This window comes from Siphateles boraxobius, unplaced genomic scaffold, assembly GCF_051911475.1.
Source record: "Siphateles boraxobius isolate OS27281-9 unplaced genomic scaffold, OSU_SipBor_1 183, whole genome shotgun sequence".
Lineage (NCBI taxonomy): Eukaryota > Metazoa > Chordata > Actinopteri > Cypriniformes > Leuciscidae > Siphateles > Siphateles boraxobius.
The window spans coordinates 230,458-302,546 of record NW_027508792.1 but is presented as its reverse complement, the minus strand read 5'-3'; the positions used below and the strand labels follow the sequence as shown (position 1 = coordinate 302,546).

At 43.0% G+C, this 72,089-nt stretch overlaps 1 protein-coding gene and 1 pseudogene across 3 annotated transcripts; both read left to right on the top strand.

Moving 5' to 3' along the window:
• The first annotated feature begins 2,753 nt into the window (after positions 1 to 2,753).
• LOC143741274 (GDP-L-fucose synthase-like) lies at positions 2,754 to 17,494 on the top strand (annotated as a pseudogene). The gene is made up of 9 exons (XR_013204986.1): positions 2,754 to 3,050; positions 5,644 to 5,758; positions 5,849 to 5,977; positions 6,308 to 6,381; positions 16,325 to 16,455; positions 16,554 to 16,685; positions 16,804 to 16,883; positions 17,075 to 17,175; positions 17,282 to 17,494. The product of XR_013204986.1 is annotated as a GDP-L-fucose synthase-like (transcript).
• A 1,082-nt stretch (positions 17,495 to 18,576) lies between these two features.
• On the top strand, positions 18,577 to 63,052 carry LOC143741266 (GDP-L-fucose synthase-like). 2 transcript variants are annotated; one of them, XM_077233687.1, is made up of 10 exons: positions 18,577 to 18,609; positions 46,959 to 47,095; positions 48,794 to 48,908; positions 49,026 to 49,154; positions 56,086 to 56,159; positions 56,425 to 56,558; positions 59,158 to 59,289; positions 62,168 to 62,247; positions 62,475 to 62,574; positions 62,662 to 63,052. In XM_077233687.1, exons 2-10 carry the CDS (start codon positions 46,959 to 46,961, stop codon positions 62,715 to 62,717), a joined length of 957 nt encoding a protein of 318 aa, XP_077089802.1. In that variant the 5' UTR covers positions 18,577 to 18,609; the 3' UTR covers positions 62,718 to 63,052. The 2 variants fall into 2 exon arrangements, with proteins under 2 accessions (XP_077089802.1, XP_077089801.1); XM_077233686.1 differs by lacking the exon at positions 18,577 to 18,609 and adding an exon at positions 45,530 to 45,571.
• The last annotated feature ends 9,037 nt before the right edge of the window (positions 63,053 to 72,089 follow it).

Sequence of the window (72,089 nt, the reverse complement as noted above, 5' to 3'; positions counted from 1 at the left end):
CCATGACAACATTGTAATATAATTATAACTTTGTAATTTCTTGTGCTCGCTCTGTTAAAAGTAACTGCAATTTTTGTTTGTTTTAGATGTGATTTTATTATTAATCAATGTAAAAAAATTAAAACATGAGACAAAATAGTTAAAATCAGTGGTAATTTACTACAACTTTGTTTTATCTTGTAATGCATGTTTTCTTGATCTACAACAAATACAAGTGCTCCACTTTACATGCAGTTACGCATAAAAGTGTTAATTATTTTATTTATAAAATGTTATTTATTTAGTTTAGTAAAAAATGTATTTAGTAAAATACAAGAAAGTATTGTTAGTAAAATTATTTAAGAGTTAAAAACACAGCAGAACAAAAACATTTTAGATGCGCCAAATAAAGGCATAATCATAAGCAGTTTATGACTGAGTGAATAGAGAAGAGCTCCTTCAATGTAATGTTAATAACAACTTGATAATGAAAACTCGGCATTTAAAGTTGCTGTTTTTAAATGATTTTTTGCACATTTGGGAACTCACGGCCCAAAGACACTAAATCCGAATAGTGCACATAGTACAAGGAACTTCATAAGTACGTAGATATTGGTAGGATTATTATTTTAGTATTTTATTTTATTTATTTATTTTTTATCTGCATGTAATACTATTCAACAGGCCTGCAACTAAAGATTATTTCGTAATCGATTAATTAGGCTAGATGAAAAATCCAAAATTTATAATAGCTTACATTAAAAATTCTTTTTAATCCATTATTTTAAACAATGGAAAAGTCAGCTGGTTATAGCCTATATTACCATGTTAATTATGTTAATAAATAATAGTTTACATATTCTTTATTGATAAACTGTTACTTTATACCTTGAACAAAACTGAAAATCATTAACAAGACCTTTGTCTCAAAATATAGTCAATAATTTAAGCCAGGGGTTTTGAATAGGTGAGGCGCGCCCCCCGGGGGAAGACAGGGCTGCCTATGTCCAACCGCTCATCACTGCGCATTTCAATGGTTGCGTGACCAGTTTGGCGAGTATTTTGGAGAGGCGGCAATGGGAAATCAGTGAGTGAGAAATCTGTTCTCTTTCCCCGACACACCCCGTGATGGACTGAGCCTGCGGGAGGAGGAGGTCCTGGTCGAGCTCAGCTCGAATGTGGACTTGAAGCAGAGACTGGGAGAAATGCTGATCACGTGTTTCTGGTTGTCTGTGGAGAGCGAGTTCCCCCAGATCTTCACTAAGGCTATGAAAGTCCTAATCCCCTTTACCTCCACCTATTTGTGTGAGTGTGTGTTTTCCGCACTGACAGTAATTAAAAACAAATACAGATCAAGGCTGCAGGTGGAGGACGACTTGCGTTTATATCTCTCGGCGGTGCAGCCCTGCATCTAACACTTCTGCGGTGTTTTCTCTTTTCACATAAATGAAGAAAATTCCCAGGAGCTTTATCCTTCAGTGGGTTGTTCTGGTTGTATTGTTTCACCTTTATTATTTATTATATACAATGATAGGTGCAAAAGACAATATCAGGCAGACATAATTAAAGACATTATTAAATAATGATACAGTTGTGCTAAGTCTATTAAAACAATACAATACTGTACTATAACTATACTTTTTTGTTTTCTTACGTGTATCTTCTTGCAATTATTATTAAAGAACTGTCTATTCTGTACTCCTCCTTTGTGTAATCAATACAGCCATATATGTGACAAAAATATGATTGCATCTGATATTGTCATCTCACCTAAATTATTTTTTGCTGGTAAAGAAGTTAGGAATGTTACCTCATATAAGTACCACAGTAATAGATGAGAGGTTAAACAGTTTCAAAAGAACAATTGCTATTATATTTTACTTGATGTGGATAAATGGTACTCGCAACGTTTTATCTGTTTGAACTTTTTCTGTGGTTTAAATGTTAAAAGCAGATCACAGGTGTAGTAAGTTAACCTGGGTTCAAAGTAATGGCACTTCAAAGCACATCTAAAACGGGAAAGAGCTTTGAAATTGACCTAAATATAAAAGTAAAAAAGATAAAAGTAAGAAATTGAATATAAATATATTTGACAAGAAATCTGACATATATTTTTACAGACTGCCGAAAGCTACAGAAAAGAGAAGCAAATGTATCGCTGCAGAAACAACTTGTTTACACACATGCTTTCCTTTGGGTGGTAGTATTTCCGAAGGCCGTAGCCTGTCGTTCTCACTAACTACAGAAGTCAAGAGAAGTTGCTGCTCCCAATGAGCCTCTCAGGCTAGAATATGTCCTTCTTGGGACACTGTACGTCACATACTGTAGGATGTGCTTTAGGTGTTGACATGCTTTTAGACTCTGTCTAGTTCTGCAGAGTCACTTACTGTAATGTTATGCTCACTCTGTTTGGGCACATTTTACAACCTAGTGGGGAGGCATTTGCACGGCAAAGTGGGTATTGTGTTCCCTCTAGCGTCAACAACACCAACACACAGCATCGAAGTTACACTTCGCAAGGGAACATCTTGCAACCCGGTTCCCTGAGAAGGAGAACGAGATGCATTTCACTTACCACTTGCCATGCATTTCTTGTTGACATACTTCAGGGCATGCCTGCACGTCTCCTTCAGACAAAAGATTTGATTACATGTAAATTGGTGCCTTTTTATGTGCACAGGTATCATCATGCCCTGCCGTCTGCCAATAGATTGGCATGTTTACATGTGCTCAGACATAAGCAACCAAGGGCGTTTTCTCTGCATGTAGTTCATTGTGAGCTGAAGAGGAAGAGAAAAAAGATGTGATGGTACTGAGATCATATAAACCCATATACAAAGACTGTGCTACTATAGTACATCAATGGATATCTGATGTATTTACATATTTGTTACCCCTGAAGTGTTCATCAAACCTCATCTCTCTCTCTTTCAGATGGACGGGCCGATGCGTGTGTTGGTGACGGGTGGCAGTGGGCTGGTGGGACGAGCGATAGAGCGAGTGGTGAAAGAGGGCGAAAGGAGAGAAGGAGAAGAGTGGATATTCCTCTCATCCAAAGATGCCAATCTTGTGTAAGAAAACCCTTATCAGACATCACAACATAATCCAGGCAGATGAGCAATGATTATGTCAGAGATCAAATTTTGAATAAGGAATAACAAATTTTATTAAATAAAATGTCAAATTATATAGACAACAAATAAATCAAGTCAATATGAAATTGTAATTGTTAACATAACTCTTATAGATCAATAGATTATAATAAAATTCAAAGTAGTGTATCTAACATATGAAGTTTGTGAAGATCAGAGTGTAGAGAAAGAAAGGCCCAAAAAAAAGTAAGAAATCTGCAGAATGCAAGGAGAGGAAAAAGAGAAGAAGCATTTTTAGAGAGTATTTTAAAACTAAACATGCTGTGCATATGTAACAGTAAGGGACTAGGGAAAGTAAAGAAGGGAAAGTATTAAAATTATTTGTACTTCTCGTGCAACCATTTAAAGGTAGGCAATTTTTTATTCTGGTTGAAACTCTCTTCACACTTTACATCCTGACAGTAATCAATAATAGAAGTGGTCTATATATATATATAAAAATGTACATATATCTTCTGTGGAAGTCTCAGGACCAAAACATTTTCTTCCAATCATTGCATTCAGTAATGGCAAGCCCTGACGTTCTAGATGTGACATACTCAAGAGATGTTCATGTCCTCAGACTCAGATTTATTGGTTTCTAGGTCAACACTATCAACACCAAAATTAATCTGCAGCAGTCAGGTGGCACAAGGAAGAGCTCTGTATGTTGTGTTTGAGACATGAGGTAATTTAACGCCATCTCTTGTGATGCTTTGAAGAATCTACTGACTGTATGTGTTTCTGAGTTTTGAACTTAAGGACGCATGGCTTTAGAGACACTCTGAAGGGAGGGTGGGATCTAATGCTTTCAAAGCTAGCTTGCTCTATTGCTAGCCTCTCCGAAATGGCCTACTCTACTATTAAGGATGTACTCAAGACAAAATGTACCTTAGCAGGTCTTATTAGGTCATCATGTCCATGTAAGGCACGAATGAGAAGGGTCTTGCTGCAGACTTGCACTTGTATTCTCAGACTGGCAATTGGAATTGCCACTTGCATTCTCTGCTGCCTACGACGTCACTTACACTTGACACAAAATAAATCTAAGAAGTATTGACAACGGGGCCAAGAAGATGGAATGGTTTAATTATTAAATGTACTTTAGTGTTGTAAATATTTTTGTTGCTGCTTATGTCTTTATCGCGGGAATATAATAAATGCAGCATTCATAACGGCTAGAGAATAAAAGACAAAGGCTGTAATACTAATGTTGTCCACCAGAGGAAGCCACAGGGTAACAAATCCTTCTAGCTTTCAAAGTTTAAAATCTGTGTAAAATAGTTATATTATGGGAGCCTGTTTCTGCCACAGTTGAGTAAAAAATAGAATCCTTTAAGTCATAATAAGGATAAACATTCTCAATTATGACTTAGTATCTCATTATATTGAGAAAATTTCTCATAATAATTACTTGGTATGTTATTCTTAGTATTCTTTCGTAATAATGAGAAACTTTCTCAAAAAAGATTTTTTTTTTTTACAATAATGAAAAACTTTCATACAACCATTGCAAGTATGCGTTTTCCCCAGTAAACCTGCCCACATAGACACTGTGCAAAGTCAGGGAGGATGGGAAGCAGGTCTTGATGGTTGTGACTTACTGGCCCACACGGATCTGGTTCCCAGAACTCATGCTTCTCATGACAGACTTTCCCTGGTGGATTCCTGAAAAATTCCTATAATTCTCAGACTCCAGAATCTGAACATGGACTGAGCGCGTCCCCAGACACCAAGCAGGGCAGACCTGAATGTCCCTGGGCCCCATCATAGCCTACACCCGGCACAGTACAGCGCCTATCACGACGCAAGTGTTTTTTGCTAGTTTCAGCCATACGCAGTTTTCATTTTCACGTCCTGAACCACGTTGTTTAAATAGCAAATGCATTTGCGCCAATTTATGTGCCCATGAGCTGCTGGTCTGAAAACAGGTGGCGATTGCAGGTGATGTCAAGAGTGCAAGTGCAAGTCTGCCGCTAGACCCTATTGGAGAAATTATGGTTTTTGGAGAATATAGCAGATCTTGTAGTATCTCATGTCTGCAGAGATGAAAACAGATGCACTTTGATACCAAGGCACATCATGCAATCAATTCTGAAGGAAAATACACCCAGAGAAATCAATAACATGTACAGGAAAAATCATGTAACAGAATTCTTAAAGAAAAGATTAATAAGGAAAAATTAATAAAAGACATCAATAAAAATAATAAAATTGAATAGATTCAAATAAGAAATATTTCGCATACACCAATAATCAATGCAATCATCACATTTATCATGTACTTTATATTCTAAGCGCAAGTTATAGAAAACTGCAATATTCCCCAATCACTTAACCGAATTAGCTTCTATTTAATTGTTCTATTTTATTTTATTCTTTCTTAGTGTTTACTAACATCATATTAGTTGATGAATGGAATCTATACAAAGAATAAACTCAAATATAAGAGTTTTCATTTGTGTCAAATGCACGATAACTGTATTTTATTGTGCATATTTAACAGCACATATAAAATCATGTGCTGTTTCAGGAGCGCTGAAGAGACGAGATCAGTTTTCCAGAAACATCGTCCGACACACGTCATTCATTTGGCCGCCATGGTGGGCGGACTCTACAGAAATATGAGACAGAATCTGGTCTTCTGGGTAATTATTAACATTAAGTAGTATAAGGTTGGAAATATCACTGTTGGATCATTGAACTGTACGTTGACTGTATTGTTTTGTTGTTTTCAGAGAGATAATGTGCACATCAATGACAATGTGCTGTGCATGTCTCAGGAGTTTGGGGTGGTGAAGGTCGTTTCTTGTCTGTCTACGTGTGTTTTTCCAGATAAAACCACCTATCCGATAGATGAGACCATGGTAAATTCACACACACACACACACACACACACACACACACACACACACACACACACACACACACACACACACACACACACACACACACACACACACACTTGTAACTAGGGGTTGAACCAGGGGGGTGTTCCTTCCACACTCCACACACACACGTTATATACGCCCAATAATAGCACACATTTATCTACGTTAAGTTTAAAGCAAGCCATGTAAAGCATGAATATGAGTTATTTAAGCCAGTGTCTGATTGGTTTCATGAGTCTGTTTGCATTATGTAATTGTTTTTCTGTAACTTCTACAGACATGTTTCTCTCTTTCTGTCTCTGTCAGATGCACAACGGTGCCCCACATAAGTCTAATTACAGTTATGCCTACGCCAAACGCATGATTGATGTCCACAACAGGTGAGATTTTATCTCTAATTGGTTCTTGAATGGGTGTATCTCAGATCACATGTCTATTATAAAATTTTGTTGGGGGGGGGGGGGGGGGGGGGGGTCCATGCTGTACATGCTCATACTTTTCATGTTCATACTTTTCAGTTGGCCAACATTTCTAAAAATCCTTTTTTTGTATTGGTCTTAAGTAATATTCAAATTTTCGGATATACTGAATTTGGGATTTTCATAGTTGTCAGTTTTAACCATCACTATTAAATGAAATAAACATTTGAAATATATCAGTCTGTTTGTAATGAATGCATATAATATCCAAATATCACTTTTTGAATGGAATTACTGAAATAAATCAACTTTTTGATGATATTCTAATTATATGACCAGCACCTGTGTATATATATACACTCACCTAAAGGATTATTAGGAACACCTGTTCAATTTCTCATTAATGCAATTATCTAAACCAATCACATGGCAGTTGCTTCAATGCATTTAGGGGTGTGGTCCTGGTCAAGACAATCTCCTGAACTCCAAACTGAATGTCAGAATGGGAAAGAAAGGTGATTTAAGCAATTTTGAGCGTGGCATGGTTGTTGGTGCCAGACGGGCCGGTCTGAGTATTTCACAATCATCTCAGTTACTGGGATTTTCACGCACAACCATTTCTAGGGTTTACAAAGCATGGTGTGAAAAGGGAAAAACATCCAGTATGCGGCAGTCCTGTGGGCGAAAATGCCTTGTTGATGCTAGAGGTCAGAGGAGAATGGGCCGACTGATTCAAGCTGATAGAAGAGCAACTTTGACTGAAATAACCACTCGTTACAACCGAGGTATGCAGCAAAGCATTTGTGAAGCCACAACACGCACAACCTTGAGGCGGATGGGCTACAACAGCAGAAGACCCCACCGGGTACCACTCATCTCCACTTCAATAGGAAAAAGAGGCTACAATTTGCAAGAGCTCACCAAAATTGGACAGTTGAAGACTGGAAAAATGTTGCCTGGTCTATTGAGTCTCGATTTCTGTTGAGACATTCAGATGGTAGAGTCAGAATTTGGTGTAAACAGAATGAGAACATGGATCCATCATACCTGGTTATCACTGTGCAGGCTGGTGGTGGTGGTGTAATTGTGTGGGGGATGTTTTCTCGGCACACTTTAGGCCCCTTAGTGCCAATTGGGCATCGTTTACATGCCACGGCCTACCTGAGCATTGTTTCTGACCATGTCCATCCCTTTATGGCCACCATGTACCCATCCTCTGATGGCTACTTCCAGCAGGATAATGCACCATGTCACAAAGCTCGAATCATTTCAAATTGGTTTCTTGAACATGACAATGAGTTCACTGTACTAAAATGGCCCCCACAGTCACCAGATCTCAACCCAATAGAGCATCTTTGGGATGTGGTGTAACGGGAGCTTCGTGCCCTGGATGTGCATCCCACAAATCTCCATCAACTGCAAGATGCTATCCTATCAATATGGGCCAACATTTCTAAAGAATGCTTTCAGCACCTTGTTGAATCAATGCCACATAGAATTAAGGCAGTTCTTTGCGTATGGTGTTCCTAATAATCCTTTAGGTGAGTGTAAATATATATATATATATATATATATATATATATATATATATATATATATATATATATATATATATATATTATAAAATTTGGATTTCATACATTTATTTCTTATTCAAACAAAATCCTGTCATCCAGCTCCTCCCTTCCTCTTTAATCCTCATCGTATTTACTAAAAATGGGTTTTAGGTGTACAGATCAATACAGAACAAAAAACAATTAAAAAAATGTAGGATGGAGGAAAATAACAATGTCTTTTCTGTTAACCAAATGCTTTTTAATCTTCGCTATTTCTTCAATGCAAATGAACAAGCCTGGCGTTATTTGCTGCCTTTAGCAGATTCTGAAGAAGCCATTAAAGTGTACAACACATTTCAGTTCATAGAGTGAGAAGTGAACAAAATTAATTAACCTAAAAAGAAGGGGGGGGGGGGGGGGGGGGGTTACACGCGCTTCAAGAGGCACACACGCACATTTGCACACACACGCAAGGTCTCTCGCTCTCTCCCTCTATGCCATGCGCGCGCTACACGGTTTGGAGCTCGCGAGCTCTAGATTCCAGGAGATTTGAACTAATTTGCGGGCATCAGGGAGCCGCTATCAATATGCGGGAGACTCCAGGAACTTCTGGGAGACTTGGGATGTCTGAAATAGCATGCAATGGAAAGTCACCACAAAGCAAACGTGAAATGTTCAAGATGTTTACCAACATGAATGCAAAAAGTGCCCAGCTTATGGTCAAACTTGCAAAGCATGCAACAAAATAAACCACTTTGCGAAAATGTGCAGAACGCAAGTTTCTACTAAGAAAATACAGGCATCAGAACTAGGGTGACCAGACGTCCCGTTTTTCCCGGGACAGCCCCGTATTTCCACTCTAATTTTAGTGTCCCGACTTATTCTGAATAAATCATGTTTTGTCCCTTATTTCATCGTTAATATATATATATATATTTTTTTTATATATAATAGGTTTCGTTTCCGAAAGGCTAAGTGAATATATATGTTACGTTCAAACCGTGTAGCGCGCGCATGACAGAGAGGGAGAGACCTTGTGTGTGTTTGCTAGTGTGCCTAATGAAGCGCATGTAAGACGCATTAATAGAGGGAATGCATTAACGTCACTTTCCCGCCGGAACACGCCCCCTCAGCCGGACTGAGTGGCAGAAGAGCTGCGTGACTGGATTTAATAGGGGAAACTGCGAAAACGCAAGTAAAACAAACGATTATCAGTTTAAACTAAAGATTGGACTCAATATAGTGTTCCTTACAACTTACTAAAGATCCAGTGATCCATGGATATTAACATGCAGCCAGGAATCGTGTTTCCTGACATTTATATGTGCCTGATTTCGACACCAGGGAAATACATACAGCAAATTTGCCTGTGAATGCTTTATATAAATACAAAATAGGCAGGTCTAAATCCAGGTGATCACTTATCAATGTTATATATATCATCATATCGTCTAGAGACTTAAAACTTGTATAGTTTTTTGTCAGTGTTTATTTAAAAATGTCAAATTATACAGAATATACAGTGGTAAATATTTGATTGATGAGTTGTCACTGCAATATATAACAATACAATATATAGAGTATGATTTTACCACTAAATTCAGCATATTGACACAAAAAGGATAACTGCAAATCCAATGCTGCCGCTCAGTCTTTTTGCCACTTGTGGGCGTAACTGCAGTCACTCCGGCCAACGGTGACGTCACGTGCATTCCCTCTATACGCATGCGTTCTGTATCTGTCCCATATTCCACTCCGAGAAATCTGGTCACCCTAAACAGAACAAGATGAGCAAAGTGATAAACAAGATTATTTCTTTGTTGGAACCACTGATGTGCAAACAAGACAGACAATTAAAAATGTGCACACGGTCATCACTGAAACACAGAGGGAAAAAGACAAATGGACTGAAAGCCTGAAAATGAACAACAACAACGTTACATTTAAATTAGACACTGGAGCAGCATGTAATGTAATAAAGTCACTGGAAACTCAAAGAAAACTCAAAAAATCTTACTTGATTACATATTCTGGCCACAAGATGTCGCCTGTGGGACAAGTTTACCTGGCCTTCACCGACAGAAACCAGAAGCACAATATTCAATTTTAAGTCTTGCATTGTCACTAAAGTTCAAATGTTAAAAAATATAATGCATATATCAAAGATGCTGCTCTTAGATACTGATTAATCACACGTCTTAGGCCAAATCATCAATTGGAATTTTTCGGGATTCAATCAAACAAAAGTGCTCATGTAGCCTAAGTGAAATAAGCATCTCACGCCATACATTCTAGACAGCCCCTGTCGAGCCCCCTCATATTAAAGGGATAGTTCACCCAAAAATGAAAATTCTGTCAGTATTTACTCACCCTCATGTTGTTCAACCCCGTAAGACCTTCGTTCATCTTCGGAACACCAATTAAGATTTTTTTGATTAAATCAGAGAGCTGGATCACTCCTCCATAGGCTTCTAAGGGATTGAAACTTGTTCCCCGAAAAGTTATTAAAGACATCGTTAAAATAGTCCAAGTGACTACAGTGGCTCAATCTTAAATTTATCAAACGACGAGAATACTTTTTGTGCACAAAAAAACACAAACTAACGACTTTATTTCAACTATTAATTTCCTTCTCTGTGGGCCTCGAGTCAGTTCGCTAGTGTAATAGCGCAGCGCTTCTGTTGTTGTACGCCACACGCATCACACACATGACCAGCGTCGTCCAATAGTGAGCCTACGTGTGACGTAGCTCTACGCTATCACACTAAGTTAACTGACTCGAGGCCCATAGAGAAGGAAATGAATAGTTGAAATAAAGTCGTTATTTTTGTTTGTTTTTGCGCACAAAAAGTATTCTCTTCGCTTGATAAACTTAAGATTGAGCCACTGTAGTCACATGGACTATTTTAACTTTGTCTTTAATAACTTTTCGGGGCTGGCAAGTTTCAGTCCCTTAAGAAGCCAATGGAGGAGTGATCCAGCTCTCAGATTTCATCAAAAATATCTTAATTCATGTTCCGAAGATGAACAAAGGTGTTACGGGGTTGAACAACATGAGGGTGAGTAAATACTGACAGAATTTTCATTTTTGGATGAACTATCCCTTTAATAGAATTTCATAGCATATTCATAGAACCGCGTCAGGGACGGCGCCAGATAATTTTTAAGGCAGGTGCTGAGGGGGTGCTAGATCATTGACAGGGGGACCTGCGCAATTATATATTGAACATATTAAATTGAACATTCAGCATTCAATCAAATATTCTTAAAGATTTTTTATTATTAATAATGTTATTTCAACATAATATCTCGTTATTTCGACATAATATGTGTGCGTGAAACAAGCAAGATGTGCATTTGTAAGTCCGGTGACACGCGATTTTGATTTGTATTAATAAACAAGTGTTTTCTGTGTCTGTGTCAGCTGCAAAGATGAAGTTGACGATCGCCCTCTCCGTAGTGAACGTGCCTATAGAGAGAAATGCACATAATGGATTACACATTCAGAGAGTGTGTATAATTGTATATAAAATATAATATAAAATGATTAATTGGATAAAATTAAGATACAATTTATACAAAACGAAATTCACTTTAAAGAAAGGCTTTCTACATAACAAAACTAAATGAAGTGGTCAAAATCATGTCTGACCCACTCCATGTCTATTGTGCATCCTATCTTACTCATGCTGTTCACTTTCATTATCAACATAGATGGGAAAAAATAACATTATAATATTTTAACAAATATGAAACTAAATGTGCTTATTTAATGGCTACAACACCTATAGTATAAATTAGACAAGGGTGTAGAGTTACATTCAAGTTATTTTAAAGCATGAAGAAAGTTTTTTCAAGGAAAAAACGTTTACATGTATAATTTTGGTGATCAAAGATGAGTTTTAAGGGATAAAATTATTGACTACAGGGGGCCTTTAAATTGAAATCAATAAATTCAATTATAAGGATGATAATGCACTATAGGGCTGTTACCAGTCAAATAAAATCAGTATCAACAAAAGCCATCTTTGCACTGTAGATGTGGGACGTAGGCTACAGAAGCTGACTGAAGTGCATTAGGTATATTTACACAGACTGTTTAATGCAGAGGAGGCAGGAATGCATTTACACTGTAATTACAAGTGCATAAATAATGTAATGAGATTAATGTTAGAAATATAAAATTTTGAATGTAGAAATATGAAACGATGGAAACAATGAAATTATACTTTTAAATATTAAACTAAAACAGCCAGTAGATGGCGGCAAGTCACTGTTTTAATGAGTGACTGAGTTTATTCAGTCATTCAGTGGATTGTTTAAATACGCAAAAAAAGACATATATACTCTTCTTTTTTCACATTTCTTTGTATATTTATTTTATGTATTTATTTGTTGTTGTTGTTGTTTTTACATTTCTTTGTATATTTATTTATGTATTATTGTGTCAGCTTTGGAATTCCAAAATATATTAGTACTATGAAGAAAGAAAGAAAAAAGAATGTTCAGCAAAAAAAGATTTGGGATTCCCATTTGCTTCAATAGCTAAAGAAAAATGAATGATAGCATTTCCACGTCTTTCCAAAAACAGAGAAATATATTTAGGTCATCCGGGTACTTTTTGCCTACTCTTTTATGAGTACCGTGTATTCAGACATACTACTTTAGTATTCTGTTTTTCATCTACTATATAGTTTGGAAGTATGCGATTGCGGATTCAGCCATGGTCTTATTATTGGGAGATACAAGAATCCGTGGCTCTACCATTGGAGAAATCGTAGTGGCTAACTTGGATCACGTGTGCCTAACCAATCATGTGATAATCAAACACATTACAACCTTGACGTCATTGAATTTCCTTCAGAGTTGTACGACAGTCAATCACTGTTTACAGATACCATAGAAATGAATGAGAAGTGCCGTAAACTGAAAGGAGCATGCAACAGAATGGGTCTCACAATGCTTCATCATTCTTGCATGCTTTTTACTGTGGGCCCCATCCACTCAGCGCAAACTTCAGTTAAGACAGCCATACTATTTGAAGGATTGTGAGGTCAGTGCAGTGCAACCGAAGATACGTGGATCATCTAGGGTGATCACCCGTCCCACTTTGCGTTGTACCGCGCAGCATTTTCACCCCTTGTCCCGCCTGCGCATATTGAGAAAATGTCCCGCATTTACATCAGTCTGTTGGTTTTTAATGATCATATTAAGAAAACGTGCATGCGTGCCCGACTTCTAGGAGGAGCCATTCTCTCTGGCTTGATAGGGGTAATTAGATGGGGTTTTGCTTTGCTTTTCCATCTAGCCGCGGTTGAGCTTTGACCCTCTTGTCTGGTTGCTCGGTTCAGCGTATAGCTCTCTGCTCCGTGTAGCACCATACCTGCTGGCTTTCTGATATTGTTTCTCGGCTTGGTAGCCTGACAGCTTAATAGGAAAAGGATCTACACCTGCAGTTGATTTTGATATTCTAAGTATTATTATCAACTGGCCAGAATTTTGAGATCGCAATAGACGTGAAAGACTATAATTCGTTAAGAGCTCGCACAAGTACTAGGGAGTTAAACCATTTAGTGATTTGTAAGTAATCAGCAAGATTTTAAAATGTATACAATGCTTAATAGGGAGCCAATGCAGTGTTAACAGAACCGGACTAATATGGTCATACTTCCTGGTTCTAGTAAGAACTCTAGCTGCTAAGTTTTGGACCAGCTGGAGTTTGTTTATTAAGCGTGCAGGTCAATAACCCAGTAGAGAATTACAATAATATAGCCTTGAGGTCATGAACGCATGAACTAACTGTTCCGAATTTGGAATTGAGAGCAAAGTAGGAAATTACTAGTCATCTAATTTTTTTTTGTCATCAATGCATTCCGTTAATTTTGTGAATTGGTAAGTTTCGTCAGGGCACGAAGAAATATAGAACCGAGTATCATCAGCATGTAAGTCGCGCTCGATCAGGCCAATGGGAGTCGTCTGATCAGCACGGAAGGGCTCTGCGTGTTACTGTCTTTTCTCGCAGCAAAGTATTTTTGGTTAAATTCAATACATTTTGTCATATGTATTTACTCGTTATTTGATCTGACTCCATAAATGAAAAGGCTTTAATGATATATGTGCATCATTAAATGTGAGCGAATGTTTTACTATTCTTTTTAAACTCTTGAATGAAAATAATGTCAAAGTCAATTAGAATAATCATTATAACAATTTATAATGTCAGGTAAATGTATTATTACAATTTCATAATCAGTTCAAAGATAATCAATGCAAAATGAAAAATGTTTACCCGACAAGAAATACGTGAGGCCGAGAGACTCGGCTCTCGACCTCACTGGCTGATCTGGATATAGAAAAGAGCCATGAGCTCTCGCTGCATTTCATTATATACCCAGACCTCATTTCAAATCTATACCTGGTTCACAGTGGAAATTTACCTGCAAGCCACCATTTGCTAGCAGTGGAAATTTGCATTCAGACAGATGGTCGGAAGGTGTTAACTCAAAGACACACCCTCCAGTGTGGAAGATATTTCTAAACTTCTTAAGAACTTTATTACCTTTTGGTTTACTTCTTTGGGAATGAGAGATTTGTACCAGTCGCACTGAGACATTTCAAATAATACCAAACATGTATAAAACTCGATGATAATCATTCACATTAAACCATTTAGATTTTTGTGTGAGTTTGGGAGATCTCACCATGAGTGGGGGTCGAGGGAACGAGATGTAAATTAGAATGATTCTGAAGTGAGACTTGCGTCTCGAATGGTGGACATGAGGGGGTCCAAATGGTAATTTCCTTTGTTCTCTGAGAGAGGAGGCTTTTCCTACATTCTTACCATTTTTACAGGCATAACAGTGAAATCTCCCGCCATGCTTCCTAATGATATCTCCCAAGGGTAGCATGTACAGGGTGAAAATAAAAGGTCCTAGTACTGAGCCTTGCGGTACTCCATACTGAACTTGTGATCAGTATGACATCTCTTCATTTACTGCTACAAACTGATAACGGTCAGATAAGTATGACTTAAATCATGCCAATGCAATGCCACTAATGCCAACATCATTTTCGAATTTCAAACATGTCTATTCAAAAGAATGTTGTGGTCGATAGTATCAAATGCAGCACTAAGATCCAGTAACAAGTATGCTCGTTATGAGTATGCAATGTTATAATTAAGTCAATTAGTAAGTCCTAAAATTACCAAAAAGTACCAATAAATGCACCTCTTGATATCAATAACATCACAACATCTAGGCTATTTCCATCAAGAGGTGCATTACTTTTTGATCAAGAGCTTGTATTGACTATGCAAGAGTCCAGCACTCTATAAAGTCTACTCCAGCACATCCCAAAGACTTTCAATGACTTTAAGGTCTGGACTCAGAGGTGAAAATGATTATTTATGCTCCTCCCAACCATTCTTTCACAATTTGAGCCTGATGAATCTTGACATTATCATCCTGAAATATGGTCATGATGTGTCTTCCTACATGTATTGTTTAAGAAATGAAAAGCTAATGTATACACTCCATCAGTTGGGCTTAGAAGAACTGTTGCCAAACATATTATGCTAAAAACATAATAATCACAGCAATAATGATGCAATCATAGACTCTTAAGAATTTGCCTTTTTAAATCCAAACAGCGACTTTGTTTTTGGCCGGGCAGTGTATATACACTGAATAATGAATAATTTTGAGACTGCAGAAGTCATTCCAAGTTGCATTTTCAGTTGAATTTGGGGAAATCACTTGAAACATTTGTCGTGTTCAAATACTTTTGTTTGATTTGTTCATTGCAAACAGCTGATAGTCTGTAAATCTTGCAATAGGGGTTGAACAATAACTGAATATCATTAGAAGGTTTGTATAAAAAAAAAAATTGCTTATGCGCAATTTAAACGATTGTATACAACAAAGTTATTTTAGTGTGGGTTATTATATCTGAAAATATATAGAAGTTGATTTTAATAGTTGTGGTTCTACTGTTAATTTTAACATTATATAATGTACAGTAGGCCTACCCAAGAGAGAGGGTTTCGTGTAATTTACCAAGTTCCTGGAGGGCCACACAGCCCGGCAGTGTTTAGCTTCAACCCTAATTAAACACGTGATCCAGCTAATCAAGTTCTTCACGATTACTAGAAACTCCAGGCAGATGTTTTGGAGCTGGTCGGAGCTAAACTCTGCAGGACTGGAGTTTTACATGTGCTAATGATAATTGATTAATAATAATTTTTTTCCCTAAGAAAAACTGACATGTACCTGAAATGTTTCCAAATACAGTATTTTAAGTGTGTGTGTGTGTGTGTGTGTGTGTGTGTGTGTGTGTTTGTCCATTAGAGCGTGTTTTCAGCAGTACGGTCTGCGATACACAGCCGTCATCCCTACTAACATATTTGGACCACATGACTTCAACATTGAGGACTGCACCGTGATGCTGGGATTGGTACACAAGACGTACCTGGCAAAGAGTGAGACATGTTTAACTTTCTGGAATGATCGGAAGCCACAGTCACATTCAGAGCGACATACATGTTGGTAAATTTGTGTGTGTTTGTGTGTTTTGTAGAGGAAGGTAAACCTCTGCAGGTCTGGGGTTCAGGTCGTGCCCTGCGTCAGTTCATATATTCTGTGGATCTGGCTCGTCTGTTTGTGTGGGTTTTGAGGGAGTATGAAGAGGTGGAGCCCATCATTGCGTCAGGTACTCGATGAGTGTTTGACATCAAACATTAGATCTGTTTCATCAGAGCTCAATGGCTGATCAAATATCAAGATCATATCTCTCTTGATTTTCTTTGCCTTTGTTTCTTTCTCTCTAGTCGGAGAGGAGGATGAGTTGACCATAAAGGATGCTGTGGACGCTGTGGTTGAAGGGTTTGGGTTTAAAGGTGAAGTGATTGTATCCTTTCAAATATAAACATTGTCTGCAGTTATTCTTTTTTTTTCAGCTGACAGAACTGCAATCTTTGTTCTGTGGAACTCAAGATAAGATATTTTGCAGAATGTCCCGATTGTTCTTGAGCTGTTAAGCTTAAAAAAAGCACCACCTGAATGACAGAAACCCTTTAACCCTTAACTAACCGCTCTCAGTATGACACTAGTAAATCAGACGGCCAGATCAAGAAAACCGCCAGTAACGGCAAACTACGCAAATACCTGCCAGACTTCCAAGTTCACACCATTCAAAGCAGGTGATCAATCTTCACTTCTCGCTTCAGCAATTACTAAATGTTTTTTCAATAGTAGTAAAAAGTGGAGACCAAAACAAGACCCTTTATAAGTGCTTTCCTTTTACAGCCATCAAGGAGACGTGCGATTGGTTAGCGGCCAATTACGACATCATCCGTAAATGAAGGTCTTCACATCTCATTGGTGGTGGGAGGAGCATCTTAATGCTTGAAACCAATGATTTCTTCAGTTTTTTTTACTAATCTGTCAATCAGGGTATGTTCTGGGTTTGTCTAATGATCTGTACTGTGAATTACTATAATACACTCATATTTTAAATAATGTTGTTTAATGTCTTTTTTATATACAGAATTTTTTGAATATTTTAAGGTTCCCAAATTCACACGTCTAGAAAATCAGTTTTCATTTCATTCCCAGCAGCATTATAAGTTATTCTTGTGGGAAAAAGAGACTTTCATCCAAGTCATCAAGAAAAGTTAGATTTAAAAATATAAATAAAGAAAAAGCAGGACACTAAAATACATTAAAAAATTATTTTAAATCGTAGCGACCACACTTTTGTGTCGTTTCATTTTCTTTGTTTTTGTTATTAATTGATAGCCATTTAGAGAATAGGGTTTGTATCATTAGAATTTTAGCTATTCTAATTCTTACTGATTCCCAGTTTCGATTCCAATAAGGTAAAGTGAGTAATTTTCCTTTTCTTTTGTTCTTTGGTTAACATTAATGACACAGATTGCAGCAGGATTATTAGGCTGCTGTCACTTTAAGACTGTCAAAATATGAGGTAAATCCAGCCCTGGTACTGTAACACACGCATTGTCTTTCTCAACTGTTCTCAAGATTGACTTAAAAACCTATACTGTGTTTATGAGGATAACTTGATGTAATTGTGTGTATATTTGTCCTTTCAAGTACAGGATGACGCGAAAGAAAACTAAATTCATTATTTGCCCACTATCTGAGAGTTTTATGGTTTCTATAATAACAAAAACATTAAAGTAATATTAAGAATAGATCTAAACTATAGTATTTGTAATGAAAAAACTTAAACACGTGGACCCCCCCCCCCCAAAAAAAACATCTAAAATTGACTTATATTGCCTTCATATTACCTAATGTTTCATTAAAAGCTAATTGTAAGATTAATAAAATACCATAATGCAACATTTCTACAGTGTTAGTGCATGGTAAATTTTGATAGGGTGGTGCTGTGTGGATTGAAAAGCTTGTAATTACCCATTTGTAGTTTACAGTTTACCCAAAGACTATAGGTATATCTCAATGGTCTTAGCCATTTAGTCTGGTTCATTCAGTCACGCTCGGGCCCTGGGGCTCGCCAAAGTGATTTTTTTCTCTTGCATTTGTCGCTTAGTGGGTGTTAATAAGAAATTGACTTCTACGATGGATCAGGATTCACAGAGGCTTGAAAAAAGGTAAACAAATCATGTTTACATCTTCGTAGAGAATACGGCTTAGAGAATACACATATTACCCGAAGGAACATATGGAGACACTGGGGTGTCCAGCCGCAGGTGGAATATTTCAACCCCAGGGGTGGCAAGGTGGCTTGCCAAGGGAAAGACACACGCTCAGAGAGGCTTACAGTGGAAATACACATGTGGGGGTCGCTCAGGGGAGGGACCATGCACACCGGAGGCTCCTAGCCGACGCGCAGGCAATAGACTCTGGCGCCAACGTCAGGAGTGCTGGAGGAACTCAGGGCTTTCGGGGAAGCTCACCTGAGGAGAATATCGCACGTATCCAGTCCGTGGAGTGGAATGGCGAGCATGCGAAGACACCTGAGCGGGTCCGGTACTAGCTGGTTGAAGCGAGTACACGAGAGGACACAGGCTCCACTCGGAGATTATAGAATCTGGCGAATGTGTTGTGTCGCCGAGCCTGCAGCTCTGCAGATGTCTGTTAGCGAGGCGCCATGCGCTAGAGCCCAAGAGGACGCCACGCTCCGGGTGGAGTGGGCAGTCACACCAAGGGGGCACGGTCGACCCTGCTACTGGTATGCCAAAGCAATGGCGTCCACTATCCAGTGAGACAACCTTTGCTTGGAGAGAGCCTTTCCCTTCAGCTTCCCACCATAACAGACAAAGAGCTGGTCTGAGGTCCTGAAACACTGCGTTCTGTCTACATAGGCGCGGAGAGCGCGTACTGGACAGAGCAGTGCCAAGGCTGGGTCTGCCTCCTCCGGGGGCAGCGCTTGCAGGTTCACCACCTGGTCCCGGAAGGGAGTGGTGGGAACCTTGGGGACGTATCCAGGCCGGGGTCTCAGGATCACGTGAGAGTAACCCGGCCCGAATTTCAGGCACGCTTCGTCAACGGAGAATGCGTGCAGGTCCCCTACCCTCTTGATGGAGGCCAGTGCAACCGGGACCGCTGTCTTCATTGACAGGAATTTAAGCTCGACTGATTGCAGGGGCTCAAAGGGAGCACTCTTCAGGGCAGTTAGAACCACTGAGAGGTCCCAATAGGGAACGAGAGGAGGGCGAGGAGGATTTAGTCTCCTCGCTCCTCTCAGGAACCTGATGAACAGGTCGTGCGACCCCACCGACTTACCTTCGATGAGGTCATGGTGTGCGGAAATAGCGGCAACATAGACCTTCAGGGTGGAGGGAGACAGCCTTCACTCCGACCCCTGTTGAAGGAAGGAAAGCACAACGCTGATCGAGCATCTCCGGGGGTCTTCTCGGTGAGAAGAGCACCAGTTGAGGAAGAGGTTCCACTTCAACGCAAAGACGTGTCTCGTGGACAACGCTCTAGCGGAAGTGATGGTAGCCACCACCGCTGGTGGTAGGGTACTCAAACCTGCCTCGAGCCGTCCAGGAGCCACACGTTGAGGCTCCAGAGATCGGGACGAGGGTGCCACAGGGTGCCCCGTCCTTGAGAAAGGAGGTCCTTCCTCAGGGGAATGGGCCAAGGAGGTGCTGTCGCGAGGAGTACAAGTTCGGGGAACCAGCGAGTTGTGACATACGGCGGGAGCGTAGACCTCAGCGGGAAACAGGCTGAGGCATCTGCCCGGCCAGGCGGGTGGAGGCAGCAGCAGGCCAGCGGGGCAGAATATGTTTGATGGCCTCGGTCTGTTTCTAGGCAGTCGAGAACTGTTGGGCGAAATCCTCAACTGCACCGCCGAAGAGGCCGGCCTGGGACATGGGGGCGTTGAGCAGACGGGTCCGCTCGGTGTCCCGCATGTCAGCCAGGTTCAGCCACAGATGTCTCTCCTGGACCACAGCTATGGACATCACCAAACCCAGGGAGCGCGTGGTAACCTTCGTCGCCCGGAGAGCAAGGTCGGTCGCAGCGCGCAGCTCATCGAAGAGCCCTGGGTTTGTCCTACCCTCGTGCATGTCTCTGAGCATCTGGGCCTGGTAGACCTGCAGAGTGGCCATAGCATGCAGTGAAGCAGCCGCCTGTCCCGCCGCTCTGTAAGACTTTGCCACAAGGGTAGACGAAAATCTACAGGCTTTGGATGGGTGCTTAGGCAAGGCACGGACGGTGATTGATCATCCTGGACTGAGCAGTTCCAGCTCTACCTCGTAAGCTTTAGAGAGAGGGGCCAAACTCCACTGGAATTGAATGAAAGCGAACCCGTGGCAACCCAAAACATCTCTGGTAAGAGACGGCTAAAAATATTTTCTTTTGGGCTAAAATATTTTTCTTTTGGTATAAGAGTGAGCAAACTATACTGGCTGAGACTGTTTTCTATGGTGCGAGATCAAGAGATTTAAGGCATAGACTGAGGCAAGAGGTCCTCGACCAAGAAATTGAGACCCTTAAACAGGTCAAGAGATTTTCTAAACTGAGGCTGAGTCAAGAAGTTTTGACCGAGGATTGAGCTCTCGCAAAAGTGGGAAATTGAGACCTTTAAACAGGTCAACAGGGTTTTGCCACACCAAAAGTGGGAAATTGAGACCTACGAACAGGTCAAGAAATTTTGCCACACCAAAAGTTAATTAAGGGTAACTGAAATACTGATTTTGGGTGAACCATAATTAATGACCCCTGTCCGATTTTGGGTTAAAAATCGGATCTGTCGGAGACGTCTGACAGATTACTAGACGAGCGTTGAACAAAATCCACGGAAAACAGAAAACAGCCAGTATGGGGAAATCTCAAAATAAGCTTGCCAAAATTTGATATACCGGTTTTCTATCAAATGCTGAAAGAATTACGGGGAGAAAATGCATGCAGGGTATTGAAAAGTTTAACCTAATATCATGATTTTCCAAGGTGAGGGAACATTGAGCGCTACGAGATTAAAAGTAGTGCGGGAATCAGTTGAACAGGGCAGTGAGAAACAAAAAGGTTGTTATGGCTGCATTCAACATGTGTGAATAGGCAGATAAAGTCGAACTGCCAGGAGAAATAAAGTTTTTACTTCTTCATCCAGTAAATGGATGCATGAATTTAGATGTTTGAGAACTTAAATTTACATGATAAGGATTGAAGTAGCAAGCAGCAATAAGGCTGTCTGTGTGAAGTAGAGGGAACTGTAAGTGAGAGACTTGATGGAAGAGGGAAGTGAAAAACAAAAAGGTTGGTGTGTGAGATATGTGTGTGGGGATTGTAAGCAAACAAGCATGTACTGGTTAGATGCAGAACGAACTGGCATGTAGGGAGAGATGGAAGAAATATAATAGAAAACTATATGTGATGGAAATAAAATGTCTGACAGAATTTATGGAAATCAAATTAACAGTTTAAATGGTATGAAAAGTGAGTTTCAGAATAAAAATAATGCATTGAGTATGATTAACTGGGATTAATGTGATATAAAGATAAGGAATGTTCCCTTTCGTTGTCACTCCGAGTTACGTCGGATGACGACGAATGGGGTTTCGCTTAGAAAGCCTATCAACTTCGAGTATTACAAAACGAGCCAATGGCAAGGAAATGCCATGGGTCTGCGGAATTTGCATGGCGTAACTCCGCCCCACCTCGTGGGTATAAAAGGAGGAAGCCGGCAGCAAGCAGAGATGTTTTCGCTTCGGAGCCAAGTGTATTCTTCTCTCCACAAGCCATCTCTGAATTGTCAGCTTTACAAACGAGTACCTCGAGTGTTGGTGTGACGGCGATCTACGGCGAGAGCGTGCTTCCTGCTGATCTGTTGCAGTGGTCTGCCAGTCGGTGCGTTTCTCCCCGGGTGCTTCAACACTTGAGTTTTCTCTCACTAAAAGAGCTTACACGTGGCACGTCTTTTTAAAGATGTCTCGCCCGTGTACTTCTGGTTGCGGCAGATTGGTATCGGACTCTGATGGGCACGAGCGTTGCATAGTATGTTTGGGCATTGATCATGCTAGAGCAGCGCTCGTGGATGACTCATGTTCTCTCTGTGGGAACATGACCATCGCGTCATTACGGTCGAGACTCCGTGAACTCGCAAGAGTGAGAGTCCCCTCATCCACCCCCCGTCCTGCGGCTGGTGGCCAGGGTGACCTGAGGGTTACGGTCTGGAACAAGGCGCCGACTATGTGTCCGCGACCCCAGCCCCCCTCTTCAATGACGGTGCCCGCTAGTGAACTGCTGATTCCCGCGGGTCTACCCTCTGGTGGCCCGCGTGCTTCAGTTGAAGCTACAGAGGAAGATGCCATGTCTGTTGCAGCATCACTAGGCGGGTTTGACTCTTCTGGAAGTGAGGGCTCGTCACAGCTGCCACCTTCCGGTGTGCATACGGCTGTGCTCGAGTCTGATCCGGAGATGATGGCCATGCTTTCCCGGGCAGCCGCGAGCATCGGACTTGAGTGGAGGCCTCCACCCTGTCCTGAGCGCTCGCGGCTGGACGATTGGTTTTTGGGTAAGGCCGCCGACCCTCGTCCTCGGCAAACCCCAATACCTTTCTTCCCGGATGTGCATGATGAGATCTCGAAGTCCTGGAAGACCCCCCTGTCTTCTCGGGACCGCTCGCTGGTCTCATCCGCCTTTCCTCCCCTCGATGAGGCAGCTGCCCGTGGGTACACTGGGCTTCCCCTGGTTGAACGCTCTGTTGCCATGCAACTATGTCCTCAGAGTGCTTCTTCTCTGGGCGAGCCTAAGCACCCATCCAAAGCCTGTAGATTTTCGTCGACCCTGGTGGCAAAGTCTTACAGAGCGGCGGGACAGGCGGCTGCTTCACTGCATGCTATGGCCACTCTGCAGGTCTACCAGGCCCAGATGCTCAGAGACATGCACGAGGGTAGGACAAACCCAGGGCTCTTTGATGAGCTGCGTGCCGCGACCGACCTTGCTCTCCGGGCGACGAAGGTTACCGCGCGCTCCCTGGGTTTGGTGATGTCCACAGCTGTGGTCCAGGAGCGACATCTGTGGCTGAACCTGGCTGACATGCGGGACGCTGAGCGGACCCGTCTGCTTAACGCCCCCTTGTCCCAGGCCGGCCTCTTCGGCGGTGCAGTTGAAGACTTCTTCAACAGTTTTCAACTGCCCAGAAACAGACGGAGGCCATCAGACACATTCTGCCCCGCCGGCCCGCTGCTGCCTCCACCTTGCCGGCCGGGCAGACGCCTCGACCTGTTTCCCGCCGAGGGCGCCCTCCTGCGGCTCCCGCCCCTCCCGCCCGGACCACGCAGCAGCCTCCACCCAGGGCCGGTCGCGGAGGAAGCCGTACGAAGGCGCCACAGCCCTCTCCTGCCCCGCCCCCCGCTAAACGCCGGGCCAAGCGGCGCTCCTGAGACGGGCTGCTCAGGGATGATGGTTGTTTCTCAGGAGGTGGTAGCAGGACCACTCCTTACCCCGGTGGAGGGCCGGGGGAGAATCTTTTGTTCTCCACTCCCCGCTGCTCACCCACGGGTGGGCAGCACCCTAATGTGGTTAAAGTCAGAAACAATCCCCTCTTCCCTGAGCTCACAGAGTTCTCGGGCGACACAGAGCGCCGTCCACAAGCCGGGCTCTCCTCGCCCCCCTCTGTCCCAGAGGCGGTTGACACGGCGTGCCGTCCACGGAACGCTTCGCCCCTGTCCCCCTCTGTCGCCAGACCCCTGGCATAGCAGGCCCCCGCGGGACGACCAGCCTGGTCCTCCCCTGGCCCCCTCTGCCAGGGCGCGGTTGCTAACTGTGCCCCCTCTCCGGGCCGCTATGCCGTCCACATCTGGGCCAGTTACTCCGCTTCGCTGCCCCTCCGGGGGGACGCCTGTGGCTCGCATGATCCCGTTGAGTTCCTGGGAGCCTGGCTAGAGCTTCCCCGTCTGTCCCACTGGATCGCGCGTATCGTCAGGCTCGGCTATGCGATTCAGTTCGCACGGTCTCCTCCCCGCTTCAGGGGAGTCCGCTCCACTTTGGTCGGTGGCAATGCCCCTATCATGAGAGCAGAGATTGCCACCCTGCTGGCGAAGGGTGCAATCGAGACTGTCCCTCCAGCCGAGATGAGGTCCGGCTTCTACAGCCCCTACTTCATTGTCCCCAAGAAAACCGGTGGGTTACGGCCAATCCTGGACTTGCGCGTGCTGAACCGCTCCCTTCACAGGATGCCGTTCAAGATGCTCACCGCCAAACGCGTTTTCGAATGCATACGGCCCCAGGGTTGGTTTGCAGCGATCGACCTGAAGGACGCCTACTTTCATGTCTCCATTCTTCCTCGACACAGACCGTTCCTCCGGTTTGCTTTCGAGGGGCAGGCATACCAGTACGCGGTTCTCCCTTTCGGGCTAGCCCTGTCTCCTCGCATCTTCACGAAGGTCGTCGAGGCGGCCCTTGTTCCGCTTCGAGAACAAGGGGTTCGCATCCTGAGTTATATCGACGACTGGCTGATCCTAGCTCACTCTCGAGATCAGGTTTGCGAACACAGGGACCTAGTGCTTCGGCACCTAGCCCGTCTGGGCCTTCGGGTCAACTGGGAGAAGAGCAAACTTTGCCCCGTGCAGAGGATCTCTTTTCTCGGTATGGACATCGACTCGGTCGCCATGTCCGCGCAGCTTACGAGCGAGCGCGCGCAGTCACTGCTGACTTGCCTAAGACAATTCGAGGGCAAGAGTATGGTTCCACTGAAACTTTTTCAGAGGCTCCTGGGGCATATGGCATCTGCAGCCGCGGTCACGCCGCTCGGATTGCTTCATATGAGACCGCTTCAGCTTTGGCTTCGCGACCGAGTCCCGAGGTGGGCATGGCAACACGGCACGTTCCGAGTACCAGTTACTCCGACCTGCCATCAGTTCTTCACCCCGTGGGCGAACCTCGGTTTTCTCAGGGCCGGTGTCCCCCTGGCACGAGCTTCCCGGCATGTTGTTGTCTCAACAGATGCCTCCACCACGGGCTGGGGCGCCATGTGCAATGGACATGCTGCTGCGGGCTCCTGGACAGGACCCCAGCGGCTGTGGAATGTCAATTGCCTCGAGTTGTTGGCAGTACGCCTTGCCCTGCACCGCTTCCGGGCGTTGCTCAGGGGTCAACACGTACTAGTCCGTTCAGACAATACCGCCACTGTAGCGTACATCAACCATCAAGGTGGTCTACGCTCCCGCCGTATGTCACAACTCGCTCGCCACCTCCTCCTATGGAGTCAGAAGCATCTGAGGTCGCTTCGAGCCATCTTCATTCCCGGAGCGCTGAACTGTGCAGCCGACGAGCTCTCACGGCTTCAGCCCCTACCTGGAGAATGGCGACTCCATCCCCAGTCGGTTCAGCTGATTTGGGACCAGTTCGGGGACGCGCAGATAGATCTGTTTGCCTCTCACAACTCGACCCATTGCGCCCAGTTCTATTCCCTGACCGAGGGCACGCTCGGCACGGATGCTCTGGCGCACAGCTGGCCGCAGGGCCGCAAGTATGCGTTTCCCCCAGTGAGCCTTCTTGCGCACACTTTGCGCAAGGTCAGGGAGGACGAGGAGCTGTCATTCTGGTTGCCCCTTACTGGCCCAGCCGGACCTGGTTCCCCGAACTAGTACTCCTCGCGACAGCACCTCCCTGGCCGATCCCTCTGAGGAAGAACCTTCTTTCTCAGGGACGGGGCACCCTATGGCACCCTCGTCCCGATCTTTGGAACCTCCACGTGTGGCTCCTGGATGGGACGAGGCAGGTTTGAGTACCCTACCACCAGCGGTGGTGGCTACCATCACTTCCGCTAGAGCGTCGTCCACGAGACACGTCTATGCGTTGAAGTGGAACCTCTTCGTCAACTGGTGCTCTTCTCACCGAGAAGACCCCCGGAGATGCTCGATCAGTGTTGTGCTTTCCTTCCTTCAACTGGGGCTGGAGCGAAGGCTGTCTCCCTCCACCCTGAAGGTCTATGTTGCCGCCATTGCCGCACATCATGACCTCATCGAAGGTAAGTCGGTGGGGAAGCACGACCTGGTCATCAGGTTCCTGAGAGGAGCGAGGAGACTAAATCCTCCTCGTCCTCCTCTCGTTCCCTCTTGGGACCTCTCAGTGGTTCTAACTGCCCTGAAGAGTGCTCCCTTTGAGCCCCTGCAATCAGTCGAGCTTAAGTTCCTGTCTATGAAGACAGCGCTCCTGGTTGCACTGGCCTCCATCAAGAGGGTTGGGGACCTGCACGCATTCTCCGTTGACGAAGCGTGCCTGGAATTTGGGCCGGCTTCCTCTCACGTGATCCTGAGACCCCGGCCTGGATACGTGCCCAAGGTTCCTACCACTCCCTTCCGGGACCAGGTGGTGAACCTGCAAGCGCTGCCCTCGGAGGAGGCAGACCCAGCCTTGGCACTGCTCTGTCCAGTACGCGCTCTCCGCGCCTATGTAGACAGAACGCAGTGTTTCAGGACCTCAGACCAGCTCTTTGTCTGTTATGGTGGGAAACTGAAGGGAAAGGCTCTCTCCAAGCAAAGGTTGTCTCACTGGATAGTGGACACCATTGCTTTGGCTTACCAGCAGCAAGGTCGACCGTGCCCCCTTGGTGTGACTGCCCACTCCACCCGGAGTGTGGCGTCCTCTTGGGCTCTAGCGCATGGCGCCTCGCTAACAGACATCTGCAGAGCTGCAGGCTGGGCGACACCTAACACATTCGCCAGATTCTATAATCTCCGAGTGGAGCCTGTGTCCTCTCGTGTACTCGCTTCAACCAGCTAGTACCGGACCCGCTCAGGTGTCTTCGCTTGCTCGCCATTCCACTCCACGGACTGGATACGTGCGATATTTTCCTCAGGTGAGCTTCTCCGAAAGCCCTGAGCTCCTCCAGCACTCCTGACGTCGGCACCAGTGTCTATTGCCTGCGCGTCGGCTAGGTGCCTCCCGTGTGCATGGTCCCTCCTCTGAGCGACCCCCACATGTGTATTTCCACTGTAAGCCTCTCTGAGCGTGTGTCTTTCCCTTGGCAAGCCACCTTGCCACCCCTGGGGTTGAAATATTCCACCTGCGGCTGGACACCCCAGTGTTTTCCATATGCTTCCTTCGGGTCATATGTGTATTCTCTAAGTCCCCCCCCTCCGGGCTGGCATTAATTGCATACTTCCCCTAAGCTTGGGATATGCTTCCCAGTGTACCTTGGTATTCCTGTGATAAATGGAGTCCTTGGTCCAGGCTGACAGGGATCTCGATTTACGCAGGGCACTGGAAGACAGCTGAGAAGGTGGCGTGATTAGACTGGTAACCCCATTCGTCGTCATCCGACGTAACTCGGAGTGACAACGAAAGGGAACGTCTACGGTTACGTATGTAACCCTCGTTCCCTGAGTAGGGAACGGAGACGTTACGTCTGCCTGCCACTTTGCGCTGTACCGCGGGGATCGCCTGAGCTCAGTCTTGGCTCCTCAGCGAAGAAACATATCTGCTTGCTGCCGGCTTCCTCCTTTTATACCCACGAGGTGGGGCGGAGTTACGCCATGCAAATTCCGCAGACCCATGGCATTTCCTTGCCATTGGCTCGTTTTGTAATACTCGAAGTTGATAGGCTTTCTAAGCGAAACCCCATTCGTCGTCATCCGACGTAACGTCTCCGTTCCCTACTCAGGGAACGAGGGTTACATACGTAACCGTAGACGTTTCATTAAGCAAAATGGGGAACAATTCTATATTTTAATGGTAAAATAATGATTGAAATTATGTTTAGTTTTAGTTTGAAAACCATTGTGTTTTCAACCTAGGGTCCAGATATGCTGGGGGTACAGCAACAGGGTTTGCTTATTCAGCCCGGTTTCCGGATGTTAGATATGTACTTGTTCTGTAATTAGGGTTGTTGATGATAATAACAAATTAGTAAAATGTAAAGACAACTTTGACCAAAGATTCTGGAAATCAATAATGTATAATGTTGGATATTTGTTGATATTAAGTCATTGAAGCAAAATATATTGTCTGTTTTATAAATGAATTTATGGGTCGGGGATAATTTCCCTGGACAAGTATGACTAAAGTTAAACGAAAACTTTGTGAAAACAACTTAGAATATTTAGAGCATTTCGATGCAGCTTATGAAAATTAATGTTCTGCCAATAATAATGATAAAGATTATGATTCGGCTATTGTAATTGAATCCGCCACTGGTGGACTGTAAAAGAATACAGAGAACTGCTTATCAGCTCTGTTTGCATTCCTGATTGGGACACACTGCTTCAAGGGTGTGCAGTAAGTTAGAGTCGTTTGCAAGCTTACAGTGATCAAACTATAGGCAAGGTGTCGGATGCTGTAAGTTGAGGCTGACAAAAACCCATCAGATGACAGAGAGTGTTTTTAATTGTGGTCAGCAGGACTATTTAACACGTAACTGTAAATGCCCACAGAGAAGGTGTTTGAAAATGTGATAGTGACACATTTCTTGTGTTAATGTGGGCTTGAAAGTAGATCAGTGTTTAATATGATGATATTAACATTTTCGTCTGAGAAAGAACAAGAGATAAAAACAAGGTCAAAGGATTGAAGTCTTAAAGTGAATCCCTTTGAAGGAAATATCTATAATAGTAATTCTTATAAGTTAATTGATGAATAAAGGTTGAGGTAAAATTACAGATAATGACTGCTAATATGAGTTGCAAAATTGTAAAAGTACTAAAAGGATGATTTAAAATGATTCCTGCAAAAGATGTATGTGTATCAAAATGTATCATAAGCAGAGTGTGATAGCCTCGTAAAGGTTAGTGTGAATCCCGATTGGAGATTGATAAACTCCTAGGAAAAATTTAAGTCAGATATTAAGCTATGGTAATTGAGAAATTGACAACTAAAATTGAGATGAAATGGGAAACATTATTGAGATCTAGAATAATTATTTTTATTTAAGATCAAATAAGCAGATACAGTAGCACTGGATAAACAGTTGCTTTATGTAAATCGTGCAGAAAGGCATCTGATTAAACAAACAACTTGTTAGTGTTTTTTTAACGTAAAGGAAAAGTGTGCTGGTTAAAGGGTTGATAATTAATGTTGACCATGAAAGAACTAAAAGCTGATGTTTTGCTTTTAAAAGATAAGCTTGTGATTTGGCTGAAACAGTTTGCTTATCTAAATCTGGTGTGGCTGAAACTGTCAGCGCGACAGAGACTCAATATGAGTGGATATTTGTAATATCTAAATTCCCTGATGTATGGGCAAAAGACACCTATAAAATTATGTTTATTTGAAAACGTATGTAAGGTTTGACAAATGTATTAAGCTGGGCTAGAATTAAAAGATAGTAGATAAAGTTTGAAGTTAGAAGTTTATGAGAGGGCAGTGTACCAGTCCTAAACGCCTCAGAGTCTCTCTCATTCAATGTCAGCTAAAAGCTGTTTTTTGAACCTGTGTCATAAGTGACAATAAGCTATTTATAGTAAAGCACAGTGTTTCAGTTGAAAACCATAGACACAGAGATGTTAAAAGAAATCATTACCATTCAGAGGGCAATTTGTATTTAAATGTTAAAAGTAAAACTGAATGACTTTAAAGAAGTCTTTAAAATAATGCAGACCTTACACGATAGAAGTGACGTTTTTGATTAATTTATTTTAGGACCATTAACTTCTTTGTCTCATTTGAGTCTCCACCATTCAGGGCCGATGGCTCCGGCTACAGATGTAGATGTACACTGAATAGACGGATGTGAACTAAATTCAGTGAATCTAAGCAGTGCTAGGTTTCTGCTTTTAAGATGTCAAATGTATTTTAGTGATGAAATGCTGCTGTTATTAACCTGTCTCCCTGTGTTAACACTATTAGGCAGTCCAAATGGCTCTGGTGACTCTTGAATGTGCCTTCCCTAAGCTCCAGAAAACAACTGATATGTTGGAGAAAACTGATTTGGTAATGGGAAGAGCCGTTACCAGTGTGCACGAAGGTGATTTTTCAATGACGGGTAAGATCTTCTTTGGCCAGACAGAAGGCAACCTAAGGCAGGGGGTCACCGCAGACACTGGGCATCTCCTGATGGGGGGTGTTTATGTGAGATGGGTATGATAGTCAAGCAGATTCTGTGAGGCAGTCTGACCCAGAAATGTGAGTTCCTCTATACCACTCACCAGAAACCCCGTTCATTGTAGGGCTTGTTTTTAATTGTGACAAGTGTCTGCAACTATGGCAGGGGACGACACCCTGAAGAGAAGAAAATAAAGATAAATAGCTGACGGGAATGGACTTTCAAAAGCCAGCTGATTCCATGAGGTGATTGCCATTATTTGCTGCGGAGACAGTAACAAAACTTAATTATATGAGGGAAATGATGTTGGTTGCCATATGGGCAAGTAAAATGTATAGAAGAGTTAATTTTGAGCTAATATGTCTATAACATAGTTTTAACTCCTGAAGGTCGTTAGGCATGGTGGTGGCTAAAGATGAAGACAGCTTTGTAGATTTGAGAAAAGTCTGGATAACAAAGCTGAATGGTAAAAGGTTAATGTAATGAATTTAATATTACATTTTGTCTAAATTACAGTCTTAGGAGGCTGTTGAAAAGATTATTTGTTTATAGTGAGAGAGACTGCTTGAGTGGAGGAAGGGATGTAACTGTGTCTGTCTTTTTGTTATCGGCCTGCTAAAGAACAAAATAGTGATAATGAACCAAAACAACCCAGCTGACTTTCCTAAAATCAAATGAATAATGAACAGACATGCTTTGAAACTGGTTAAGAGACCATGTAAAATTAGGTAAAAGCTACAGTAAAATGTGAAGTTTAAAATCTTACTTAAAATTTAAATCTTTTTAGAGATGGTATAATGAAAAGCGAACATCGAAAATGAGCAGTTGACTGCACTTTATGTATTGTATGTGTTAGTTTGGGGTACTAATACTCTGTCTGAATAGTGTGTAAATTGTGTCATTAGCCACTAAAATCTTGTAAGGCAAATGACAAATTTTAAAGAAGCTGTTAATTCTGTTGAGTCATCTGATGAAAAGATGATGCAGAACATGGGATGAGTTTTAAATGGATTAGTTATCCACCTCTGTCTGCTACTGGTAATTATGAATCAATCTATGGATTAAAAGCATTTATGTAAATTGGATTTGTGAAGTTGTAGAGCCATGTCCATCATGGGTTGAGATAAAGTAAAATGTTATAGATTTGAAGGCAATAACAAAGTGACATATTGGATAAGTCAATATCCAATTATCCAGAGAGTCCTTCACATTTATGAATATTGTGAACAAAGGGGGAAAATGTTGTTTGACTGACATGGACCAAGTCTGTACAGCACAACCTGACCTGACAGAAACAATTGATGACTTTGAAAATGTTTGTAGATGACGGGATTAAGAGACCAAACAACAGGCCTGAAAAGCAGGATACACTGTAAGACTGAGGGCCGTTGCCCTCCAAATACTCTGATAAGAAGATGTGATTGTGGCTTTGAGTGATATTCTTGTTTCAAGAGGCAGAGAAAGATGTCTGAAGGAAATTTGGCTGAAGGACAACGTTTGGGTTAGTGATGATGGCAAACTTTATCCAAACACCATTATGTTGATTGATGCAAGAGTTGAATCATTGCATCAAAAGGGGGATGGTAACAATTGCCAAATATGGCCAAAATATGGTTTACTAGGGGACAATATATGTTGGGAGGACACTAGGCTTAATTGGGTAAAAGCCTGGCAAGAAGCCATTCTTCTCCCTAACAAAATTGCTGTCTGTAAGTGTATTTGCAGGACTGTTTCAGCAGGAAACGCCAGGGCAGATGTGGCAGCGAAGGCCGCGGCAGCATAGCAGACAAAAGAAACTATGTGTACCTTACTATCTGAAAATAACCTCAACATTTGTTTTTCTTTACAGAGCATGCAAACTTTGATACAGGGCAGAATGTGCCCAATAAAATAATGGCTATGGATGAATTTGACTAACTTTCCTGGCCTGGGTTATTAATGTGGCATAAAGAAACAGGGCCACACCTGCGCAGCTGTCATGAAGCTGCACATGGAACATGGACAGAGGTGATCCAAACGCAGGCTTTATTAAGAGGAGAATCCAGAGACAGGTACAGGGAAACATGCAGGGTTCAAAACCAGGTAAGCAGTCCAGATCAACAATAAAACAATGCAGGGATAAGGCAAACGGAAGACCAGATAAAGGCAGGGAGTCCAGGAACCGTGAAACTAGAAAACACTCGGAAACACGAAGAAACCAGGAAAACGCTCAATGCAGTAAGACACTTACAATACTGAGCCCCGAACAAAGGGAAAACTCAGGCTTAAATCAGGGACGCTCAATCTAAAACAGGTGCAATAAATAAACCATAATCAGTCCAGGGTAAAATATAATGGAAACAATAAACTAGGAAGGAGTGCCCCCCAGAGGCTCAAACGGGCACTCCAGCCGCAGATCGTTACATAACCCCCCCTCTAAGGAGCGGCTTCCAGACGCTCCTAAGAGCTGCGGAGGGAGGTCGACGGGGGATAGGGTGGAGGGCCAGGCCCGTGGAGAGGCAGGGGGCTTGGAGACCAGAGCCAGGCACGAGACCACGGGGAGACACGCTCCGCAAGTAGCCAGGGCGGAGCATGCTTGGCAGGAAGAAAGGCTGGAGCATAAGTGACAGGAGAACAGAACGGAGCACACATAACACAGGACCAGGGCAGAGTACACTTAACAGGGGACCAAGACGTAGGGAGCACAGGGCTGGACAGGAGCAGTGACATGGAAAGCTCAGGCAAAGGTGGTCGTGCAAAGGTCCATGTAGGCGCCACCTCCATGACCCTCTCAGGCGAAGGTGGTCGTGCAAAGGTCCATCTAGGCGCCACCTCCATGACCCCATCAGGTGTAGGTGGTAGTGCAAAGGTCCACGTAGATGCCACCTCCATGGCCCTCTTAGGGCCCCTACTGCCCCCCCCCCAAAAAAAAGTTCTTGGGGAAATTTAAAGCTAAAGCCTCCTGGCTGAAAACCGCCACTGGAAAAGGCTCCTGAAGCTTGAGAGGCGCAGGTAAGGCGAGGCGCAGAGGCGGGGCTGGCAGGGCAATGCGCAGAGGCGGGGCGGGCAGGGCGAGGCGCAGAGGCGGGGCCGGCAGGGCGAGGAGTCTGGGAACGCCCTCCGGAGCCTGGCGAGGCAAACGAGTCCTCCTTCTCTTCCTTCTGCGACGGCGCGTCACTAGGCTTGATTCACTCACTAGGCTAGATTCGGACCTGGACGCACTTGACTCACTTGATTCGGCACTTGACATGTTGCGTGGATTCGGAGGACCTTTTACGAAGCGCTGGTTCAACTGGGCTTTCATGTAGCGCAAACTCGGCGGAGCACGTGTGAAGCGCTGGTCCACCGGGAGACTCTAGATGCGTGGATTCAGTGGGTACCTTGTAAAATGGCGAAAATGGCACTCCAGCCGCAGATCATTACAGCAGCGCATAACTTAAAATTTTCCTTTTACAGAATGTCAGGGTGGATTGCAGCAAACAGAACTGATTCTGTTCCAGATGTACAAATATTGTGTTGTTGACATGAGGAAAGTGGGTTGAACGTTTTTCAGAGGAAAAGGACTGTGAGTGCTATTAAGTGAGGAAGAAATTATTTAGTGATAAGATGATTTGTAAAATGTGAAGAAACAGAGTTGAATTGGACAAGTGTTGAGAATAAACTTGAAATTCTTTATGCATATCATCAGCAAGGTGTACAAATGGTGAAAATTGCACAGGTCACACCAATAGGCACGACCGGCCAGACAAGCGGTCACTAACAAAACCTTAAGGTCTTCATTCACAGGTCAAAGCAGGAGATGGTTCACTCCAGTAGGGGTGCATCGTGATCTAAGGGGCAAATCTGGTAATGATCAGAAAATGGTTGGAGAGTGGGACACCTGGGTCAAAGCCTCTCACCTTAGACACCGACAGGCCTCAACCATCATATAGAGCGCAAAGTGAGGGGTCAAAGGCTCGTGCTAGTAACAGCCTCCCTCACCGACGAGGGAAGGACTACGGCAACGACTCGCAAAGAGTCACCCTGGTGAAGACGGAATGTCCATGGGGCAAACGAGATGACCAACACACCTGGAGGAAGATGCACCAACTAATGGTTTGAGTTTAGCAAAAGAATTTGTTTTTGTGATGATTTTGATGATTTTATTTGATTGAATCAAAATAGGGCTAGATCAAATGATTTGATTGGTTAAAGATTCATTAGAAAATATTTCAGGTAAATTATAGGGATTATTATTGAAGAAACTTGATTAGGCTTTCCATTAAGGGTAAGAAAGGCAGATCATGGGAAAATCTGTATGGTAATAAGCTAAAAGATGGTCCGTAATGGAAATATTTGAGTTAATTTTGAACAACTACAGTGTACATTGGTTAAAAGAATGGATAAAAAATACAAAACCTTTTCTGGATAGATTTTATTAAATATGGTGTTAAATAGAGCTTACTAAGTAAAACCATTGGCTGATTGAATTAAAAGTTAGGAAAATATGGTTAGGAAAATTGAGGGGATATATGGAAATGGGCGTGGACTGATGGTAAATGGATAAGATTGGTTAATCTTTGGGGGTTGGGGGTACTGGTTGTAAAACTGTACTACCAATTTCAGCGATAGGATTATCAATATTGTTATATTTACCATGCAACATAATGTGTGTTTCCAGCTCAGTACAGAGACTGGTTAAAGCTGGGAGTCTGTTCAATTGGATGAACAAAATATGATGATACAAGTAGTGGGAGCTACTGTGACATGTGTTAGATTGTATGGTTTTCTTTTCTTTTTCTTTCTTTCTATGAATGTTTTTGATATGAACAGAAGGTTAAAAGCTGTGGTTATCCGCTATGTGATGACGTACAAGGAGAGGGGTCGAAATGAGGGATTTTATTCTACTTTTATTTCTTTGTATTTCTTAGCCTGTTGAAATGCCATGTGGGTTTCAAGATGTGTAATGATAACCAGAGATCAAGAATATAAGTGTGATGATATGACTTAAAATTTGCTCTATTATTTTTATTATTATGATTGGGTAATCTGAATGATAAAAAGGAGGGAATTGTAGTAGAAATTTTAATAGTCATTGATCCCAAACAGGTATCATAAGAGAAAGAACCTATTCAATGTATAAAAGTATATGTGTGTACGTGCTTGTGTGTGTCGTTTCAGGAACATATGGGACAGGACCTCTGACCTTAGGGACGGTCAGTTTTGGCCAGCTTATTTCAGTACCAGTTTGTGTCTTTAAGTAGAAACTGAACAGCAGTGAGGACCTTATCTGGGTGGGTGAAAGGTAAAGCGGGTGAGGAGGAACCTTGAAAAGAGTATAAAGGCTGTCTCATATCTTCCTGTTGGGTGTCACTCTCTTGCACAGCGTAACTTCTGTGTACTAGACTGAACCTATTTTTGCAAGAATCAATACTTTTCTTTTTTATTAATTTGACTCTGAGTGTCTCTTACGCAGTGATGATGTTTAACAGAATTGTTGCCACAACAAAGCACTCTGAGGAAATAGTTGCATGGCAACAGAGCATTCAACCGGGGGAAGCCCAGTGTACCCACGGTCGGCTGCCTCATCGAGTGGAGGAAAGGCAGATGAGACCAGCGAGCGGTCCCGAGAAGACAGGGGGGTCTTCCAGGACTTCGAGATCTCATCATGCACGTCCGGGAAGAAAGGTATTGGGGTTTGCCGAGGACGAGGGTCGGCGGCCTTACCCAAAAAACAATCATCCAGCCGCGACCACTCAGGACAAGGTGGAGGCCTCCACTCGAGTCCGATGCTCGCGGCTGCCCGGAGCATGGCCGTCATCTCCGGATCGGACTCGGGCACAGCCGTATGCACACCGGAAGGTGGCAGCTGTGACGAGTCGTCACTTCCGGGAGAATCAAACCCACCTAGTGATGCTGCAACAGACATGACAAAATCCTCTGTAGCTTCAGCTGAAACACACGGGCCACCAGAGGGTAGACCCGTGGGAATCAGCTGTCCACTAGCGGGCACCGTCATTGAAGAGGGGGGCTGGGGTCGCGGACACATAGTCGGCGCCTTGTTCCAGACCGTAACCCTCAGGTCACCCTGGCCACCAGCCGAAGGACGGGGGGTGGGTGAGGGGACTCTCACTCTTGCGAGTTCACTGAGTCTCAACCTTAATGACGCGATGGTCATGTTCCCACAGAGAGAACATGAGTCATCCACTAGTGCTGCTCTAGCAAAATCAATGCCCAAACATACTAGACAACGCTCGTGCCCATCAGAGTCTACACCAATCTGCCGCAACCAGAAGTACACGGGCGAGGCATCTTTAAAAAGACGTGCCGCGTGTAAGCTCTTTTTGTGAGAGAAAACTCAAGTGTTGAAGCACCCGGGGAGACACATACTGTCTGACAAACCACTGCAGAGATAAGCAGGAAGCACGCGCTCGCCGGAGATCGCCGTCACACCAACACTCGAGGTACTCGTTTGTAAAGCTGGCAATTCAGAGATGGCTTGTGGAGAGAAGAATAAACTTGGCTCCGAAGCGAAAACATATCTGCATGTTGCCGGCGTCCTCCTTTTATACCCACGAGGTGGGGCGGAGTTACTTCATGCAAATTCCGCAGACCCATGGCATTTCCTTGCCATTGGGTCGTTTTGTAATACTCGAAGCTGATAGGCTTTCTAAGCGAAACCCCATTCGTCGTCATCCGACGTAACTCGGAGTGACAACGAAAGGGAACTTGAGGTTGGTCATGAATTTAAATATTTAGGAATAATAATAGATTCTCAGCTTTCTTTAAAAAAAAAAACATGTGAAGAAAGTTGTGAAATTTAATTTAGTGTTTAAAAACTAACTTAAGATCTTAGATAAAATGCCAAATAGTTTTCATCATTGTAGTTTTTTAACAGTTTTATTTTTTGAGTTGGGAACATTTGATTCAATTTGTTGATTTAGTAGGCCTACTTGTTTCTTTGATCTTAAATGGTAATGCTCCACCAGTTTTTAAAATTAAACAGGAGAGTATTCATGTAAGCTCCACCCAGTGTAACCGAAAATATCAGACACTGAATATTTCAGAACACCGTCCCTAAATGTAGGTGTGTGTGTAACATAAACCAATAAGCTGGAAAAGTTATTTGCCATTTCCTCATAACTCACAGAGCAAGTAATGCATTAGTAAGGAAGAGAATTAATACACATTCTAATACACGATTCATCAGATGTAATTTCATAAATTATGGTCTCATCAGAAATTCATTGATGAAAAGTATTATAAGGCATTTAAGATGTATATTTTTGTCTGTATACTATTGTGTTTTTAGGCCATATTGATACTTAAACAGAGATGGCTTGACTTTACAGGGAGTGTCAGAGGTCAAACTGGCTTTACCTGTTTCAGCTGTCTATAGCCTATAGAATGTGCATAGGCACCTATTAGGGGTGTGCAAAGCAGCCGGTATTTGTATCTGTATTTGTATTTGTTGAGGGGGAAAAAGTATTTGTATTTGTATTCGAGTAAAATCCAAAATAGGCGTAAAAATCTAGCTTTTTTGCGTTACACTTCTAATTTACGTTATAGTGTAAGTATTCTTTAATTATATAAATCCAGCAATGAACATGTACCAAGGAACGTCATTGAAAAGAAAATAACATAACAGCCATTACCTCATCCATGGTTAAACCAACAACTAATAAAATACCATTGTGAACATTATGAATCCCACCACCACCCGTCCTTGTTGGAGGACGCTGAACAGACAGAATAATGTATAGCGAGGCGGTTGATTATGAGCCTGACGCGAAGCGGAGGGGTCTTGAATCAGCTTGAAGGGTTTGTATTCGCTATAACAACCACCTCGCTATACATTATTCCTCTTACTACATGGCTACCTACCAAATAAATCAATAATTTGACTCAAAATATTGATTTAAAAAGGAGTTTATTGATTTAAAAACTATTGTATCGCTTCCGCTAAAAAAAATAGTCCGTTCCGTTTAGAATCCATGGCAACGCTCTGTTTTTCGTGGCAACGGTGTGTTATGGTGCGTTCACACCGGACGCGAATAGCGCGTCAGGCGCGAGTGATTTCAATGTTAAGTCAATGCAAAGACGCGTTACGCGCGTAAAAAGGCGTAGAGCGCGGCGCGGTAGACGCGAATTCGCCTCATTCGCGCGTCAAGTTCGCGCGAATGGCGCGAATTAAGCGGCTGGCGCGTTAAGCGCGTTACGCGCGAATGATTTAGTTAGTGCTATTTGTGCATTCACGCGTTTGACGCGAATTTGCGTCTGCCGCCCGAGTTGAAAAATCTGAACTTCTGCGTCAATTCGCGCCGCGTTAACCAATCCGGAGCCTAGCTGCATGCTGCTGTCATGTGGCTGAAGTATCTGGAGGCTTCAATAAATTATTTTGTAATATGACTGGTTCTAATGCACAACAAAGCAAATATTTTTTCACATAAAACTTGACTTCAATATATGAGACATATTCATTTTGTATTGAATGCTATTTATTCCATATCTAGATATATGAAATATTATTAATGTAAAGACAACCAACATACTGCATAAGTTCGTGTCTGGACAGTGTTGTTCGAGAGAGAGAGAAAAATCACAGGACAGATTAATCACTTTTGGAGGCAGGCTCCATTTATCATCAAAACAAAAATAAATGACAGATTAGGTGGATGAGGGCGAGGGTGCTCCTCGCTCCGATGCGGGACAACAGGTCATCAAGCTGGGCGCGGGACAGGCGGAAGTACCGCTGAAAGCCGCCGTCGTCCAGGCGCAGCTCCTGGAGCGAGCCAATGGTGAAACTCGCCACACTGGGTTCGCCTTCGAAGGGTCTGATGGACACAAATACGGCGACGATTACCCCTACGCCGCCGTTCTGCTCTCCAGAGCAAATTTAGAGGGGTGACTCTCCGATGAATGCTCGATCAACATAAAAAAGATGGCCGCCAACGGGTTTCGATTCTGACGCGCGTGACGCGCGTAAATTTCGCTTCAAACTTTTGTTTTTACGCGCGTCAGTTTCTCTCTTGACACGCGAATTAACACAAAGTGGTCAAGCGTCAAACTAGACGCGGTAGACGCGAATTTGACGCGCTATTCGCGTCCGGTGTGAACGCACAGTTATACTTAGCAGCGGTCTGTTATTAAGAAATAACCGTGGAAATAACAGACCGCATTCTACATTAGAATTCAACCAAGCCATGTAATAAAAACAAATAATTACGGAGCTAACAGAGCTACGTAAACAGAGCGAACATGAGAGCACCCGGCTGCAGACGTCAATAATGCAGCGTAATGAAATAATCTCCCGATCAAACTCCACTTCCCGAAAGTTATAAACTGCCTCCGGAACCCAGTTAAGGTACAAAAATCTATTCAACAAAAATAGTAATGCAGTTAAGTGTTTTTTCGCTTAGCCGAGCCCTCTCTGTTGCTGTGTGGAGCAGCCTGTGTCAGTCACCTCTTCCTGAACGTCACTCACTCACTCGCGAACTGCGGTCTCGTGAGGAAACGCAGCTTTTTGATATAAAGTTTTTCTTGTTCCCGAATACAAATATTTTCTAAAGTATTTGTTCGAAATAAGTATTTGTAAAAAACACGTTATTTGTGCCTTTCCGAATACCGTATTCGGGTTCGGCTCCACCCCTAGCACCTATTGTACAGTATCTGTTGGTGTTCCTATTATTATTAGGGGCCAAGCACCGAAGGTGCGGAGGCACCTATTGTATCTGTTCCGGTTCTTATTATTATTCTTTGTTCTTCTTCTTTTTCTTCCGACTGGGTGTCTATGGCAGCCCATAGAACCGCTAGCGGGAGATTTGTGAAATTTGGCACACTGATAAAGGTCAGTCCAAACTTTCACCATAGCAAATTTGGCGTCTCAAACCCAATTCTTCTAGCGCCACCACCTGTCCAAAGTTTCACTCATATTTAGTCTAATAACTTTTGAACGATAATGGGTAGAATCAAATTTCTTTTTTCCGCTGATTCCTGAGCTCATGGCGATTCGATTGCACCCTATGATGTCATTTTTCGTCATAAAAACGTCCGCCATTTTGAATTGTCCAGCAAACCTACTTTTTCGAACTCGTCCTAGGCAGTTTGTCCGATTTGCACGAAAATTTAACCAGATCATCTTCAGGCAGTGCTGACAAGTCGATTCGTTAAACCGTTTTTGATAAACGCACAAACAAATTTTACATATCCATAGCGCTTGCGAAAACAGACATAACGCTGTATCTCCGCAACTCTTAATCGTATTAAGACCAAACTTGGTACATGTCATCACAAGCATGACCTGAGGATACATGCTGCGTTTCGGCGCAACGCCACCTACTGGTCCGAAGATACGAAAAATGGCTATTTTTGCTTATAACTTAAAAAAAAGGAGTTGACTGATATCCAATTTTTCATATTGACCAATTTAGCCGTGTACCAAAATGCTGTATTTTCTAAACGCATGAACGTATCGTTATGAAACTCTGTATGAGTCATCAGTATGATGCCCTGAAGGAGCCTGAGAAATTTTTAACCAGCGCCTCCTAGTGGTAAAATAAAAATTTCAAATGCTTTTAACTCTGGGTGTGGTTGACTGATTTTCACCAAAATCGAATCGTATCATCTCCAGACCGTGCCGATTAAAACTTATGGATTTCGTGACGATAGACGAAACCGTTGTCGTATACCACAGCATCAAATTTGAGGCATGCTGCCAAAATGACTATTCAGGCTTTATCTCTGCAATGCCTTGACATTTTGACACCAAACTTTGTATGTGTCATTGTCACCTCACTCTGACCACATCACATTGATTTCGTAACTGCTCCACCTATTAGTTGAAAGTGATAAACCATTAAATCATATTATAAGTTACTGTATATATGATTTTTAAGCCATTTTCCCAAAATCCTCTTAATGTCTTTAATTGCTCCTTGCTTCTGTCTGTCTGACACTCTCAGCTACTCTCAGCCATGCTCTGCCCTGGCTCATTGCACTGCCGGCTCCGCCCTGGCCCATTCCACTGCCGGCTCCGCCCTGGCCCATTGCACTGCCGGCTCTGCCCTGACTCATTGCACTGCCGGCTCCGCCCTGGCACATTGCACTGCCGGCTCCGCCCTGGCCCATTCCACTGCCGGCTTCGCCCTGGCCCATTCCACTGCCGGCTCCGCCCTGGCTCACTGCACTGCCGGCTCCGCCCTGGCTTCCTGCACTGCCAGGTCCGTCCATGCTCCGCCATGCCACGGTTCTAGCCCTGTTTCCCTGTACGGGCCCTTTTGTTTTATGTTTGATCACATTTTGTAAATAAACTGCACTTGGTTCTCTACAAACTTGCCTTCAGTGGACTATATTACACTTATATACTAGCATAGCTATTATTATTATTAATTAATGCACAATTAATCATGTGTAAGAAATTATGTTAAAGTGGTTTTATTATGCACTAATGTGTTACATTATATAGTAAGATATGTGTATTAAAATTAATATAATTTGTATATATTAGGATAATCATTAACTGACAGTTTTGGGGAGACCCGATTCCATAGGGGGCCCCATTTGTCATGACACCGGCAGCGCTTACTCTCTTTTCTTTCCGACAGAGTTCACGCACACAGTCTGTCGGGTTGAAGGGTTTTTGTTATGATTTATAATATAATTTTAATCAGCACATTTATCAGCTTAAACATTAATTCAGTGTTTCAGTTATTTTGTTCCAGCTTTATGTTCATTATTGTTTGTTTGTTTCATTAAACTCCACTGCACTTGGATCCTCATCTCCGCCTGCCTTCCTTGATTCCCCAGCAATGGATCCAGCAGCGAGATTAGTCCGCCAGTGTCAGGGTAATGGCCCCCTCAAGGACCACACTAGAGATTTTCTAGACATCTCTAGACATTTTCTAGACTTCACCCGCTGTACCTGCTCCGGCCTGGCCACCCGCTGTACCTGCTCCGCCCTGGCCAGCCGCTCTACCTGCTCCGCCCTGGCCACCCACTCTACCTTCTCCGCCCTGGCCACCCGCTCTACCTGCTCCACCCTGGCCACCCGCTGGACCTGATTCGCCCTGGCCACCTGTTGGAGCTGCTCCGCCCTGGCCACCCACTCTACCTGCTCCGCCCTGGCCACCCGCTGTACCTGCTCCGCCCTGGCCACCCACTCTACCTGCTCCGCCCTGGCCACCCGCTCTACCTGCTCCGCACTGGCCACCCGCTGTGCCTGCTCCGCCCAGGCCACCCGCTCTACCTGCTTCGCTCTGCCACCCCCTCTACCTGCTCCGCCCTGGCCACCCGCTGTACCTGCTGCGCCCTGCCCGCCCGCTCCGCCCTGCCAACCTGGTCCGCCCTGCCCACCCGCTCTACCTGCTCCGCCCTGGCCACCCGCTCTTCCTGATTCGCCCTGGCCACCCGCTGTATATGCTCCGCCCTGGTCACCCGCTCTACCTGCTACGCCCTAGCCACACGCTGTACCTGCTCTGCCCTGGCCACCCGCTGTACCTGCTCCAGCCTGGCCACCCACTCTACCTGCTCCGCCCTGGCCACCCGCTCTACCTGCTCCGCCCTGGCCACCCGCTGGACCTGATTCGCCCTGGCCACCTGTTGGAGCTGTTCCGCCCTGGCCACCCACTCTACCTGCTCCGCCCTGGCCACCCGCTGTACCTGCTCCGCCCTGGCCACCCACTCTACCTGCTCCGCCCTGGCCACCCGCTCTACCGGCTCCGCCCTGGCCACCCGCTGTGCCTGCTCCGCCCAGGCCACCCGCTCTACCTGCTCCGCTCTGCCACCCCCTCTACCTGCTCCGCCCTGGCTACCCGCTGTACCTGCTCCGCCCTGCCCGCCCGCTCCGCCCTGCCAACCTGCTCCGCCCTGCCCACCCGCTCTACCTGCTCCGCCCTGGCCACCCGCTCTTCCTGATTCGCCCTGGCCACCCGCTGTATATGCTCCGCCCTGCTCACCCGCTCTACCTGCTCCTCCCTGGCCACCCGCTATTCCTGATTCGCCCCGGACACCCGCTCTACCTGCTCCGCCCTGGCCACTCCCTCTTCCTGATTCGCCCTGGCCACCCGCTGTACCTGCTCCGCCCTGGCCACCCGCTCTACCTGATTCACCCTGGCCACCCACTGTACCTGCTCCGCCCTGGCCACCCGCTCTACCTGCTCCGCCCTGGCCACTTGCTCTTCCTGATTCGCCCTGGCCAGCTGCTGTACCTGCTCCGCCCTGGCCACCTGCTCTACCTGCTCCGCCCTGGCCACCCGCTGTATCTGCTCCGCCCTGGCCACCCGCTGTACCTGCTCCGCCCTGGCCACCCGCTGTACCTGCTTCGCCCTGGCCACCCGCTGTACCTGCTCCGCCCTGGCCACCCGCTGTACCTGCTCCGCCCTGCCCACCCGCTCCGCCCTGCCCACCCGCTCCGCCCTGGCCACCCGCTCTACCTGCTCCGCCCTGGCCACCCGCTCTTCCTGATTCGCCCTGGCCACCCGCTGTATATGTTCCGCCCTGGTCACCCGCTCTACCTGATTCGCCCTAGCCACCCGCTCTTCCTGATTCGCCCTGGCCACCCGCTCTTCCTGATTCGCCCTGGCCACCCGCTCTACCTGCTCCGCCCTGGCCACTTGCTCTTCCTGATTCGCCCTGGCCACCCGCTGTACCTGCTCCGCCCTGGTCACCCGCTCTACCTGATTCGCTCTGGCCACCCGCTGTACCTGCTCCGCCCTGGCAACTCGCTGTACCTGATTCGCCCTGGCCACCCGCTGTACCTGCTCCGCCCTGGTCACCCGCTCTACCTGATTCGCTCTGGCCACCCGCTGTACCTGCTCCGCCCTGGCAACTCGCTGTACCTGATTCGCCCTGGCCACCCGCTGTACCTGCTCCGCCCTGGTCACCTGCTCTACCTGATTCACCCTGGCCACCCGCTGTACCTGCTTCACCCTGGCCACCCGCTCTACCTGCTCCGCCCTGGCCACCCGCTCTACCTGCTCCGCCCCCTGGCCACCCGCTCTTCCTGATTCGCCCTGCCCACCCGCTCTGCCCACCCGCCCTGCCCTGCCCACCCGCCCTGCCCTGCCCTGCCCTGGCCACCCGCTCTACCTGCTCCGCCCCCTGGCCACCCGCTCTTCCTGATTCGCCCTGCCCACCCGCTCTGCCCACCCGCCCTGCCCTGCCCACCCGCCCTGCCCTGCCCTGCCCACCCTGCCCTGCCCTGCCCTGCCCACCCTGCCCTGCCCTGCCCATCCACTCTTTCTTGTTGATTAATAATAATAATAATAATAATAATGTGTTACATTTAAATAGCGTTTTTCTGGGTACTCAAAGCTTTTACTCAAAGTACTCCCCTTCTTTACATGTAAGGGGAATCTCCTCAACCACCACCAAATTAGTTTTCCCCAGGTGTTTCCTATTGGCCACATCCTCTTGTTATCTTTTTAACATTGTTTCTCTAGTGTGTGTATATAGCCCCTAGTGTTTCCCTTGTTACTTTGTCAGTCATTGTTAGATGTAGATGTTTGCTGTTCCTCGTGGTCCTTGTTTACCAGTATTAGTTTGTTCCAGCTTTATGTTCATTATTGTTTGTTCGTTTCATTAAACTCCAATGCACTTGGATCCTCATCTCTGCTTGCCTTCCTTGATTCCCCGGTTTCGTTACAAGAAGAAATTAGGACAAAAGTATTGTGATTTCCATATACTGTAGTTTAAAGTAAAATATACTTATGAATTATTCATTTTCATTTATTTTACAGTACATTTGTTTTACAATAGGCTGTTTGCGTATTACTGTCATAGGAATATTATATAAATCATTATTATATTATTGTAATAATTATTTGGCATCCTAAAACACCAGTGTCAACATAAGCTAATGTAGACTGAGACTCTATATCACAACTAAAAAGATGTTTGAAAAAGTCAATGCTTTTTCTTTGTTCAGTTTGCACACATTGAAACTCTTAATTTTGAGATTGATGCATTTAACCTTAAAAATGTACAACATTTTCTTATAGGACGGGGGTTCCTTTTAAGTCAGTCCATGGACAAACTACATTTGGGCTAAGCCCTGAATGTTTACAATGTCTGGCTCCACCCCTGGTGTGTGTAAGTACATAAACCAATAAGCTGGATACGTTTTTTACCATTTCCTCAAAACTCACAGAGGGACAGCCAGAGAGCAGGTAATTTATTAGTTATTAAAAGAAATAATACACAATCTAATACACGATTCATCAGATGTGATGGTTTGTTCGCTTAGCAGTTGATTAAGCTGTAGAAATTTTTTTTCAGCTTAAATGAAGTTTATAAAATTAATTGAGTGTTACACATTGTATTATGATTTTATGTATTGACTTGCATTGTTGAAAATTATTATAAGGCATTTAAGATGTGTATTTTTTGTCTGTATATTATTGTGTTTTGGGGTCATATCGATACCTCAACATTAATGGGTTAAATTTACTAGGAGTGTGTCACGTGTATGTTCTAGTTTCACAGTGTGTGTTCATTGATTAATCCCATATAGCTCCTTTTGCCCTGTGTTTGGTTCAGTTCGGTTTCCGTTATGGTTGTGTGTATGTGGGTGTTCGGTTCAGGATCCTGAGATTTGTTTAACAAAGCCTGAAAACTAGTGCGATTGGATCCTGTTTCAACTTATTTTACAACCGCCTGTGCCAGAGCGTCAGTGGATAAACTTGCTTTACCTGTTTCAGTGGCCTAGTAGTTCATTGTGAGCTCAAGAGAGAAAAAAAGAGATACTTTTACTAAGATAATATAAACGCTTACAAAAATAATGTTGTGCTTTTTATGGGATGGATTAGGAAATGTAATGTATCAGATGAGTCCCATGGAAGGGTTAAAGGGCTAAAGGCAAAAAAATTTGCTTTTTACTGTTCCCATAGTGTATGATTTTGCTTTTACCCCCAAAAAAGAATAAAGTCAAATGTGCCTTTTACCCTGGTGCGCCTTTTGCTCCATTGTACGGTACCCTACTCTACTTAATGATCACCTTGATATATGGTTTCTTGACGTGGGAATACAATTATAAAGAAGATCAACGTATACTGCACATTTGTGGTCTGTTCTTCCGATTTAATTTACGATATATGTCATTAATAATTAACAAATGCACAAGGAATCTCCCTTTTTTTCTCCCCAAATCCTTACGTCTCTTTCCAGGTCTGTTTTCACAGGTACATACAATTTATTATCTGTCAAAATGACTGAAATCACTTTGAAATATTATCACGCAGTAAATATATATTTTTTTTTTATTGTTTTATTGAAAAACATTTAAACTAATGTTTTGAAACCCTTTTTTTCCTATTTATGTGAACATTAGGTGAACATTCCATTTAAAAGTGTTAGACAAATCTCCAACATCCAGACCTTCCATCCACAAAAGATAATGTTTTTGTGCTGACGTTTTGAGAACATTTTTAAAGACCAGATAACTGAACAATTTTCTGAACATTTTTCTTCAAATACTGATTATTTACAGTAGTTTCTGTTTTTACACATTTATTAACCCCTGAAGTGTTCTTCAAACCTCATCTCTCTCTCTTTCAGATGGACGGGCCGATGCGTGTGTTGGTGACGGGTGGCAGTGGGCTGGTGGGACGAGCGATAGAGCGAGTGGTGAAAGAGGGTGAAGGGAGAGAAGGAGAAGAGTGGATATTCCTCTCATCTAAAGATGCCAATCTCATGTAAGAGATCCTGAACAAACACTCATAAGACGTCACACCAGTTAAACAACACAATCATATAATTAGATACATTATTACATACTTTCTCAGTTGGGGGGCCAGATCTCCTCTATGATTCAGGCAGCATTACAGGTCAAAAATCAGATTGTGGACCGGAAGCATTCAAATATTTAATCCAGTTCCTTTTGCTTGAAGATCAGATTCATCAAGCCAGTATGGAGACAAAGTTGATTAGGTCTGTGCAGAGAACTTGTTTGGTTCTTGTGGTCTTTGTTGAGGATCTGTGCCGATGGCTGTCGTGTCGACGAGATCTTCAAAGGGGAGAGTCTAGTTGACACTGTCTCTGCTGACATTCAGGACCCCGTTGTGGTCGTGTCTAGGAACACGGTCCAGCATCTGATCTGGATATGGATGACTAAGGTAACCTCAGGATAAACAGGGAGACTAATATTAGCGTAGATGCCATTCTTCTTACAATGTAACAAGTACATCGGGTGTTGTAGTAAGTGTTCCAAGTTCCGGTTGACCTGATGAGGTCTTCACATGGGAGAGTCTAGTTGACACAATCTCGGCTGACATTCAGGTCTGTGTTGTGTTCGTGTCGTTGTGTGTCTAGGCACAGGTCCTAAGACTAATATTAGTGTAAATGCCATTCTTCTTCTGATGTAACGAGTACATCAGTTGTTATAGGAAGTGTTCCCAGTTCCAGCTGACCTAATTTATGCAACCTAACAATCATTTAACTGATTTGAGTAATAGAAATTGATAATGTGTAATGTTATGTTTAAGCCAGGTTAAAGAGATGTGTTTAGTCTAGATTTAAATTGACAGAGTGTGTCTGCTTCCCGGACAATGTTAGGAAGACTGTTCCAGGGTTTTGGTGCTTAATAGGAAAAGGATCTACCGCCAGCAGTCGATTTAGATATTCTAGGTATTATCAACTGGACAGAATTTTGAGATCACAATAGACGTGAAGGCCTATAATGCGTTAAGAACTCGCTCAAGTACTGGGGAGCTATACCATTTAGTGCTTTGTAAGTAATAAGCAAGATTTTAAAATGTGTATGATGTTTAATAGGGAGCCAATGCAGTGTTGACAGAACCGGGCTAATATGGTCATACTTCTTGGTTCTGGTAAGAACTCTAGATACTGCGTTTTGGACCAGCTGGAGTTTGTTTATTAAGCGTGCAGGGCAACCACCCAGTAAGCTCATGAACTAACTTTTCTGCAATTGTCTTTGAGAGCTTATGTCATAATTTAGATATATTTCTAAAATGGAAAAATGCTGTTTTACAGATGCTAGAAATGTGACTTTCAAATGAAAGTTTGGTATCAGAGCACACCCAGAACTCTTTAACACCCATGCTTTACGTTCTCATTTGTCTATTACATTCTTAATTACTCTTTACATATAAAAACTTTTAGCAGTCTTGCACTGAGTGGATAGCTATATTAACAATCTAGCATAATCTTTATCGATACATAATTCAAAGCGTCATATCACACATCCCAACACATAAAACTTGAGTTAGCCACGCCCATGGTTATTTATATATTGTGGTATTCACGAAATAGAAAAATTGCCATACTGCCTATGTATAAATTAATTTGTTTCTCTGGATTCTAGAAAGCTTTTATTTGATTGCTTATTGTCTATTTGTATTGTATGATAACTGTATTTACATGTGCTGTTTCAGGAGCGCTGAAGAGACGAGATCAGTTTTCCAGAAACATCGTCCGACACACGTCATTCATTTGGCCGCCATGGTGGGCGGGCTCTACAAAAATATGAGACAGAACCTGGACTTCTGGGTAATTTTTAACAACTATTATTATTAAATATCGTTGTAAATATGTAATAAAATTTGAAAAAATATCACTGTTGAATAACTGAACTGTACATTGACTGTTTTTGTTCGTTGTTTTCAGAGGAATAATGTATTTGTCAATGACAACGTGCTGCAGACGGCTCATGAGTTCGGGGTGGTGAAGGTCGTTTCTTGCCTGTCCACGTGTATATTCCCAGACAAAACCACCTACCCGATAGATGAAACCATGGTAAACTCTCTCACACACACACACACACACACACACACACACACACACACACACACACACACACACACACACACACACACACACTCTCTCTTTGAATAAACGTTACAAAAGCGGTCACTGCGATGGTCCCCTTTAAAGGGGACCTATTAAGCAAAATTCACTTTGTCACGGTTGGTAAATCCTATGTCTGCTCCTTGTCTCGTGGTTCTGTTATTGTATGTGTGTGTGCTGATTAGAGGGGCGTCCCGCTCATCAGCGCTCGTCAGCAATCACCCATCACCAGCTGCAGTCTATCATTCATGTGTATATATTGTCATCAACTTCTCATCTCCTTTGTCAGATCGTTGTTTGTGGTTCACGGTGTGTGTGTTCCCAGTCTCGTTCAGTCGTGTGCTTCTCTTGTTCCGGTTCTTGTTCGTTGGATGTTGGATTACTGTTCGTCGTTGGATTTTCACCACCACCACCACTGCACCCTGCACTGTCATCTGACCATCGGAGTCCCTGCGCTACTAACCTGTTTGCCTGGACTTTGGACTGCCTTTCTATTTCACCATTTAAATAAAGAGTTAACTGCAATTGCTTCTGTTTGATCAATCATGACAGAACGATCTGACCAAAGCATGGAAGCAGCGGGAAACTCCTCGAGCTCACTGGATGATTTTGTGAGTAGCAGTATTCAACGAATGGACACTCAAGAAAATAATCTCCACGATACTGCTCGCGCTGTCCAGGCGTTAGTGGCGCAGGTGTCCGGGCTCACCCAACAGCTTCAACATCTTCGTGTTCCCACCGCGCCACCCCCGCCGCTGATTCCCCCATCACCACCAGTGGACCCATCCCAGTCAGAGCCTCGTCTTCCGGTCCCTGAGCCTTACTCAGGTGAAGCAAAATTCTGTCGAGCATTTTTAACCAGATGTGCTATGCATTTCTCCCTGCAACCCAGGACGTTTCACGAGGAACAGACCAAGGTGGCATTCGTGCTGACGCTTCTGACTGGGAAAGCGGCGCTATGGGGAACAGCGGTGTGGGAGAACCAAGACGAATGCTGTTCCTCGTTCTGGAGGCTCTCCGAAGAGATGCGGCGAGTCTTTGACCGGGCCGCGTCAGGAAGAGAGGCTGCCAGGGTATTGGTGGAACTTCGCCAAGGAGAGAGGTCCGTATCTGACTTTTCCATTGAATTCCGAACCCTGGCAGCCGAGAGCCGATGGAACGAGGAGGCGCAGTGGGACATGTTCCTGCATGGGCTGGCTGACCGCGTCCAGAAGGAAATCTACGCCCTGGACCTGCCCACCGGACTTAACGATCTCATCGCGCTGGCTCTGAGAGTGGATGCACGGCTGTCTCGAGTCAGCAAACGTTTTCACCCTGATCGTTTTCCTGGAGGGATCGAGGGGCAGCGTCCAGGAGGCGAGGGCGCGGTCAGCCCCATCCACGATCACGAGCCCATGCAGGTGGCTCGAGCCCGGCTTTCCCGGGAGGAGAAGGAGAGGCGGAGATCCCTGGGCCTTTGTCTATACTGTGGTGGAGCGGGACATTTCGCTTTCAATTGTCCGTTAAAAGGGCCCAGCCCGGCAGTAAATATGAGGCTACTGTCGGGTGGGTTCTCTGCCGAGAAGACCTCATCGACATCTACCTTCCTCCCGGTAAGGCTCCGATGGTCAACTCACCTCCACGATTGTCGGGCACTACTGGACTCAGGGGCAGAGGGTAATTTCATGGACCATTCATTTGCACTAAGATTTCAAATTCCCCTCAAACCCCTTTCACACCCGATCGACGTTCACGCCCTCAATGGACAAAGACTCCCCACGATTTCACTGATCACTGAAGACATCACACTCATCACATCCGGCAATCATTCGGAGACTATTTCCTTTTACATTCTGGACACTCCACTAGCACCCATCGTTCTTGGTCACCCATGGCTCACCTGTCACAACCCCAAAATAGACTGGCAAATCAAATCGGTGGCATCATGGAGCAGTTTTTGTCATAAGTCTTGTCTTGTGTCTGCCTGTCCGTCTGTTCCTGTTCATGTGTTACAGGAGGAGACAGTGGATTTATCAAACGTGCCCACGGAGTATCGGGATCTGAAGGAGGTGTTAAGTAAGTCTCGGGCTGATTCTCTTCCTCCTCATTGTCCCTATGACTGTGCTATAGACTTACTGCCAGGTACGTCTCCGCCTAAGGGCAAGTTATATTCACTATCTGTCCCAGAGAGAAAGGTCATGGAGAAATACATTTCTGATTCTCTAGCAACGGGATTCATCCGCCCTTCCTCTTCTCCAGCGGGGGCGGGGTTCTTTTTTGTGGGGAAGAAAGATGGATCGTTGCGACCTTGTATTGATTACCGGGGGTTGAACAACTTCACGGTAAAGAATACTTATCCTTTGCCGTTGATGTCTTCAGCTTTCGAGAGGTTGCAAGGAGCATCTATCTTCACAAAACTGGACTTAAGGAATGCTTATCATTTGGTCCGCATCAGGGAGGGGGATGAATGGAAGACCGCTTTTAACACCCCTAGGGGGCACTTTGAATATTTGGTTATGCCGTTCGGCCTTTCCAACTCCCCAGCGGTCTTCCAAGCACTTGTCAATGACGTGTTGCGAGACATGATCGATCAGTTCATATATGTCTACCTGGATGATATATTGATTTTTTCTTCGTCTCTCCAGGAACACGTGCAACACGTTCGACAAGTGCTTCAGAGGTTGCTAGAGAATGGGCTTTTTGTCAAGGCGGAGAAATGCGTTTTTCATGCACAGTCTGTTCCTTTTCTAGGTCACATCATCTCGGTTGAGGGAATGCGCATGGATCCTGACAAGGTTAAGGCTGTGGTGAATTGGCCAAGTCCAGATTCCCGTAAGGCCCTACTGAGGTTTCTGGGGTTCGCCAATTTTTACCGCCGTTTTATTCGCAATTTCAGCCGACTAGCCGCGCCTCTGACTGCCTTGACCTCCCCCAGAACGACGTTCAGGTGGTCAGACGCAGCAGAAGCTGCGTTTGCCAAACTGAAGGGTTGCTTCGTTTCAGCCCCCATCCTGATAACCCCTGATCCATCACGTCAGTTCATGGTGGAGGTCGACGCGTCAGAGGTGGGGGTAGGTGCAGTGTTATCCCAGCGCTCTCCTTCAGACGACAAGATGCACCCTTGCGCATTTTTTTCGCATCGTTTATCCCCTGCCGAAAGCAATTATGACATTGGCAACAGAGAGTTGTTGGCGGTCAAGTTAGCTTTGGAGGAGTGGCGCCACTGGTTAGAAGGGTCAGGGGTACCTTTTATCGTCTGGACCGACCACAAGAATCTGGAATACATTCGTACTGCTAAAAGACTTAATTCCAGGCAGGCTCGGTGGGCTCTTTTTTTCGGACGTTTTGACTTTACTCTCTCGTACCGCCCGGGTTCCAAAAACATCAAACCCGATTCTTTATCACGCATTTTTGACCGTTCCGATCGCCCGTCTACTCCCGAGTGCATTTTACCAGAGTATCTATTCATCTCTACACTCACATGGGAGGTCGAATCGAAGGTCAAGAAGGCCTTAGAAGGGGTAACGCCTCCGACTCGTTGCCCACCGAACCATTTGTTTGTGCCGGAGAGTTTACGGTCCAGCGTCATTCAGTGGGGTCATTGTTCCAATGTGGCTTGTCATCCAGGAGTCAATCGTACTATGTTTTTGGTTAAGCAAAGATTCTGGTGGCCTCTCATGGCTCGTGACGTTCGCAGTTTTGTATTGGCTTGCTCAGTTAGTGCCACGGGTAGAACTTCCAATCAACCTCCAGATGGGTTACTCCAACCGCTGCCGGTGCCTTCGAGACCCTGGTCCCATATCGCGCTAGATTTTATCACCGCCCTCCCACCCTCCCAGGGTCACATGGTAGTTTTGACCGTGGTGGACCGGTTCTCGAAGGCAGCCCATTTCATTCCCTTGCCCAAATTACCTTCAGCCAAGGAGACAGCGTTGGTTGTCGTTGACCACGTCTTTCGGCTTCATGGCCTCCCGACAGACGTGGTTTCTGACAGAGGACCCCAATTTGTGTCCAAATTTTGGCGAGAGTTTTGTAAACTTCTGGGGGCGACTGTCAGTCTGTCCTCTGGGTTCCATCCCCAGAGCAATGGTCAAACTGAGCGAGCCAACCAAGATTTGGAGAGAACGTTGCGATGTTTAGTGTCCAAGAATCCTTCCTCCTGGAGTCAGCAATTGTCTAAGGTTACGGTCCGGAGGAGAGAAGTTGGGTACCGGCTAGAGACATCCTGGATCACTCCCTTATCGATGATTACAATCGGCAGGTAAGGGAGTCTGGGAACGCCAGGAGGCGTTCCTAGGGAAGGGGGTACTGTCAGGGTTGGTAAATCCTATGTCTGCTCCTTGTCTCGTGGTTCTGTTATTGTATGTGTGTGTACTGATTAGAGGGGCGTGCCGCTCATCAGCGCTCGTCAGCAATCACCCATCACCAGCTGCAGTCTATCATTTATGTGTATATATTGTCATCAACTTCTCATCTCCTTTGTCAGATCGTTGTTTGTGGTTCCCAGTGTGTGTGTTCCCAGTCTCGTTCAGTCGTGTGCTTCTCTTGTTCCGGTTCTTGTTCGTTGGATGTTGGATTACTGTTCGTCGTTGGATTTTCACCACCACTACCACTGCACCCTGCACTGTCATCTGACCATCGGAGTCCCTGCGCTACTAACCTGTTTGCCTGGACTTTGGACTGCCTTTCTATTTCACCATTTAAATAAAGAGTTAACTGCAATTGCTTCCGTTTGATCAATCATGACACAACCACCCTATAATGGTAAAAATCCACCAACTCCTTTAATGCCCATAAATCGTAAGCAGTGTCTCAAAACAAGCCGTTTGCAGATTCTACCTTTTGTGACATCACAAAATGTCTAGGCCCCGCCCACGACTGCTGACAGACTCTGCCCTATTAGCATAGACCCGCGCACAGTGAGGTGTACACAATCCGACATTTTCTTTCGCAGGTTTAGCTAAAAAGTTGTGTGGGATGTTGGTTGCCAGACAGACTCACCAGAGCTTCATAGTGTTGTTACACAACTAACAACTATCTCAAAGTTGTTGCTACTCCCAGAGTCTCTCCTACGTCAGTGTCCAACTCAGGTTCATACATAAAGGGCTGACCACATGTATTTACGTTGTCAGTCATATTGTTTTCCTGATTTGTTATTGCCGTAGGATCGGCACAAGCTGTTAAGGCCACTCCCTCTTCTGGAAAGGGGGCGGAGAGCAGCAGGTAATTTGCATTTTAAGAGACACACAAAAACGACATGTTTTTGCTCTCACCCAAATAGGGACAATTTGGACAAGCTATAATAATCTATTATCAGTATTTTGAGCTGAAATTTACAGACACCAGAGACTTATATTACATCTTGTGAAAAGGGCCATAATATGTCCCTTTAAAAAGGTTCTAATATGTACGATTTAGGTACTAATATGTAATTGTTTTGTACATATATGTACCTTTGAAGTACTAAAATGCACTCTTTAGGTACAAAGGTATACCTTTTGAAAGGGTACCAAGACAGCTTTTGCACCTCTTTTTTCAGAGAGTGCAACTTTAATTGGCAGATGTTTGGATGGTTTATATTTAGCATTTCTATTTAGGGCTTATAACATCTAGAATTCATTGTCATATGAAAACATACTGTAACTCAGACTTCCTCTGCAGAATCATTAGAATTCAGTGGGTCACGTTCAGTAGCGGCTCCTGACCGTAAATTTAGGTAGGGCATTCTGGGTCTTTACGGCAGTTTATGATAAATATTTTGTAAGCTTTATAAGACACACCTTTGGCAGAAGTCTAACGTCTTTGTGTTATTCAGCCTGCGGGTGGCGCTCTAATGTGGATTGACAGGTCTTAAGTGCACATGACACACTCATATATAGAATGCTATCTTAGTATTGCTTTAAGTGCCCATATTATGCTATTCTAAAGGCTCCTAGTTTTGTTTTGAAGGTCTCCTACAACAGGTTTACATGCATCAAAAGTCAAAAAACAGTTTCATTTTCTCATAACATTTTTCAATGTTTCTCAAATGACTCGCTGGAAGGAATCAGTCTCTCTAAATCCATCCTTTCCTAAAGCTTTACCATAACTGAACGTAAGTTCTGTCCGGAGGCTTCCTTAAGCTCAGCGATTGAGCTGTAAAGACAGTAACGATGACGTGGATCTTACCATATCAATCCGAGCATGAGTCCGATGATGAAACATTACACAAATTCATTACATGAAATCTATAAAGGTGGAGCTGGAGAAGGTGTACGGTTTCTGAAAAAGCACTGCGCTGCTAAAGCAAATACTAACCAAGTATTTGAAGTTTGAACAGTGAGTTCATTGGCTACTGATACAGCAGGAACCAATCAACTGTGCCATATAGATAATGATGTGATTGCAAGAGTTTGAGTTAAGGACATATTAGCCTGCGCCATCTAGAGTTTCATCACAGAACTTTGTATTTCTATTCTCAGAACAAATATAAAACAAACACAACAGAACTATATAAAGAATACAATAGCATGTTGAAACTTTCATTAATTTGATTAGAAGAACAGATATGCCAACTAGTTACTGATCTGATGCACAATATTCACATAGCTTAAGCGGATTGATATAGTCTTGGTCTGCAGCGAGGTTTACGTGAAAATAAGAAGAACATTTCAGACTGCCCCAAATTCCCCAATGGCTCTCAAATAGAGTGCGGTGCAGTTCCATTTTTCACCACAGATTTACATTGGGAAACTGTGGGGCGCTGTAGAGCTAGGGAGGGCTCCAAGTTTATTTTTTACAAGATCGTTCACTCAAATTGTTTTATGATTTGAGGGAGATGATGATTAGACACTTTTTGTTTGGTATTGTCCTATATTTTTTGTCATCTATACAGACGTGTTTCTCTCTCACTCTGTTTCAGATCCACAACGGCCCGCCACATGAGTCTAATTTCGGTTATGCCTACGCCAAACGCATGATTGATGTCCACAACAGGTCAGTGTCAAAGTTCATTGGTCATGAGATTTTCTTGGGTGTATCACATGAAAGCATGTCTGTCACATTTTGCAAAAAAGTTTTTTCGATGTATATAATGAATCATTATTTTTATGACAGTGATGAGAGTTTGTGATGAATGTGTGTGATTGTCATGAAAATAATGTCAAAATAAATGTATCATTATTTGATTTGGGGTCGAAATGGTCTTTCATAGCTTCCCTAAATGAAAAAAAAAACAAATCATTGTGTGTTTGTCCATTAGGTCTTGTTTTGAGAAGTACGGTCGCAGATACACAGCCGTCATCCCCACCAATGTTTTTGGACCACATGACAATTTCAACATTGAGGACGGTCACGTGCTTCCAGGGTTGATCCACAAGACGTACCTGGCAAAGAGTGAGATGCATTAATTTTTTTGGAAGGATCCACACCATAGAAAAATGAATCCAAAATATGTCAGAAATGTAGGTTGACATTGTACACTGTTACATCATTTGAAGCCTGAGTCTGAGCTGTAGTGATCCTGAGATGGATTCGCGGGATCGGTCCCACCTGACACTCCCACTCCCGCAACCGCGAACACAGCTGCCAATCATGACGTTACACCCGTTTTTATAGCATTAAATAACTAACTAAAACCAAACTTATTGGAAAAACAAACACTTGAGCATATGCCAGCGTGATGAGAAGAAATCATCTTTAAAGGGGTGGTAAAACACGATTTTACTTTTCTAACTAGAGTGTATAATGTTGCTGTTTGAGCATAAACAACATCTGCTTTTGGGAGATATTCAACAGGGAGATATTTGCTTTTAAAAAATTCAATTTCTAAGGACTACAGCAAACGGCCGGTTTTGGACTACACGACATTCCATGGGATATGCTGACGTCAGCATATCCCATTATTTACATAAACCCCTCCTCCGAGAATACTTAAGCAGGGCGAGGCCATTTTATATTGCTGTTTTGGAGATGAGTTGTCGCAATGCTGTCGAAACGCTGCTGTTATTTTCATCCGGATTGCAGGTCCGCTTTGTTCAGCCTTCCTAGGGACGAGGGAGTTAGGGATCAATGGTTAAAATTTATTTTTAACTCGGTCCCTCATAATTATGACCCAAATCTCGCTCTCTGTGCTGAACATGTTACGGAGGAAAGCTTCCACAATCGTGGCAGGTTCAAAGCAGGATCCGCACAACGGCTTGTCCTGAAAGATGGAGCAGTTCCAACTTTAAAAACAGAAGCTTTTGTTTACAGGCCACAACCTGTAAGTATGATTTATTTTTCGTCGATGTGTTTTCCTGTAATAGTTCCTATTGTTAATTGTACGTTGTAGCAAGGAAGTAAACAAATGACAACGCTGTTTGGCTCTGCTGGTTTGTTAAATGCTCATTCATACTTAACGTTATCCGACAAACACCTAACGTTACAAACTTTTTTTTAATCTCAACAGCGAACTTGGAATTAGTCTAAATTATTCTTGGATTAGAGCTTTTATGTTTATCTACATGCTTGTTTATCAACAGGCATGCTAAACATGGTTCTGTCTTTGATTTGGCAGCCGATGTTTAGTGTTCGTTTTGGGTTAATAGTTCTGTCAACAGATATTTGTCTACAATCGTTCTAAAAATACAAAAGTAACCGTGGCATACAGTCAGTAACGATCACTATAGATCCGCAGTCTTTACTCAAAAAATCCCTTTGAGGACAGTAGTATAATTTGTTACAACGATTATATGAAATTCTTGTTTATGAATCTTATTTTTTGTAATTCTGTAATAATTAGTACAATTAAATAACAGCGTATCTAAAAAGTAATGAGAGAACAACAAAAAACAAACCTTTGTGAAACGTCGTTTAACAGCCGTTCTTGAACCGGTTCTGCTGGATCATCTTCACTAACATTTCCCCGGGTCCGATTGGTTTTATTGACGCCATTGTTTATAATACACCAAAGCACAAAGTACCGGTAAAGGTACGGGGCGTGACGTTTCCGGAAAACGTGCACTAGTCGGTTAGCGAATCACAACACACTGGGCCAGCTAACCAATCTGAGCCCATTGCGTATTTTTGAGGGACTGGCTTCATAGAACCATGAAACCATCAGACCGTTTTTACAAGGAGGGACAGAGCAGTGTAGAATAAAGGTAAAATATATGAAAAATACTGCAATTTTTAAAAAACGAAGCATGAACACGTTACAGTGCACCCCACAAACACCATCAAGCCATCGAAAAAATGCGTTTTACCACCCCTTTAAAGGCACACTATGCAGGAATTCCATTTTTGTCAAACAGCGCCCCCTAGAGTCGCTGTAGAGTACTTGTAATTAACGTTACTGTCGTAAATACCACTCACGCAGAGCGTCTCTGCACTCACGGTCTCTGCACTTTATAATAATAAAGTAGCCTACCGCGTTTGATGGCCTATAACGTTTTTACATGATTGCAGCTAAATTAAAAGTAAATAGCCTAGGCCTACTGTATAATTTCATTTGTGCTTTTTGTGTGTAATGTAAACATTACAAAATGCCAGATGACATCAATAAAGTTACATGTACGTCGCATTATTTCGTAACAATGTCCGTTATGATGTCGTTAGACACGATTATTGCAATTTATCATAATAGTTAGCAAATTGCACTCATTTACACAATTTACAACGTGTAGGCTTATTTATGTCCTGATAATTATGTGAGATATTGACAACTGTTCTCATGATAATCGCAGGAATCAACTTTAACAGTGAAAGCCTGAGCGAGTGGGACTCTTGTCCGGTTCCTCACACTGTCAGATTCTCTTTTCCTTTTTCTAGACTCTTCCGACCGCGCTTTCTTCGTTTTTTTCGCAATTCTAATAACGCAGGTCCGATGTTTACTCGTGTCTGACTCCTTGCTCGGTCAGTCTGCCGTCAGTCGGTCAGACACCCTTGATCTAGAGCCTCATTCAAGCAGAGTTGTGTTCACATGTTAAACGTGTTTCATGTGTGTGTTTTGTAGAGGAAGGTAAACCTCTGCAGGTCTGGGGTTCAGGTCGTCCTCTACGGCAGTTCATCTACTCTCTGGATCTGGCTCGTCTGTTTCTGTGGGTTTTGAGGGATTATGACGAGGTGGAGCCCATCATTCTGTCAGGTACTCGACCCGTATCAAATTTAGTGAGTTAGTTCACTCAAGAATGAATATTCTTCCATTATTTACTCACCCTCATGTCATTCCAAACCCGTAAGACTTCCGTTCATCTTCGGAACATAAATGAAGATATTTTTGATGAAATCGGAGAGATTTCTGTCTCTCCATTGACAGCTACGCAACTACCATTTTGACGCTGCAAATGGTTCATAGAGAGACCGTTAAACTAATCCGTATGAATTGAGCGGTTGACTCCAAATTTTCTGAAGAGACACGATCGCTTTATATGATGAACAGACTGAATTTAGGCTTTTATTCACATATAAACATCCATCAACTCACTCATCAGTTGTGGTAAACGGAAGGTCAAGCATGTTCGTTTTCGCTTTACGTGCGAGAAACAATGAGGTTCATTCTCGTGTTACGCAGTACGTTTGAGATTCAGCAAGAACCAATGAGGTTCATTCTTTTGTTACGCATCACGTTTGAGCTTCAGCAAGAACCAATGAGGTTCATTCTCGTGTTACGCAGTACGTTTGAACTTCAGCAAGAACCAATGAGATTCATTCTCGTGTTATGCAGTATGTTTGAACTTCAGCAAGAACCAATGAGATTCATTCTCGTGTTACGCAGCACGTTTGAACTTCAGCAAGAACCAATGAGATTCATTCTCGTGTTAAGCAGCACGTTTGAGCTTCAGCAAGAACCAATGAGGTTCATTCTCGTGTTACGCATCACGTTTGAGCTTCAGCAAGAACCAATGAGGTTCATTCTCGTGTTACACATCACGTTTGAGCTTCAGCAAGAACCAATGAGATTCATTCTCGTGTTACGCAGTACGTTTGAACTTCAGCAAGAACCAATGAGGTTCATTCTCGTGTTACACATCACGTTTGAGCTTCAGCAAGAACCAATGAGATTCATTCACGTGTTACGCAGCACGTTTGAGCTTCAGCAAGAACCAATGAGGTTCATTCTCGTGTTACGCATCACGTTTGAGCTTCAGCAAGAACCAATGAGGTTCATTCTCGTGTTACACATCACGTTTGAGCTTCAGCAAGAACCAATGAGATTCATTCTCGTTTTACGCAGTACGTTTGAGCTTCAGCAAGAACCAATGAGGTTCATTCTCGTGTTACGCAGCATGTTTGAACTTCAGCAAGAACCAATGAGATTCATTCTCGTGTTAAGCAGCACGTTTGAGCTTCAGCAAGAACCAATGAGGTTCATTCTCGTGTTACGCATCACGTTTGAGCTTCAGCAAGAAGCAATGAGGTTCATTCTCGTGTTACACGTCACGTTTGAGCTTCAGCAAGAACCAATGAGATTCATTCTCGTGTTAAGCAGCACGTTTGAGCTTCAGCAAGAACCAATGAGGTACATTCTCGTGTTACGCATCACGTTTGAGCTTCAGCAAGAACCAATGAGGTTCATTCTCGTGTTACACATCACGTTTGAACTTCAGCAAGAACCAATGAGGTTCATTCTCGTGTTACGCAGTACTTTGAACTTCAGCAAGAACCAATGAGGTTCATTCTCGTGTTACACATCACGTTTGAACTTCAGCAAGAACCAATGAGATTCATTCTCGTGTTACGCAGAATGTTTGAACTTCAGCAAGAACCAATGAGGTTCATTCTCGTGCTACGCAGTACGTTTCAGCTTCAGCAAGAACCAATGAGATTCATTCTCGTGTTACGCAGTACGTTTGAACTGCAGCAAGAGCCAATGAGATTCATTCTTGTGTTAAGCAGCACGTTTGAGCTTCAGCAAGAACCAATGAGGTTCATTCTCGTGTTACGCATCACGTTTGAGCTTCAGAAAGAACCAATGAGGTTCATTCTCGTGTTGCATATCACGTTTGAGCTTCAGCAAGAACCAATGAGGTTCATTCTCGTGTTACGCAGTACGTTTGAACTTCAGCAAGAACCAATGAGGTTCATTCTCGTGTTACGCAGTACGTTTAAACTTCCGCAAGAAACAATGAGATTCATTCTCGTGCTACGCAGAATGTTTGAACTTCAGCAAGAACCAATGAGATTCATTCTCGTGCTACGCAGTACGTTTCAGCTTCAGCAAGAACCAATGAGATTCATTCTCGTGTTACGCAGTACGTTTGAACTTCAGCAAGAACCAATGAGATTCATTCTCGTGTTACGCAGAATGTTTGAACTTCAGCAAGAACCAATGAGATTAATCCTCGTGTTACGCAGTACGTTTGAGTTTCAGCAAGAACCAATGAGATTAATTCTTGTGTTACGCAGAACATTTGGAGGTTGAATTTGATGATTAATGTTTATATGTGAATAAAAGCCTAAATTCAATCTGTTCATCATATAATGCGATCATGTTTTTTCAGAAAATTTGGACTAAACCACTCAATTCATACGGATTAGTTTTACAATCTCTTTAACTTTTTGAAGCGTCAAAGTGGTAGTTGCGTTGCTGTCAAAGGAGGGACAAATCTCTCAGATTTCATCATAAAGATCCTCATTTATGTTCCGAAGATGAACGAAAGTCTTACGGGTTTTGGAACAACATGAGGGTGAGTAATTAATCGAAGAATATTCATTTTTGGGTGAACTAAGATTATTAAGATTTATTAAGATTTAATATATTAAGATTTAAAAAATGTCTTTAACAAGATCTAAAATAGTACAACAAAACTATTAATTATAATTTTTAGATATCTTCATTTTGGAGATGGAAAACAGTAATCGTTATACGGCATAATGTGATTATTAAACTTCAAAAAGGCAAATAAATGTGAACTGATTAAACATGAAAGGAAAATTAACACAGAATGTCACATTAAGGAAAGAAATCTGAATCTAAATTAATCTGAGATATCCTATTTGTTTATCCTTGTCTGTTTCTTTAGTTGGAGAGGAGGATGAGTTGTCCATAAAGGACGCTGCAAGTGCTGTGGTTGAAGCAATGAGTTTCAAAGGTGACGTGATTGTATCCTTTCACACACAATTACTCTTCTCAATGCTCATGGAGAAAATAATTTACAGAACGATAATCTTTGTTCTGTGGAACACAAAATAAGGTAGTTTGCAGACTTTACAGATTTTTCTTGAACTGTTGAGCTTCAAAAAGCATCATAAAAGTACTCTTTGAATGACAGAGTTTTCCTTTTGGTGTGAACTACCTTTTATCCACAAACCTTAACTAACTGCTCTCAGTATGACACTAGTAAAGCAGACGGTCAATTCAAGAAAACCGCCAGTAACGCCAAACTACGCAAATACCGGCCAGACTTCAAGTTCACACCGTTCAACGCAGGTGATCAATCTTCACTTCAGCATTTACTAAATGTTCTTCTATAGTAGTCAAAAGAACAGTCATTAAAAGTGCTTTTATTTTTTCCAGCCATCAAGGAGACGTGTCATTGGTTTGTGGCCAATTATGACATCGCCCGTAAATGACATCGCCCTTCACATCTCATTGGCTGTGGGGAGTTCGAACTTTTCAGTGCTGGAAAGAGGAAACCAATGATTGATCGAAACATATCAGCATCCCTTAATAATCTTAAACAAAGACAAATAATGCATTTAAAATGCATGAAATCAAAAGGGCTTTTAGTATGAATATGTTAGCCTTACTGTTGTCTATAACAGGCCACGGACACCACTGTATAAACTCAGGTCACCCCTAGTATGATTTTGCAGTGGGTACTATTGATTTGAATACATAATGTAAATTCACAATAGTTCATGAAGTGAAATAAAATAAAATGCAACACCCGCTGCAGCAACCAAAAGTATTGTAGATTGATTGGCGCCACCAGAGTCGCTGTTTCACTGCCCCTCCCCCTCTACAATCCCGTTGTTGAGTAATCAGTCAGTGCAAGCAGGACTGTCTGATTTGATCACAGGAGAGCATCTACACTTTTTGGAGAGACGACAAACGGCGACGGGTATGTATGCCATACAGTAGCAGAAGACATGAATGTATGCTCTAAGATAACTTTTCCACAGTAAAGTTTTTACAGTGTTGAATTAACATTAGCTAAAATTAACGCTAGCGCTGATAAGCTGCAAAGTTACTTTACTAGCTATGACTAGTCACACTGACTGCGGTCAAACCAGCCGCGCGTTGAAAATACACGGTCAAGCCTGCCGCACTTTTTTTTTAGTATGCGCTTCTAATTGTGCACTTACGGTATGGCTTAAAAGAAATGGAGACAGCGACCCCCTTGATTTCAACGGAGAAAAGTGAAGCCCATTAGAAGCACTCACTTCCTGATGGCTGAGCGACCTGTCTGACAGTTGTAAATCTTCTAGTAGCTGTGCCAAGACAAATCTGAATCACCTAATCTTGCAGAGACGGCGACTGTGACCTGGAGCAACTTTTGGTAAGTACTCTATTTTATTATTTTATTATTTACTAAATTATTTTGTCATGGGCTTCTCCCTTGACTTTATGCCTCCATGTCCCCCTGATTGCCTCATAGACAGTAAAAGATTGCCTGCAAGCTTCTCCTCCTCAATATTACTCAGGACTTAAATATTTAACTACACTGGAACAATGACACCTTAAAATAAAGTGTAACCAAAAATCTTTCCGATCTAATAATTTTGGCCACCACTGTGTATATATATATATATATATATATACACACATACATATCGTACACATGCTTCATAGACGTAGCCACGGGTGTGCCGGTGCTAGCTGGCTACAAATAGATGCAGAATTATTTTAAGTCTTAAATAAAAATGTTGGTCCTACTTTATATTCAGCGGCTTTAAGTACTATGTACTTACATTGAAACTAATAATTTGATACAATGGACTTATTGTGTACATACATGTTTTTACGTTGTACAGGGTCAAAAAAAATGCGGGGGACGTGTCCGGCCCCTCCGTCCCCCCGGATGCTAGTGGGTATACATAAACAGTATAAAGAAATTATACATTACAATGTACAAATTAAATATAATTTAAGATATTGTAGACGTTACGGCTTGAAAGCCCTTGCCATGTTTCCAGATAAAGCTGCATTTGAATTCCAGTGATTGACAGCCATAAAACTCTTGAGTTTCAATGACGTCAAGGCTATGATGTAATTGGTTTGTAAGGCACACGTGATCCACGCGGACCTTTATGGTCCTCACATAAGATCTCTCTAGATATATCAAGACTGCTCACTCGGATTTCTATGAACGGGAAAAACTGCAACGCGGAATAAGTCGGAATAAAAGAGCAAATCTTCAAATGGTAAGTCATCCCGTGTTTGCAGTTGCAGTTAGAAGCTCCTCTTCCAGTGAATCAGAGTTAGAGCTGCGCATGCGTACTGTCTCTCGACCTAACCGGAAACAGCAACATTTATAGGAAAGAGTACAGCAGATATTCTGGTTATTCTACATTCCAGAAAATAGGAATTGATTTTGCAATTTGCATGAGCAAAATATCTACCCGGAGGCGATGAAAAATGGCCAGTGAGTGAACTGACTTTCCTCGAAAAGGACTTTGACTACAGTGACGCCAGAGAGTTGCCAAATCATTAGTTTTATCAGTTCAGGGCTCTACAGTGCGACCATTTTGCTCGCATATGCCCCTAAAAATCGATCCGTGCGAACCGGAAAAATGATTTACGATCACAATGTGCGAGTAACTACCATAATCGAAAACGAGACGATAACTAAATAAAAACTAGTTTTGAATGACAAAAACTATGACGAAAATCTATTGACATTTTCGTCAACGAATAAAATCTAGACAAAAATGTTAGATAGTGACGATTTGTGAAGCGATCCAGTCAGAAGTGATGTGCGTTTGTAGATGCGCATATTTGTCCTGTAGTAGGGACGTGCTGATCTACCAGCGGCACACGGGTTCATGCGCTGCATGTCTCATAAAATATTAAAAAATGTAAACGTCTGGGAGTATGAGTAGAGCAGTCTTATAGATCTGAATAAGAGTAACGACGACGCATAGTTTTCTGTGCGCACACACCCGACTCGAAGAGTGCAACCACACACACACACAGCGCACGAGGACTGAATTTAGCTTTCTTTCGTGTCTGAATGGACAAATACACAACATTATGTCGAATTTTCCGTTTTGGAGAGTATTCACGTAAACTGTGTCGGTTAAGTCTTAAACAGTTTTGAGTGTATCGGATGTGCATCAGTGCAATTGACCTTTCGCCGGCCCCTCCCCCAAAACGGCCATTGACCAATCACACATCATAGCAACCGTTACTATGTGAGCAGGTCCGTCAAACATTGACTCCAAGCAAGATGGCGAAGCGGTGCCCACAGCGTTTGTAAATCGGACACTAGATTTACTAGTGTTCTATCCGTTTCCAAAGCCGAAAACACAACGTGAGCGGTGCCTACAATGGATAAAAACAGTGTGGACGGCCCCACTCCCAGTTACATGTGTTGAACATGGTTAACTCGCGTGCAGCGTGTGTGAGACTGAGACACTGAGATTAGTCAAAGAAACATGGAGAAAGCAGATCAAGAGGATCCACAAAGGAATTACGTTTTCTAAAGGTTTGTTGTTAACATGATATTTTCGGGGGGAAATGAGCAACAGTCACTAGCAGTGCAGCACCTGTAGGCTAACGTTACAGTTTAGGGGAGTGCAGGTTCGCAACGGGGAAAGCATGAAGCTTGCTTGACAACATCAGTTAATATATCAATATCGTAACGAATAGAAATAACCTTAAATAATGTATGATTATCTGCATCTTTCTGTCTCTTATGTATAGTTACTTTATAAACACGAAAATCGCATTCAGCATGACACGCAAGCGGTTGCGTGGTAATGAACAACCTGCTCGTTAAAGAGAATGTATAATCCTGTATCGGAGGCAAAATTACTAAATATGCAGCGTGAGTTATATATTTCTAACTCCAAACAATTGGCCACTGAACAAGCTTATAAAATCTTCTTCAAGGCTGTGCTGGTTGCATTTGAGGTACAGGTCATAGGGTTTCTCAGATTTCGCTTGAGACAGTATAAGCATTAGCCTCGATAGTAGTCGTGTCTCCTTCATTGCGTATTTTATATTTTGAATATAACCCTCCACTGCATACTGTAACCCCTTTTGCCTCGATCTGGAGGATATCGCGGAGGTATTGATCCAAAAAAGGTCACTGACACGCACGGGTATACCTCTTCCCGTCATGGCAATCTGTCCCGCTGGTCGTGTTTGACCATTTGTTTGTCGGTCGTAGCAACAGTAACTAAGGGGGGCGGGGCTCGGCGAAAGGCTAATTGGATCCGCATGTCATTGGACATGATACGATGTCTTAAAGTGACAGTGAGTAATAAACCTAATGCAGTCTGTGTCCTTAATATTGATCAAGCAACAAAAGAAAAAGTGAAAAGAATTCACTGCTCGTTAATAGCTTTAATAAGGATTCGTTATATCTAATTCATACAAATAAATATGTCTGCTGCTTGAAATAATAAAGAATGATGTATGCAAGTAGTTATAAAGAATGCATATATCATTCATTGAAAGAAGACTATTCTACTTTAGGAAAAGGGGTTTTATTTAATTTTAAGATATTTTTTTAAGTCACAGTAGTCAAGTCAAGTCAAGTCAAATATATTTATATAGCGCTTTTCACAATACAGATTGTATCAAAGCTGCTTCACAGTATCAATCAAAACAACTTAATTTTTGTTTATTACTGGAAAAAACATACAAGTTTGGTAGAGCTGATCAATGGTATGATTGGTTAATTAATTTGAATATCCCCAACTGAGCAAGCCAAAGGCAACAGTGGCAAGGAACCGAAAAACTCCATCCAGTGACCTAATGGTGTCCTAACACCCCATCAGGTGACCCAATGGAGAAAAAAAACCTTGGGAGAACCCAGGCTCAGTCGGGGGCCAGTTCTCCTCTGGCGTTTATGAACTAGAGGCCGAATTTACAGTAACTGTAAGATAAAAAATTTATATGAATGCCTGGCTAAATAGATGCGTCTTCAGTCTAGTTTTAAACTGGGAGAGCGAGTCTGAGCAACGAACAATATCAGGAAGGCTATTCCAGAGCTTCGGAGCTAAATGTGAAAATGCTCTGCCTCCTTTGGTGGATCTGGATATCCTAGGAATGACCAGAAACCTCGAATCTAGTGATCTTAAAGAGCGCGATGGATTGTAAGGCGATAGAAGATCCGTTAAATAGACTGGAGCTAAACCATTTAGAGCTTTATAAGTCAAAAGCAATACCTTGTAATTAATACGGAACTTTATAGGTAACCAATGAAGTGATGATAAAATCGGTGTTATATGATCATATTTTCTTAATCTAGTAAGAACTCTAGCGGCTGCATTTTGGACTAACTGTAGCTTGTTTATTGAAGATGCAGGACAACCAGCTAATAAAGCATTACAGTAATCTAGTCTCGAGGTCATGAATGCATGAACTAACTTTTCTGCATCAGAGACTGATAGCATATTACGTAGCTTAGCAATGTTTCTAAGGTGGAAAAAGGCTGTTTTTGTAACATATGAAATATGCTTTTCAAAAGACAGGTTGCAGTCTAATGTAACGCCCAGGTCTTTTACTGTAGCGGATAGAGTAACAGGGCATCCTACTATGTTAAAGTCGTGCTGTGAAAGGTTTTGTGGACGGTTTTTAGAACCGATAAGTATTACCTCTGTCTTGTCTGGATTTAATAAAAGAAAATTATGCGTCATCCAATCTTTTATATCTTTAACACAGTCTGTCAATTTGGATAATTTAGCGTATTCATCTGGCCGTGAGGAAATATATATTTGAGTGTCATCAGCATAACAATGGAAACTAATTCCATGTTTCCTTAGAATATTACCAAGTGGCAGCATATATATTGAGAATAATAAAGGGCCTAACACAGATCCCTGCGGCACTCCATAGTTTGCCGAAGTTATAATCGATTTTTCTCCATTTAAGTAGACGAAATGGTAGCGGTCAGATAAGTATGACCTGAACCAGCTTAATGCTTGTCCTTGAACACCAGTGTAATTTTGTAGTCGATCTAAGAGTATTGTGTGATCTATAGTATCGAACGCAGCACTAAGATCAAGTAAAACTAGTACTGAGATACAGCCTTGGTCCGAAGCTAAAAGTAAATCATTTGTGATTCTAACAAGCGCAGTTTCAGTGCTATGATGTGGCCTGAATCCAGACTGAAACTTTTCATAGATGTCGTTTTCTTGCAAGAAAGAGCCGAGTTGAGCGGACACAACTTTTTCTAATATTTTTGACATAAATGGAAGATTCGAAATGGGTCTGTAATTTGCTAGGTTATTTGGATCTAATTGTGGTTTCTTAATAAGAGGTTTTATAACTGCCAGCTTGAACGTTCTTGGAACATGACCTAAAGATAAAGATGAGTTAATAATATTGAGAAGAGGCTCTTCCACTACAGGTAACACCTCTTTCAGTAGTTCAGTTGGTATAGGATCTAATAAACATGTTGTTGTTTTAGATGAAGTGATAAGTTTATTTAACTCTTTTTGTTCTATGGTTGTAAAGCATTGTAATTGTTCTTGCGGGGTGATAATTGCGGCCGAATTATAAGGCGCGAGCAAAGATCGAATGTTTACGATTTTGATTCTGATGCTTTCAATTTTCTCGGTGAAGAAGTTCATGAAATCATTACTACTAAACTGTAACGAGGTATTTTGTTCAGACGACGTCTGTTTATTTGTTAGTCTAGCCACGGTATTAAATAAAAACCTTGGATTATTTCGGTTGTTTTCTATTAATTTGCTGAGGTGCTCAGCCCTGGCCGTTTTAAGTGCCTTTTTATAAAGTGACATACTGTCTTTCCACGCGATTCTAAAGACCTCTAAATTAGTTTTTTTCCATTTACGCTCTAAATTACGGGTTTCTCTCTTTAAAACATACGTAGTATTATTGTACCATGGTGCTATACTTTTTTCTCTGACCTTTTTTAATCTAATGGGTGCAACAATATCCAATGTTCTAGAGAGAATGTTGCTCATAGTGCTAGTTAGTTCGTCTAATTCATCTGTTTGTTTGGGTTCAGGCAGCAGCTGAGACAGATCAGATAAGCTATTTGAGAAATGATCTATGGTGGATGGACGAATTGTTCTACCTGGTCGATAACGTGGCGCAGCATGACATATTACAGCAGTGCGTAATATGCAAGTTACCAAGTAGTGGTCAGTGACATCATCACTTTGTGGAATGATATCTATATCGGTTGGATCGGTTCCATATGATATAATTAAATCGAGTGTATGATTAAGACGATGAGTTGGTCCGGTGACGTTTTGCTTGACCCCGAAGGAGTTTAATAAATCTGTAAACGCAGCCCCTAACGCATCATTTAAATTATCTACGTGTATGTTAAAATCTCCAACAATTAATGCTTTATCGACGTTGACCAAAAGATCTGATAGAAAGTCAGCAAACTCTTTTAGGAAATTGGCGTAAGGCCCTGGAGGTCTATATACGGTAGCCAATGCTAGAGATAATAGGGATTTTTTTCTTACATCTAAGAGCGTAACATTTAGCACAAGCACTTCAAACGAATTAAACCTATGACGAGTTTTCTGAGTAACATTAAGGATATCTCTGTAGATTGTTGCAACACCGCCGCCACGACCGATCAGACGGGGCTCATGCTTATAACAGTATCCTGGCGGAGTAGACTCATTTAGACCGAAATAATCATTTGGTTTAAGCCAGGTTTCAGTAAGGCACAGAACATCGAAATTATTATCTGTGACCATTTCATTTACAATAACCGCCTTAGGTGTGAGCGATCTAATGTTTAGAAGACCTAGCTTTAGAAATTGTTTTTGTTCACTAATAGCGAGATTTTTTGTTTTAATAACAATTAGATTTTTTCTAGATCCTGCAGTAGATTTATTATTTGATCTTAGTAAACGAGGAATAGACACAGTTTCTATGCAATGTTCTACACTAGTATTAATATCAATTAAATTGGTGCAGTAGAGACTATGATTTGGATTTTTGGTTACTAGTCAAATGGTATTTAACATCTTGGAGATGTTATCCGACAGAAGATCTGCCCCGATTCTACTTGGGTGTAAGCCATCAGCGCGGAAGAGCCTTGGTCGCTCCCAAAACAGATTCCAATTATTTACAAAAATCAATTTCTGCTCATTGCACCATGACAATAACCATTCATTTAGCGCGAATAATCTACTGAACTTTTCATGCCCTCGTCGGTACGTAGGAAGCGGTCCAGACACAATAATCGATGTTTCAGGCGATGTGCTGCGTACCGTATCGATAAGGCTCCTGAAGTCTTTCTTCAGAACCTCCGTCTGTCGCAGCCTAGTGTCGTTAGCTCCCGCATGCAGCACAACAGCTCCGACGCGCTCGTCACCGTTCAAGATCTCAGTTACCCGCGCAGTGATATCGAGAACACGAGCACCAGGAAAGCAGTGACTGTGCACCTTACTTTTACCTAACGTAGCGTGGACGTGTCGGACGGTGGAATCGCCGATGATCACAGCATCGCGTTCCGTTTCGCGAAGAGGGGAGAAGCGGTTCTGAGTGGAGATCTCGAAAACCGGAGTAGTTAAGTCTGTATATGTATTGCATGTTCAAACTTTAAAATCATTCATATTAACAGGTTAATAGATGTTTTCTCCGGGAGTACATGGGTTTGGACATTTTAGAGAAATTCTAAATGAATGCATTGCAATTGAACTAAACCCATTATATTTTAGTCATCTGAATTGTTTTATTTTTAGTCTAGTTTTAGTCGACTAATACTAGTAAATACTAATACACTCATTTAAACTAGTTTCTCCTCCATGTTGTGGAAAAAGCCTCTGCAGTGAAAGATGCAGATTCACAGGTGTGCCGATGTGCTCCTCCTCCTGAGAGCAACACGTTCCCCTTGTTGTGTTTTACTAATGTGATTGTAAAGTGTGATTTATTCTTCTGCATCAAAACGACGGTTTTACACCATAGTTGAACAGAAAGAGAAGGAGCACACACGTTTTGTTTATATATATACTGTATAATAAACAGTCTGTTAAACTCTGTTACTTGAACATTTTTCACTGCGCTCCAAAATGTTTTTGTGTGCTCCTAGATTTTTTCATTTAGGATGCACATGTGCTCCTTGGGAAAAATCGAAGCATAGAACCCTGTCCTGTCTATACGGTAATTTCTCTACTGCGCGACAGAGAGTCGCGTGGTTATGATGCAATCGTTAGCCTATTTTTACAAAAACAGCTTCTACGGGGCCATAGCGTAAGATACAAAGTAATGGAGCCTTTTATATATTGCCGTGTTTCTTTAGAAATAAATAATGGACAAATGAAGTCTTTGGACGCCTCAGATGTAAAGTTATTCGCTGTCAAAGTGACGCCAAAATGAATGGGAGTCAATGGAATGCTAACAGCAGATGAAGTTCTGCTACAATGGCGGCTCTCGCGAGGCTTCAGTTTCCGGCTGATGGATTACCCACTTGGTCAAAATTGATTTTAAGACTCTATTTTCCATCTTATTAGGACACAAATAATACAATTTCATGATTTTTTTTTTTAAAACATGACTTTTATTTTGTTTATTTTTTTATTATTTTAATGTTTGTAGGCCTATATATGATATACATTAATTATTACAAAATGTATTCATGTTAATACCATACATCATTCTATTTTTTTATTTATTTTTATTGTTAATTTTAATGTTTTTATATATATTATACATTAATTATTATACTTTATTTATTAATGTTAATTCAATTTAATATTAATGTTAATTATCATACATTAATTTTGTGCATTTGTATTGGTGATTTTTATGTTTGTATATATAAAGTATACACAATTATT

Excerpts from the sequence above, each read along its gene's own strand:
- LOC143741266 (XM_077233687.1), top strand. The coding sequence starts at position 46,959 with ATGGACGGGCCGATGCGTGTGTTGGTGACGGGTGGCAGTGGGCTGGTG. Across the intron at positions 48,909-49,025 it reads GACAGAACCTGGACTTCTGG|AGGAATAATGTATTTGTCAA; the intron begins GTAATTTTTAAC and ends CGTTGTTTTCAG. Across the intron at positions 49,155-56,085 it reads ACCCGATAGATGAAACCATG|ATCCACAACGGCCCGCCACA; the intron begins GTAAACTCTCTC and ends ACTCTGTTTCAG.